The sequence below is a fragment of the Lolium rigidum genome, chromosome 1 (assembly GCF_022539505.1).
Source record: "Lolium rigidum isolate FL_2022 chromosome 1, APGP_CSIRO_Lrig_0.1, whole genome shotgun sequence".
NCBI classification, from domain to species: Eukaryota; Viridiplantae; Streptophyta; class Magnoliopsida; order Poales; family Poaceae; genus Lolium; species Lolium rigidum.
Genome location: NC_061508.1, coordinates 217,288,482 through 217,360,423, shown reverse-complemented (window position 1 = coordinate 217,360,423; position 71,942 = coordinate 217,288,482). Strand labels below are relative to the sequence as shown.

Genomic DNA, 71,942 nt, shown 5'->3' with positions numbered 1-71,942 from the left:
CAACAATGCTTATCGGAACAATTCTAGTAATAACTATAGGCCATATCCTTATAATAATGGTAACGGTTATGCTAATTCTTATGGGAATTCTTACAACAATAATAGGAATACACCCCTGGACTTGAAGCCATGCTTAAAGAATTTATTAGTACACAAACTGCCTTTAACAAATCTGTTGAGGAAAAGCTCAATAAAATTGATATTCTTGTTTCTAGAATTGATAGTCTTGCCTCTGATGTTGATCTTTTGAAATCGAAAGTTATGCCTAATAGGGATATTGAAAATAAAATTGTTACTACAGCAAATGCCATCCAAGTTAGAATTAATGAGAATATAAGATTAATGGTTGAACTGCGTGCTAGGTGGGATAGAGAAGAAAATGAAAAACTAGCTAAAAAGGAAAATGTAGCTAAAGTTTGGACTATTACCACCACAAGTAATGTTGATTCTTCATATGTTGCTGCACCTCCTACTATCAATGGTAAAATAATTGGTGTTGGCAATGCTTCTACTCCTAGTGCAAAGCGCGCAAAACTACCTGAAACTGCTAAAACTGCTGAAACTGCTTGTGATAAAACTGCTGAAATTTTTTCCAACCTTGGGGATGATAATCCCATTGCTTTAGATTGTAATGATTTAGATTTTGATGATTGCCACATCTCTGAAGTTATAAAGTTCTTGCAAAAACTTGCTAAGAGTCCCAACGCTAGCGCTATAAATTTGGCTTTCACAAAACATATTACAAATGCTCTCATAAAAGCTAGAGAAGAGAAACTAAAACTTGAAACTTCTATTCCTAGAAAGCTAGAGGATGGTTGGGAGCCCATAATTAAAATGAGAGTCAAAGATTTTGATTGTAATGCCTTATGTGATCTTGGTGCAAGTATTTCTGTTATGCCTAAAAAAGTCTATGATATGCTTGACTTGCCACCATTGAAGAATTGTTATTTGGATGTTAATCTCACTGATAATGCTAAAAAGAAACCTTTGGGAAGAGTTGATAATGTTCATATTATGGTTAACAATAACCTTGTCCCCGTTGATTTTGTTGTCTTGGATATTGAATGCAATGCATCTTGCCCCATTATATTGGGAAGACCTTTTCTCCGAACCGTTGGTGCTACTATTGACATGAAGGAAGGTAATATTAAATATCAATTTCCTCTCAAGAAAGGTATGGAACACTTCCCTAGAAAGAGAATGAAGGTACCTTATGATTCTATTATTAGAACAAATTATGATGTTGATGCTTCATCTCTCGATGTCACTTGAGATACACTTTCGCGCCTAGCTGAAAGGCGTTAAAGAAAAGCGCTTATGGGAGACAACCCATGTTTTTACTCCAGTATTTTTGTTTTATATTTGTGTCTTGGAAGTTGTTTACTACTGTAGCAACCTCTCCTTATCTTAGTTTTATGTTTTGTTGTGCCAAGTAAAGTCTTTGATAGAAAAGTAAGTACTAGATTTGGATTACTGCGCAGTTCCAGATTTCTTTGCTGTCACGAATCTGGGTCTATCTCCCTGTAGGTAGCTCAGAAAATTACGCCAATTTACGAGCATGATCCTCAGATATGTACGCAACTTTCATTCAATTTGAGCATTTTCGTTTGAGCAAGTCTGGTGGCCTAATAAAATCCATCTTTACGGACTGTTCTGTTTTGACAGATTCTGTCTTTTATTTCGCATTGCCTCTTTTGCTATGTTGGATGAATTTCTTTGATCCACTAATGTCCAGTAGCTTTATGCAATGTCCAGAAGTGTTAAGAATGATTGTGTCACCTCTGAACATGTGAATTTTTATTATGCACTAACCCTCTAATGAGTTGTTTCGAGTTTGGTGTGGAGGAAGTTTTCAAGGATCAAGAGAGGAGTATGATGCAATATGATCAAGGAGAGTGAAAGCTCTAAGCTTGGGGATGCCCCGGTGGTTCACCCCTGCATATATTAAGAAGACTCAAGCGTCTAAGCTTGGGGATGCCCAAGGCATCCCCTTCTTCATCGACAACATTATCGGGTTCCTCCCCTGAAACTATATTTTTATTCGGCCACATCTTATGTACTTTGCTTGGAGCGTCGGTTTGTTTTTGTTTTTGTTTTGTTTGAATAAAATGGATCCTAGCATTCACTTTATGGGAGAGAGACACGCTCCGCTGTTGCATATGGACAAATATGTCCTTAGGCTCTACTCATAGTATTCATGGCGAAGTTTAATCTTCGTTAAATTGTTATATGGTTGGAATTGGAAAATGATACATGTAGTAAATTGCTATAATGTCTTGGATAATTTGATACTTGGCAATTGTTGTGCTCATGTTTAAGCTCTTGCATCATATACTTTGCACCCATTAATGAAGAAATACTTAGAGCTTGCTAATTTGGTTTGCATATTTGGTTTCTCTAAAGTCTAGATAACATCTAGTATTGAGTTTTGAACAACAAGGAAGACGGTATGGAGTCTTATAATGTTTACCATATGTCTTTTATGTGAGTTTTGCTGTACCGTTCATCCTTGTGTTTGTTTCAAATAACCTTGCTAGCCTAAACCTTGTATCGAGAGGGAATACTTCTCATGCATCCAAAATCCTTGAGCCAACCACTATGCCATTTGTGTCCACCATACCTACCTACTACATGGTATTTCTCCGCCATTCCAAAGTAAATTGCTTGAGTGCTACCTTTAAAATTCCATCATCCACCTTTGCAATATATAGCTCATGGGACAAATAGCTTAAAAACTATTGTGGTATTGAATATGTACTTATGCACTTTATCTCTTATTAAGTTGCTTGTTGAGCGATAACCATGTTTCTGGGACGCCATCAACTATTCTTTGTTGGATATCATGTGAGTTGCTATGCATGTCCGTCTTGTCCGAAGCAAGAGAGATCTACCACCTTCATGGTTGGAGCATGCATATTGTTAGAGAAGAACTTTGGGCCGCTAACTAAAGCCATGATTCATGGTGGAAGTTTCAGTTTGGACATATATCCTCAATCTCATATGAGAATAATAATTGTTGCCACATGCTTATGCATTAAAGAGGAGTCCATTATCCGTTGTCCATGTTGTCCCGGTATGGATGTCTAAGTTGAGAATAATCAAAAGCGAGAAATCCAAAATGCGAGCTTTCTCCTTAGACCTTTGTACAGGCGGCATGGAGGTACCCCATTGTGACACTTGGTCAAAACATGTGCATTGCAAAGATCCGGTAGTCCAAGTTAATTAGGACAAGGTGCGGGCACTATTAGTATACTATGCATGAGACTTGCAACTTGTAAGATATAATGTACATAACTCATATGCTTTATTACTACCGTTGACAAAATTGTTTCATGTTTTCAAAATAAAAGCTCTAGCACAAATATAGCAATCGATGCTTTCCTCTTTGAAGGACCATTCTCTTTACTTTTATGTTGAGTCAGTTCACCTATCTCTCTCCACCTCAAGAAGCAAACACTTGTGTGAACCGTGCATTGATTCCTATATACTTGCATATTGTACTTGTTATATTACTCTATGTTGACTATTATCCATGAGATATACATGTTACAAGTTGAAAGCAACCGCTGAAACTTAATCTTCCTTTGTGTTGCTTCAATGCCTTTACTTTGATTTATTGCTTTATGAGTTAACTCTTATGCAAGACTTATTAATACTTGTCTTGAAGTACTATTCATGAAAAGTCTTTGCTTTATGATTCACTTGTTTACTCATGTCATTACCATTGTTTTGATCGCTGCATCCACTACATATGTTTACAAATAGTATGATCAAGGTTATGATGGCATATCACTTCAGAAATTATCTTTGTTATCGTTTTACCTGCTCGGGACGAGCAGAACTAAGCTTGGGGATGCTTGATACGTCTCCGACGTATCGATAATTTCTTATGTTCTATGCCATATTATTGATGATACCTACATGTTTTATGCACACTTTATGTCATATTCGTGCATTTTCCGGAACTAACCTATTAACAAGATGCCGAAGTGCCGGTTCTCGTTTTCGCTGTTTTTGGTTTCGAAATCCTAGTAACGAAATATTCTCGGAATTGGACGAAACGAAGACCCGAGGGCCTGTTTTTCCATGGAGCTTCCGGAAGACCGAAGAACACACGAAGTGGGGCCACGAGGTGGCCGGACCATAGGGCGGCGCGGCCCGGGTCTTGGCCGCGCCGACCTATGGTGTGGGCCCCTCGTCCGGCCCCCGACTCGCCCTTCCGCCTACTTAAAGCCTCCGTCGCGAAACCCCTGAGGCGAAAAACCACGATACGGAAAACCTTACCGAGACGCCGCCGCCGCCGATCCCATCTCGGGGGATTCTGGAGATCTCCTCCGGCACCCTGCCGGAGAGGGGATTCATCTCCCGGAGGACTCTACACCGCCATGGTCGCCTCCGGAGTGATGAGTGAGTAGTTCACCCCTGGACTATGGGTCCATAGCAGTAGCTAGATGGTTGTCTTCTCCTCATTGTGCTTCATTGTTGGATCTTGTGAGCTGCCTAACATGATCAAGATCATCTATCCGTAATTCTATATGTTGTGTTTGTCGGGATCCGATGGATAGAGAATACCATGTCATGTTAATTATCAAGTTATTATACATGTGTTGTTTATGATCTTGCATGCTCTCCGTTACTAGTAGAGGCTCCGGCCAAGTTTTTACTTTTAACTCCAAGAGGGAGTACTTATGCTCGATAGTGGGTTCATGCCCGCATTGACACCCGGGACGAGTGACGGAAAGTTCTAAGGTTGTGTTGTGTCTGTTGCCACTAGGGATAAAACATTGGCGCTATGTCCGAGGATGTAGTTGTTGATTACATTACGCACCATACTTAATGCAATTGTCTCGTTGCTTTGCAACTTAATACTGGAGGGGGTTCGGATGATAACCTGAAGGTGGACTTTTTAGGCATAGATGCAGTTGGATGGCGGTCTATGTACTTTGTCGTAATGCCCAATTAAATCTCACTATACTTATCATGTCATGTATGTGCATTGTTATGCCCTCTCTATTTGTCAATTGCCCGACTGTAATTTGTTCACCCAACATGCTTTTATCTTATGGGAGAGACACCTCTAGTGAACTGTGGACCCCGGTCCATTCTTTTAATACTGAAATACAAATCTGCTGCAATACTTGTTTTACTCGTTTTCTCTGCAAACAATCATCTTCCACACAATACGGTTAATCCTTTGTTACAGCAAGCCGGTGAGATTGACAACCTCACCTGTTTCGTTGGGGCAAAGTACTTTGGTTGTGTTGTGCGGGTTCCACGTTGGTGCCGGAATCTCCGGTGTTGCGCCGCACTACATCCCGCCGCCATCAACCTTCAACGTGCTTCTTGACTCCTACTGGTTCGATTAAACCTTGGTTTCTTACTGAGGGAAACTTGCCGCTGTGCGCATCACACCTTCCTCTTGGGGTTCCCAACGGACGTGTCAACTACACGCATCAACCACTGTGCGTACTCTTCTTGCTGTTGCTTCTATTCGACGCTGGTCTGTGTCCCAGCTTGATGTTCAGAATGCTTTTCTTAATGGCGAGTTGAGTGAGGAGGTTTACATGCAGCCTCCTCCTGGGTATTCTGTTCCCGATGGGATGGTTTGTCGTCTTCGACGTTCTCTCTATGGCCTGAAACAGGCCCCTCGTGCCTGGTTTGAGCGCTTTGCCTCTGTGGTGACTGCTGCTGGTTTTTCTCCTAGTTTTCATGATCCAGCACTTTTCGTTCACACTTCTCCTCGTGGACGCACTCTTCTTCTTCTCTATGTTGATGATATGATCATTACTGGTGATGATCCTGAGTATATTGCCTTTGTCAAGGCTCGTCTTCGTGATCAGTTTCTTATGACTGATCTTGGTCCTCTTCGCTATTTTCTTGGGATTGAGGTTTCTTCCACTTCTGATGGCTTTTCTATCTCTCAAGAAAAGTACATTCAGGATCTTCTTTCTCGTGCTGCTCTTGGGGATGAGCGTACGGTTGATACTCCTATGGAGCTTAATGTTAAGCTTCGTCCTACTGATGGTGATCCTCTTCCTGATCCTACCCGTTATCGCCATCTTGTTGGGAGTCTTGTTTATCTTGCTGTCACCCGTCCAGATATTTCTTATCCTGTTCATATTCTGAGTCAGTTTGTCTCAGCTCCCACCACTGTTCACTACAGTCATCTCCTCCGTGTTCTCCGTTATCTTCGTGGCACGATTACTCGTCGCCTCTTCTTTCCTAGTTCCAGCTCTCTCCAGCTCCAGTGCTACTCGGATGCTACGTGGGCGAGTGATCCTACGGATCGTCGTTCACTTTCTGCTTACTGTGTGTTTCTTGGTGGTTCGCTTGTTGCTTGGAAGACGAAGAAACAGGTAGCGGTTTCCCGTTCGAGTGTTGAGGTTGAGTTGCGGGCTATGGCTTTGTTGATTGCTGAGGTGACCTGGTTACGGTGGTTGCTTGCAGATTTTGGGGTCTCTGTTACGACACACACTCCCCTTTTGTCTGACAGTACAGGTGCTATCAGTATTGCACGTGATCCGGTCAAGCATGAGCTGACCAAGCATATTAGTGTTGATGCTTTTTATACACGTGCTCAGGTGCAGGATGAGGTTGTTGCAGTTCATTATGTGCCTTCAGATTTGCAGTTGGCGGATTTCTTTACAAAGGCACAAACTCGAGCGCAGCATGACTTCTTACTCTCCAAACTTAGTGTTGTGGACCCACCATGAGTTTGCGGGGGGGGGGGGGGGGTTAGAGTATATATTTGTATATTGTAGTTTCCCCATATGTTAGGGGGCTTCCTGCATATTTGCGCCTGTACATATACTATATATTGTGGTCTTTGGCCCCCTGGTAATACAAGTTGTCTATTCCTATCAGGTATGCCATGCCAGCTTCTTTGTGCAAACTTTCATCTGTTAGATGTATATATCTGTCTCTTGTAGTTTCCCCATATGTTAGGGGGCTTTCTGCATATGTGCACATGTACGTGTACTATATATTGTGGCCTTTGGCCCCCTGGTAATACAACAAGCATATTGGCCTAACATGGTATCAGAGCCCCAGGTCTCGAGTTCAAATCCTGGCTTTCACATGGTTTTCGCAATTAAGCCTAAAAATTGTTGTTGTTCATGGTTTTCGCAATTAAGCCTAAAAATTGTTGTTGTCCCCCTCTTTAGCCACCGCTGATGCCCTGCTTCGGTGTGCTCTTCTTCTTTCACGTGTTGACTTTCTCTTCTCCCATCACACGCGAGTGGGGGTGTTGTGAAATGTATATGTGGATTGCCTAGCCCTTTCCATCAGTTCGGACTTTTGGTTCAAGTGGCTAGTGCATGAAGCTTAACATGGTATCAGAGCAAAAATTGGTCCTCCTCCTCTTCTAGTCCGTACGGCCGTACTTGCAGCTTGTTCCCGGCCGTACCTCCGGTCATCGCCGGCTGCTCCCCGGCCGCCGGTCGCGTGGGCGTCCTCGTCCCTGGCCAAATCGGCCCGCTTCCCCCGCTCCCGCTCCCGATCGGCGCCGGCCCCTGCTCTCCCGCGCCTGGCCCCATCGCGCCGGCCGCTGCTCTCCCGCCTCGATCCGTTTCAGCGCGCCGCCGATCCGTTTTCTCCCGCTCCCGATCGGTGTGTTGTTCCTGCTCCCTGGCTGCTGGCTGCTGATCGGCTGCTGCTCCCTGGCTGCTCCCTGGCTGCTGGCTGCTGATCCGTTTTCTCCGGCCGCTTTTTCTGCTCCCGATCGGCTGGCTTGTTGCCGATCTCCCCTGCTCCCTGGCTGGCTGCTGGCTGCGTGCTGAGATTAGTTCATCTCCTTGCGGTTGACTTCCAGCTGAAAAAAAAGCAAAAAAAAATCAAATCAAAAAAAAAAACTGTCGTCGGATGTTGTTTCCCGATATCTTCTTCCGCTGATCCCGCCTTATCTTTGGGCCTCCCTTCGGTACTTGGTATTTGTTCGTTGGCTCCGTGTATGACGGCTAGCCATTCTTCGTCGTCGTTTGCGGCCTCTTCTCGCGGCTCTGCCCGCGCTTCACCGACTCTGTCTACGTCGGCTCGCCGCTCTATACCGACTTTCGCGGTCTCTTCCTGCGGCTTTGGCCGCGCTTCGCCGATTTTGTCTCCCTCGGCCTACCGCTCTACATCGACTTTTGCGGCCTCTTCACGCGGCTCTGGCCGCGCTTCGCCGATTTTGTCTCCCTCGGCCTGCCGCTCTACATCGACTTTTGCGGCCTCTTCACGCGGCTCTGCCCGCGCTTCGCCGACTTCGTCTACGTCGGCCCGCCGCTCTACATCGACTTTTGCGGCCTCTTCCCGCGGTTTTTCCCGCGCTTCACCGACTTCGTCTACGTCGGCCCGCCGCTCTACATCGACTTTTGCGGCCTCTTCCCGCGGTTATGGTCGCGCTTCGTCGACTCCGTCTACGTCGGCCTGCCGCTCTACATCGACTTTCGCGGCCTCTTCACGTGGTTATGACCGCGTTTTGCCGACTCTGTCTTCATCGGCGTGTTGCTCTCAGTCGCCCCCTTTGGTGGCCTCTGTGCGTGTGGGTGATAGCTCCTCGTCGGCACCTGATTGTACGTCGACCTCTCCAGTCGCGCCCCTCTCTACGCATGAGATAGCGCAGCTTCACTGCCTGCTTGATGCTTGGGATTCCAGTTTACGTCAGCAGCCTCGCGGTCCGAGTCTCCGCCCTCGTCCTCATTGCACCTACTGTGGCAAGGTTGGCCACACTTCCTCTACCTGCTGGACGCGGGATCCCAGTTTACGTCAGCTGTTCCAGGATCGTCAGCAGGCTGGCTCTTTAGGATCTTCTGCAGTTGCACTCTCTGATGAGGACATTCTCAGGGGTCTTCGTGGTCTGCTCGCTACTACAGACTCTTCCTCGCCGGGCGCTGCTGGTTCTGTGACTGGCTCTTCTGGCACTCGCGCGACCACCACTTTCTACACAGTCAGGTACGTCCCCGTGGTATCTGGATTCTGGAGCTTCCTTTCATATGACCTCTGAGTCTTCTATTCTGTCTGCTCTTCGGTCTCTTATTTCTCCTGTCCGTGTTGTCACGGCTGATGGTACCTCTATTCCTGTTTCTAGTAGAGGCACCCTTTCTACTCCCTCTTTCTCTCTTCCCCGATGTTTCTCATGTTCCTCGCCTTCAGATGAACCTTTTCTCTGCTAGCCAGCTCACCGATTCTGGTTGTCGCGTCATTCTTGACGCTGAGTCTTGTGCGGTTCAGGATCGTCGCACACAAGCCCTGGTTGGAGCTGGCCCTCATAGCCGTAAGTCTCCGGGGCTTTGGGAGTTAGACTGGCTTCGTGTTCCTTCCACTGCCACTCCATCTGCCAGTTCTCCTCCGGTTGTTGCCTCTGTCACCGGCTCTTTTCAGCAGTGGCATCATCGTCTTGGTCACCTTTGTGACTCTCGCCTGTCGTCTTTGGTTCATCGTGGTCTTCTGGGGTCTGTCTCTGGAGATGGGTCGTTATACTGTCAGGGTTGTAGGTTAGGCAAACAGATTCAGCTTCCCTATCCTACTAGTGCGTCTGTATCTCAGCGACCATTCGATTTAGTCCATTCAGATGTTTGGGGTCCGGCTCCCTTCGCTTCGAAAGGGGGCCATCGATACTATATTTTGTTTATTGATGATTTTTCATAGTACACCTGGGTGTTTTTCATGCACTCTCGCAGTGAGGTGCTTTCTATTTATCAGTGTTTTGCGGCCATGGTCCGCACTCAGTATTCCTCACCCATTCGCGTGTTCCGTGCTGATTCTGCTGGGGAGTATATCTCCCAGCACCTTCGTGGTGTCCTTGCTAAGGAGGGCACCCTCACTCAGTTTTCTTGTCCCGGCGTGCATGCTCAAAATGGCGTCGCCGAGCGTAAGCATCGTCATCTTCTTGAGACCACCCGTGCTATGATGATTGCTTCTTCTCTTCCGCCACATTTCTGGGCTGAGGCTGTCGCTACGTCGGCCCACCTCATTAACATTCAGCCTTCCGCTGCTCTACAGGGTGGCATTCCTCTCGAGCGTCTCTATGGTGTTTCTCCAGACTACTCGACTCTCCGTTCATTTGGTTGCGTTTTCTATGTTCTTCTCCCTCCTCGCGAACGCACCAAACTGACCGCTCAGTCTGTTGAGTGTGTTTTTCTCGGATACAGTGATGAGCATAAGGGCTATCGCTGTTGGGACCCTGTTGGTCGTCGGATGCGCATCTCTCGTGACGTCACGTTTGATGAGACACGTTCCTTCTATCCTCGCCCCACCTCGGGTACTTACCCGGTGGATGATATCTCTTTTCTTCTTTTTCCGGATGCACCCCCTGCTGTCTCTCCACCCCCCCTCCTACTTCTGATGCGCCCCCTTCGGCGCCATCCTCTCGTTCGTCTAGTCCACCTAGTACTCCTCGTTCTTCGGCTTCGGATCCTTCCGATGCTGTCCCTTCTTCCTCTTCTTTTGATGACTTGTCTTCTGCAGATGAGCTTCCCCCTTCACGGCCTGTTCGTCAGCGTCGTGCTCTAGCTCGTTACTCTCCTAGTCAGTATGGTCTCTCTGTCGTTTCCGAGCCGACTTCTTATCGGGATGCCGAGCGTCATCCTGAATGGCAGCTTGCCATGGCTGAGGAGATCGTTGCGCTTGAGCGCACTGGCACTTGGGATCTTGTTTCTCCCCCTTCCGGTGTTCGTCCTATCACGTGTAAGTGGGTCTATAAAATTAAGACTCGCTCTGATGGATCTCTTGAGCGCTATAAAGCGCGTCTTGTGGCTTTCAGCAGGAGCACGGCCGTGACTATGATGAGATTTTTGCCCCTGTGGCTCATATGACTACTATGTGTACCCTTCTTGCTGTTGCTTCTGTTCGCCGCTGGTCTGTCTCCCAGCTTGATGTTCAGAATGCTTTTCTTAATGGCGAGTTGAGTGAGGAGGTTTACATGCAGCCTCCTCCTGGGTATTCAGTTCCCGATGGGATGGTTTGTCGTCTTCGCCGTTCTCTCTATGGTCTCAAACAAGCCCCTCGTGCCTGGTTTGAGCGCTTCGCCTCTGTGGTGACCGCTGCTGGTTTCTCTCCTAGTCTTCATGATCCAAGCACTTTTCGTTCACACTTCTCCTCGTGGACGTACTCTTCTTCTTCTCTATGTTGATGATATGATCATTAATGGTGATGATCCTGAGTATATTGCCTTCGTCAAGGCTCGTCTTCGTGATCAGTTTCTTATGACTCGATCTTGGTCCTCTTCGCTATTTTCTTGGCATTGAGGTTTCCTCCACTTCGATGGCTTTTCTATCTCTCAGGAAAAGTACATTCAGGATCTTCTTGCTCGTGCTGCTCTTGGGGATGAGCGCACAGTCGATACTCCTATGGAGCTTAATGTTAAGCTTCGTCCTACTGATGGTGATCCTCTTCCTGATCCCACTCGTTAACGTCATCTTGTTGGGAGTCTTGTTTATCTTGCTGTCACTCGTCCTGATATTTCTTATCCTGTTCATATTCTGAGTCAGTTTGTTTCAGCTCCTACCACTATTCACTATAGTCATCTCCTCCGTGTTCTTCGTTATCTTCGTGGCACGATCACTCGTCGCCTTTTCTTTCCCCGTTCCAGCTCTCTCCAGCTCCAGTGCTATTCGGATGCTACGTGGGCGAGTGATCCTACGGATCGTCGTTCGCTTTCGCTTACTCGTGTGTTTGTTGGTGGTTCGCTTGTTGCTTGGAAGACGAAGAAACAGGTCGCAGCTTTCCCGTTCGAGTGTTGAGGCTGAGTTGCGGGCTATGGCTTTGTTGATTGCTGAGGTGACTTGGTTACGGTGGTTGCTTGCCGATTTTGGGGTCTCTGTTACGACACCCACTCCACTTTTGTCTGACAGTACAGGTGCTTGTTGACGTCAGAAACCCACCGGCGGGCAGCGACGGGCAACACAGTAGAGCCGGGAACAACTAGGGCTGCGGCTGGCCCCAGTCCCTCAGAGCGACGGCCCGCAAAGCCTCATGGTCACACGTCCGATGCTATCGCAAGGGCGTGCCACCTGACCTATACCTGGTCAGGAAGGTGTTGGATGATGCCTCGCTTAGTTTCCTGCATGGCATACACGTAAACATTAAATACGAGTCTCGATCGGCTCTCAGGTTATCCTGTGAATCGGCTCAAAGAGCCGATCCACCCATGATTCGAACAAGGTGTCCGAATATATGGTGGTCCTGCTTGATCAAGATAAAGCTAATGAGATCTACGACGATTTAGGGTTTTCACCGCATAATCGGATCATCCTACTCACGATTGGGCCTCGCGCTCGCGTACGGTGACCGTAAGCCGATCCTAGACAGGGCCTAAAAACCAACACGAGGTTGATCCCCGGAACATCCTGTCTAGGGCTAGCGAACTACACCCTACACGCCGCTGGATCCTCCAACCCTTTGTAGGGCCTAACTATTGCAGATATTAAACTAATCCTTGCAAAGCAAGGAGCAACCGTAACGGATCGGATCTACTAAACTATGATCAAGCGGGGTGCCGCCCCTACACCTAAGATAGGTGTAAGGGCGGCTAGATGTATAAGGGTTGCACTACGACAGCATATGATACGAAGAACAATGCTAACCCTAACACATCTAAGATAACTACGTTGCTCGCCATCAAAAAGGCTTCGAGCACGAGCAACGCATGAACAACGAGATAGGCTTGTGCTGCCTAGATCGCAAGATGCGATCTAGGCAGCATGGTGCTTACTCGGAGAAACCCTCGAGACGAAGGAGTTGGCGATGCGCCGAGATTTGTTTGTGTTGAACGTTGGTTGTTGTTTATTCCATAAACCCTAGATACATATTTATAGTCCAATGGACTTTCTAATTCAGGCGTGCACCTAACCGTGCACGGGTAAAACTCTGACTCCTAACCGACTCATAATCTAATATGTTACAGATACACGGGCAATTAGCCCAAACTTGGTACACAAGGCCGATTCACGTATTTCTTCTATATATATATCTTCAAGTCCATCTTGATCGCGGCCCACCTCTGACTTGGTCAAATTCTGGTGATAACACATGCCCCCCTGGTTTTGGAAATGACATTTCCAAAATCATTATGCTTTCTTTCGTCGGGTCATGTCATGGCAGAGCAGAACTGTTGCAGCATCCTTCATCATGACACTTTGTCTTCCCAACTCCACTGTAAAATTCGATAGCTTTAGCATCACTTCCTCGGAAACTGCGATGGCATTAAATCTCCACTAGGCTCCCCATTATTTAACCGTGCCGATTGATCAGTCCTCTTCATCCCCTTCCTCTGTTCTAGCGGTCGGCACCAAAAACCCTCTCCTCCTGTAGCAATGTCCTCCTCTTCCTCTTCCCCCTCAGGCCTCCCCCTCCAATCCTCGCCGAAGAGAAAGAATGAGGACGACCTTCACTCCGGGGCGAACCCCATCTCCTCCGACAAGGAGAAGAAAGAAGGAGAAGTAGCGAAGGCCAAGGTCTCCCCCTCCGCCAAGCTCCCGCCGAAGAAGCGCTCCCGCATGTGGGCGGACAGCGAGGACGAAGATGATGACGAGGAAGGAGAAGAGGAGGAGGAGGAAGATGATTCCTCCTCTTCCGCTGGGTATCCGCCGACGAAACGCTTCCGCTCTTGGGCGGACAGCGAGGATGATGATGATGACGAGGAAGATGAAGCTCCGACCAAAGGCAGGGGCAGCAGCGACGAGGAGCTTACTGGGAGCAGCGCCGACGACATCAACGACGGCGATGATGAGGACAGCGACGACTAGTAGAGTAGGACTAGTAGTAGCAGTGCACTAGGCACCAGATCCCTCTTTTGAGAGCCATCGGCTCTTCCTTGTAAAGCTGCTCCTTTGAACTAATGAAAATTGTTCTCCCGATTTACCTTTCAATTAGTTCAATTTCAATCCTCCAGCTCGTCTCACCAAGGCCGACAGCAACGTATCAGACCTCTCCTCTTTTAGACGCCTATGAAGCCGGGCTCAAATATCGATTAGACCGCCAGTCAAGCACTTCTCAAATTCAGACCGTGATTTGATACTCCGCAAATCTATAGCCGATGACTGTTCATCGGCCATTTTTGAGAATCCAGTCTTCCTTTTTTGTAGCAACAGGACGGTCCAAACCCTGTAAAAGACGACAGCCTCCCTTTCCAGCTCCCCTTCGTAGCCTTAGCAGTCTTCCTCTGCAAGCAGCTCAGCGTTTTCGGAGAAGGCCGCGATACAGGGTCAGCCGATGCAGCTCCAATCGGCTCCCAAAAAATAGAGCATCCACCAAATTAGCTGCCCCCCGAGCCTTAATCAAGGCGAGAACATCAGCGAGGATGCATAGATCTAACAGGAAAGGCTTTGACTTTAAGTAATCTGGTAATCCGAGACAGCCACCAGGAAGAGCCAGCCAAACTTGCCCCATCGATCAGCTTTTTTCCGTTGACCGCCGGTGTCGTGTATGTCAAATTGATGTCACCGCTGAACTATCGCAAAGGGTTGTCGGCTTATTGCAACCGAGGCTGCTCTCGTGGGTCTCGTGTAATTGTTCTAGAGTCGATGGCGGCGGCATCGGCCTTCTATCCTTAAATCGATGTCTGCTGCATCGGCTGTGTTTAAAAAAATTTGAATTTTTACGGCCGATTCATGTACCGGCCCCCATACTTCAATACCCATTATCAAAGGATATCTAGGCCGCTGGGCATTTGCGCTGTTGGGCATTTGCAGGACGCTTCTACTGAATATCCTCGTGTTTTATCCACCTGGGTGCCCCCCCGAGCCGATTCTTTCAAGGGACTTGATGGTATCGGCTCTGTTGGATTAAATGTTGAACCCAGGCAGAATGGATGGTGAGGATAATTTTGGCCGATTGCTGGAATCGGCCTCCATATTGAACTGCTCAATGAAGGCTTTGTAATGTTCCTTCATAGATCTTTGGGGCCGATCACAAGGATCAGCCTCGCCACGTTTGCTCATTGATTTGCTCCAGCTACATGGTTAGGCCAGTGGATAAAACCAACCCAATCTCTGACTTTATCATGTTGGTGCGCTTGCTGTCGTCCACCTCGAGTGCATCGTGTAATCGTGGAGCACTAAGCTTCGTCGGAAGGACGAGCACCATGTTTGTGCCAGCCGATGTATCATCATCGGCTTTCCTTTGCTTGGGGTGCCACTCCATTTTCCGTGGACGACCCTCTTCATCCAGGGTTCGCTGAACTTTCGCAGCCAGATCAGGTCGTGCCTTCCTTAGCGTATGCAGGTATAACCTTTCGGCTTCCTCCAGGCCGCGCAATCGCTGAACCCTGCGCTTTTGAGAACGGCTGAGTCCATCAGGGCACCACCTTGGCCGGTGGTACCTGTCTTCTTCTTCTCCCTCGTCTTCTGAATCTTCGAGATCTTCCAACCGAGGGGACTCAGCGCGTTTGCTTTGTGGCAGGAGAGGCCCTAGGCGCTTGAACACGGACACGTTGGCTGTCTCCTTCTTCTTCCGGTTGCATTCTGGGCAATTGCCGATTGTGGGCAATCGGCTCATTCCTGAATCCCAGCAGTGTCTGAAGAAGGGACAGTCCCAGTGCCTGTCCTCGTTGTCTCTCTCCCCTGACTTTTCCTTGGCACGGCGCTCGTGCTCCTCCTCATCGCGATCGTGCCAACGACGTCTCCTGTCGTCCCTAGCCAGACGATCTTCCTCATCATCGTCGTTGTATCGCCGGCGTTGGTCATACTGACTCACATACTTGTTGAGGAGGTGATCAGAGAGAGGTCGCTGATATCTTATGTTCTTCACTTCTCCCTCTGTGACGTAGCGCTTGCCGTCTTGGCGGAGCCGATCGCGTGGAGCGGCTTCCTCTGTGTCTTTGCTATGAGAGCAGCTGCCCTCATCTCCGTCCTTACCAGAGTGGTGCCCGAGCCCTACCATGTTGATATTGCACGAGAGATCTGGCTGGCACCCTCCATGGTAAGTATACTCCACCATGTTCACGGCGGGGAAGGGGTGTGTGTCGACCTTCATGGCGTACTGGTTGAAAATTAACCGTCCATTTTCTATCGCCATTTGGATCTGCTGCCGCCACACCCTGCGGTCGTTGGTGGTGTGGGTGAACGTGTCATGCCACTTGCGGTATGGCTTTCCGTTCAGCTCCTGCACCGTGGGGATCTTGTGGCCTTCGGGTACCTTTATATGCTTCTCCGTGAGTAAGAGATCGAAAATCTGCTCAGTTTTGGTCACGTCGAAGTCGAACCCTTTTGGAGGGCCTTGTGGCTTAACCCATTTGCAGGACACGGGGCCTGCCGCTCGAGTCCATTCAGCCACTGCTACCTCTCGATCTCCCGCAGCACCTTCATCCTTGTCTGCCTCAACCAGGGTCACCGCACGCTTGAATTTGTCCTGCTAAACATCTGGGTGGCGCTGTTCATATGCTGACAGCTTCTGCACCATGTGCGCCAATGAAGGGTAGTCTGCTTGGGAGGCCACGTCCTTGATCGATGATGAGAGACCCACCACCGCCAACTCGACTGCTTCTTTTTCAATTACGTGAACCGAATAGCATCGGTTCCTCACGGTCCTGAAGCGCTGGATGTATTCTGACACTGTTTCCCCGCGCTTCTGTCGTACTTGTGCTAGATCGGCAATGCCAGCCTTGGAAGCCTCTGAGTGATATTGCTCATGGAACTGCTCTTCCAATTGCTTCCAAGTCCGGATGGAGTTCGGTGGCAGCGATGTGTACCATCCGAAAGCCGATCCTGTGAGGGACTGTGCGAAGAACCTCACACGCAGCTCGTCTGACGCTGAGATCGTGCCCAGCTGTGCCAAATATCGGCTCACATGCTCGATGGAGCTGGAACCATCTGATCCACTAAACTTTGTGAAGTCCGGGAGCCGATATTTGGGTGGTAGCGGGATCAATTCGTACTCGTTGGGGTACGGCTTGGTATAGCCGAACGTCTTCCTTTTCGGCATCATGCCGAACTGATCTTTCAGAATTGTACAAATCTGATCCGCGGTGATGGCTGAAGGCGTCGAACCCTGAAGATTCGCCGGTGTGGCATACTTAGCCAGCCATGCTTGTTTTTCCGGTTCTGAGCCAACTGCAGGAGCTGGGCCCTGGAGGTTTGTCGGAGTGGCGTACTTAGCTAACCACGTTTGCTTCTCAAGATCGGCTCCCGACGTTCCTCCTGCTGTTCCAGAGGCCCCTGCTGTTGCAACCTGGTTCGAGAGTGCCCAGGTATTGCAGTCTGGTACGTATGCGCACGCGTATCCGTGCGGGATCTCCTTGGGTGCCTCAGGTAGGAATTGGTAGTCACTAGGATCACCACCAATTTTGTAGACGACGTATGCCGATGAGTTCGGCACTTCTGGTGCTGCCCATGCGAACGGCAGCGGAGGATGGGACAGGAGTGGTATCTCTCCTTTGTAAGTCCCCAGAGCTGGTCCCGACGGAGAATACCGATGGCTCATGATTTCCTGGACCACGCGCAGAGCGACACGCTCCAAAGTGTTTACCAGGCTCTCAGAGTGGCGGTGCAGCGAATGAGCCACCATGTAGTTGATCTCCTGACGCAGCGACCTGGTGCGTTCTTCTGATGGGGCGGACAGGTCCACTCCATCGAGTGCGCCTTCTGGTGAGAACCCCTTCCACCTGACGCCATGGGAGTGGGTTCTGTGGAAAGAGCCGATGAGTTCGGCCTCGAGGGCTGCCTTGATCTCGTCATGTTTCTTCTTGAGCTCGTCAGGCAGATCCTCGTACTTGACCGGAGTGCTTTCCGCCATCTCGGATGTAGATGGCGATGCGGTGGATGTCGAAGATGGTCCCAGCGGGCGTGCCAGAATGTGTTGACGTCAGAAACCCACCGGCGGGCAGCGACTGGCAACACAGTAGAGCCGGGAACAACTAGGGCTGCGGCTGGCCCCAGTCCCTCAGAGCGACGGCCCGCAAAGCCTCCCGGTCACACGTCCGATGCTATCGCAAGGGCGTGCCACCTGACCTATACCTGGTCGGGAAGGTGTTGGATGATGCCTCGCTTAGTTTCCTGCATGGCATACACGTAAACATTAAATACGAGCCTCGATCGGCTCTCGGGTTATCTCGTGAATCGGCTCAAAGAGCCGATCCACCCATGATTCGAACAAGGTGTCCGAATATATGGTGGTCCTGCTTGATCAAGATAAAGCTAATGAGATCTACGACGATTTAGGGTTTTCACCGCATAATCGGATCATCCTACTCACGATTGGGCCTCGCGCTCGCGTACGGTGACCGTAAGCCGATCCTAGACAGGGCCTAAAAACCAACACGAGGTTGATCCCCGGAACATCCTGTCTAGGGCTAGCGAACTACACCCTACACGCCGCTGGATCCTCCAACCCTTTGTAGGGCCTAACTATTGCAGATATTAAACTAATCCTTGCAAAGCAAGGAGCAACCGTAACGGATCGGATCTACTAAACTATGATCAAGCGGGGTGCCGCCCCTACACCTAAGATAGGTGTAAGGGCGGCTAGATGTATAAGGGTTGCACTACGACGAGCATATGATACGAAGAACAATGCTAACCCTAACACATCTAAGATAACTACGTTGCTCGCCAACAAAAAGGCTTCGAGCACGAGCAACGCATGAACAACGAGATAGGCTTGTGCTGCCTAGATCGCAAGATGCGATCTAGGCAGCATGGTGCTTACCGGAGAAACCCTCGAGACGAAGGAGTTGGCGATGCGCCGAGATTTGTTTGTGTTGAACGTTGGTTGTTGTTTATTCCATAAACTAGATACATATTTATAGTCCAATGGACTTTCTAATTCAGGCGTGCACCTAACCGTGCACGGGTAAAACTCTGACTCCTAACCGACTCGTAATCTAATATGTTACAGATACACGGGCAATTAGCCCAAACTTGGTACACAAGGCCGATTCACGTATTTCTTCTATATATATATCTTCAAGTCCATCTTGATCGCGGCCCACCTCTGACTCGGTCAAATTCTGGTGATAACAGTGCTATCAGTATTGCACGTGATCCGGTCAAACATGAGCTGACCAAGCATATCGGTGTTGATGCTTTTTACACACGTGCACAGGTACAGGATGATGTTGTTGCGGTTCATTATGTGCCTTCAGATTTGCAGTTGGCAGATTTCTTTACGAAGGCACAGACTCGAGCGCAGCATGATTTCTTACTCTCCAAACTCAGTGTTGTGGATCCACCATGAGTTTGAGGGGGGGTGTTAGATGTATATATCTGTCTCTTGTAGTTTCCCCATATGTTAGGGGGCTTTCTGCATATGTGCACCTGTACGTGTACTATATATTGTGGCCTTTGGCCCCCTGGTAATACAACAAGCATTTTGGCCTAAAATCATCTACTTGTATTGTTCAGTACGATTGTAGGATATCCTAGGACCGCCAACAACTGATACATACACTAGTGGAGAAGAGGCCTTTGGTCCCAAGCAAATGTCCCAGTGCTGAACCAAACCGGGTCCAATGGTGGCATTGGTCCCGGTTCGTTTCTGCCCAGGACGACCCCACCCGCTGGAGCTTGTCCGGTAGTGGCCTTTGGACCCGGTTTGTATTACAAACCGGGACTAAAGGGTCCACCGCAGGCGCGGCAGGCCGTGTCGGCCGTGGGGAACCCTTTAGTCCCGGCTTGTAATACAAACCGGGTCCAAAGGCCCCGCCTCCGGCTATATAACCTTGCCCCCGCCCAAGTGTGAGCCACACTTGGCCATTTTTTCACTTTCTTCACAAGAGGGGTGTATTGCTCTCCTCTCTTCTTCACATGCACAAGAGGTGTTCGATGAAATGCTTAAGAGGATTTGCCACTTGAGTTTACACAAATCAAGCCACACTTAACTTGCTTTTTCTTCTTCATCGAGGTTAACAACTTTATCCTTTTCATCCGCAATTGATAAAATGCATGTGTATATATACATCGTGATGTTCCGTAATGGTTTTGATCAGCTAAATTATATCATGCGGATGAATCGGCAATGGATGTACATTGACCGACGGTTTGACGAGTTCATCGCGGGCCTGGATAATTTTATGGCCGTGGCGGAGGCAAACAAACATGGTGGCTTCATGTATTGTCCATGTGTGGACTGCAAGAATACCGTAAATTACGCTCACTCGAGTCTCATTCACAGCCACCTTCTGCGATCCGGTTTCATGCCCGAGCTACTATTGTTGGACCAAGCACGGAGAAAGAGGGGTTATGATGGAAGACAATGACGAAGAGGAAGAGGATGATGACGGTTATCCCAATTTCCCCGAATACGATGATACCGCAGAAGGCAATGAAGACAATGAAGTAGAAGATCAAGAGGCACCGGATGAGCCTCGCCGATGATGATCTTGGTCGGGCCATTGCTAATGCAAGGAGAGAATGTGAAACCGAAAAGGAAAGGTTGGCCTTCGACAAGATGATAGAAGATCACAACAAATTGTTATACCCAACTTGCGAAGATGGCCATAAAAAGCTAGGCAACGACACTCGGAATTGTTGCAATGGAAGGCGGAGAACGGTGTCACCGACTCAGGATTTGGAAAGTTGCCGACAATAATTAAGAGGAAGCTTCCGAGGGGTAACGAATTGCCCGCCGATACGTACGAAGCGAAGAAGATTGTCTGCCCTCTAGGATTAGATGTGCAAAAGATACATGCATGCATTAATGACCGCATCCTCTACCACGATGAGTACGAGAATTTGGATGCATGTCCGGTGTGCACTCGCATTGCGGTATAAGATCGGACGAGATGACCCCTGGTGATGTTGAGGGCGAGCGCCCCAGAAGAGGGTTCCCGCCAAGGTTATGTGGTATGCTCCTATAATACCACGGCTGAAACGCTTGTTCGGAAATAAAGAGCATGCTAGGTTGTTGCGATGGCACAAAGAAGACCGTAAGAAAGACGTGATGTTGAGGCACCCGCCGATGGCTCCCAATAGAGAAAAATCGATAGAGAGTTCCCAAACTTTGCACAGGATGCAAGGAACTTACGGTTTGGTCTAAGTACGGATGGCATGAATCCTTTTGGAGAGCAGAGCTGCAGCCATAGCACCCGGCTCTGTGACTCTTTGTATATATAACCTTCCTCCTTGGTTGTGCATGAAGCGGAAGTTCATTATGATGCCAGTGCTCATACAAGGACCGAAGCAACCCGGGAACGACATTGATGTGTACCTGAAGCCATTAGTTGAAGAACTTCTACAGCTGTGGTCTCTAGCGGTTGTACGTGTGTGGGACGAGCACAAGAAGGAGGAATTTGACCTAAGAGCGCTGCTTTTCGTAACCATCAATGACTGGCCTGCTCTTGGTAACATTTCAGGACAGTCAAACAAGGGATACAATGCATGCACGCACTGTTTACATGAGCTCGAAGGTGATTATTTGGAAAAATGTAAGAAGGTCGTGTACCTGGGGCATCGTCGATTTCTTAGGCTTACCCATCCCGTAAGAAAGAAAGGCAAGCATTACAACGGTGAGGCTGATCACCGGAGGAAGCCTCTCCATCGTGATGGTGTTGATATATTTGGTATGGTCAAGGATCTAGATGTAATATTTGGAAAGGGTCATGGCGGACGGTCTGTTCCGAATGACGATGCCGGACACGCGCCCATGTGGAAGAAGAAATCTATATTTTGGGATCTACCCTATTGGGAAGTCTTAGAGGTCCGCTCTTCAATCGATGTGATGCACGTGACGAAGAATCTTTGCGTGAACCTGCTAGGCTTTCTGGGCGTGTACGGGAAGACAAAAGATACACCAGAAGCACAGGAGGACCAGCAACGTAGGAAAGACCTCAAAAAACTGCATGAGAGAGTTAAAGGACGTCATTACTCCAGCTACGCTCTTACAAAAGCAGAGAAGGGAATATTTTTTGAATGTCTGAGCAGTATCAAGGTCCCGTCTGGCTTCTCCTCCAATATAAAGGGAATAATAAATATGGAGAAAAAAACATTCCGTAACCCGAAGTCTCATGACTGTCACGTGATAATGACACAGCTTGCTTCCGATTGCATTGAGAGGGCTTCTACCGGAAAATGTTCGATCGCCCATTGTGAAGCTATGTGCATTCCTCAATGCAATTTCTCGAAGGTAATAAATCCAGAAATTCTACCGAGGTTGCGGAATGATGTGGTCCAATGTCTCGTTAGTTTTGAGCTGGTGTTCCCACCATCCTTCTTCAATATTATGACACATCTCCTCGTTCACCCGGTCGATGAGATTTGCATTCTCGGTCCCGTGTTTCTACACAATATGTTCCCCTTCGAGAGGTTCATGGGAGTCTTAAAGAAATATGTTTATAACCGTGCTAGGCCGAAGGAAGCATCTCCAAGGGCTATGGAACGAGAGGAGGTCATTGAATTCCGTGTTGACTTTATTCCCGACCTTAAGCCGATTGGTGTTCCCGAATCGCGGCATGAAGGGAGACTAAGTGGAAAAGGCACGCTAGGAAGGAAATCAATGATATGTAGGGACGGGATTTCTTTGACTCAAGCACACTACACAGCTTCTACAAAGTTCCACCTTGGTGGCTCCGTATATCGGTGACCACAAGAACTTTCTACGCTCCCGGAACCCGGGCGGTCGAACGATTGGATTAGACGTGAACACATGTCGACTTTCGGCGGTTGGTTGCAAAAACATCTCCTGAATAACAAAGATATTTAAGATCAGTTGTACTTGCTGGCCCAGACACCATCTTCGACTGTAGTGACTTTCCAAGGGTACGAGATAAATGGGAATACATTTTACACGATCGCCCAAGATAAAAAGAGCACCAACCAAAACAGTGGTGTCCGGTTTGATGCAATAACGAATGAAGGCCAAATGACACATATTATGGTTACATAGAGGATATATGGGAACTTGACTATGGACCTTCTTTTAAGGTCCCTTTGTTTAGGTGCAAATGGGTCAACAAAACAGGAGGCGGGGTTCAGGTAGACAAGTTGTATGGAATGACAACAGTGGATCTCAACAATCTTGGGTATAGAGACGAACCATTCGTCCTAGCCAAGGATGTGGCCCAGGTTTTCTATGTGAAGGATATGTCTACCAAACCAAGAAAAAGGAAACATAAGGAAACAAATACATCAAACAATGAGCCAAAGCGCCACATAGTTCTTTACGGAAAAAGAAACATCGTGGGAGTGGAGGACAAGACAGACATGTCGGAAGATTATAATCGGTTTGATGAAATTCCACCCTTCGTAGTGAACATTGATCCAAGCATCAAGTTAAATGATGAAGATGCTCCATGGTTACGGCCGAAGAAGATTAATTAAATGATGAAGATGCTCCATCATCAAGTTAATTGAAGAATGTTCATGGCACAAATGAGTATCTCAACATGGCAATCAATTTCCCATTTATTTTTGTGTAATCATGTAACTGTATGTAAGATATTAAAAGTGGAGATGCGCCACGGGAGATTTCCCAACCCTTTCCCCAACATTGTTAGATGAGATGTAGTCGTTCAGGGGCTTGCAGGAAAAAATTCCAAGGCGCAGTTTCTGAAGATGCCGTAGGGCGTGTGCACCAACGACATCTTCGAGAAACTGCGCCACGGGAGATTTCCCAACCCTTTCCCCAACACTGTTAGATGAGATGTAGTCGTTCAGGGGCTTGCAGGAAAAAATTCCAAGGCGCGGTTTCTGAAGATGCCGTAGGGCGTGTGCACCAACGACATCTTCGAGAAACTGCGCTACGGGAGATTTCCCAACCCTTTCCCCAACACTGTTACATGAGATGTAGTCGTTTAGGGGCTTGCAGGGAAAAATTCCGAGGAGCAGCTTCCGAAGATGTCGTAGGGCGTGTGCACCAACGACATCTTCGAGAAGCTGCGCCACGGTAGATTTCCCAACCCTTCCCTTCATCCATGGGAATGAAACTCTGCTTGGCTTGTTGATCTGCTTGGCAAGGCGTATCGATGCTCCTTTTATAGGCACGGCAACTCTTCTACTTTGTCTTGTTCCTTCGACAGGGCGTCGTGCGCTACATGCTTTATCTCATCGAGCAGTGCGTCCACCCATGCGTTCTTATCCTGCCGACATCTTTAGTCCCGGTTGTACCCACCAGCCGGGACTAAAGGTTACCCACACGTCCTTATCCCACCGACAGTTTTGGGCGCCACTGCGTTCTTATCCTGCTGACATCTTTAGTCCCGGTTGTACCCACCAGCCGGGACTAAAGGTTACCCACACGTCCTTATCCCACCGACAGTTTTGTTAGATGACACAAAAAAGGATCTTTAGTCCTGGTTGTACCCACCAGCCGGGACTAAAGGTTACCCACACGTCCTTATCCCACCGACAGTTTTGGGCGCCACTGCGTTCCCGCCTATTTTTATTCCCGCGCTTTCCACTGCTTCCCGCCTCCGTCCTCCCGCCATTTTTTCACTATATATATGTTGGCTTGGCCTCCATTTACATATCACATCTAGACTCATATCTGCAAACCTCATCACCAGGTCACATGGCTTCCATCGTATCTCTAACCCTCCGGGAGGCGGAGGCGCTTTGCGCGTCGAACTACCCCTGCCCGCCGGGCTACCGTGTCCCTACCGGCTGGTTGCTGAGCGTCGGAGGCGTACCGGTCCCTCCTGTCCCTCTAGGTGTGGCGCGCGAGATGGCCATCACGAACCACTACTACTTCGAGCTCACGCCGGAGCAGCGGAGGAATCCCCAGTGGCATCCCGACTACAGCCCGACTTGGGAAAGCTTCTTCATCAATCGGCGTGAGAGGGCGCTCGCCAGGCACGAGGAGGGCGGCCCGCCTCCTTCGAACTTCAACGAGGCCGGCCGTCGGCTATGGTGGCGCGACCGGACTCTCCAGGGCGTCATGGCCCACCGTGGCCCCCGCCTGCGCTACCCTCAGTCCCAGCCCACGCGTGCTCTCACGCCGAGGTTTGACTACCGCGACCCCGATGCCAGCGACGATGATGACGGCGACTACGACGACTACAGTGGCGAGTACTATAGGGCTAGGCACGAGTATGACCGAATGACTCGAACGATCGAATCTGGCCATGTATCTTAATTAATTTTCGGTTGAGCTAGGCACGAGTACTATAGGGCTAGGCACGAGTACTATCCGGCCATGTATCTTAATTAATTTTCAGTTGAGCTCTGTACTTTAATTCCACATGTAATCTGGCGGGAAACTTTTCTCATCATCAGCGTCTGCCACAACGACTTTATTGAAAATACAATTAAAATAGATAAACAACTAGTCTAGTCGATCTACTCTTCGTCGGAGGCTGTCTCGGTCCAAATGTCGTCCCACCGAGGGTCGTTGTCGGCCCAAATTGTATTCGGGTTGTCGAGCTCGAACACGGTGACGGCCCGACGGTGGCGCCTGTTGGACCTGCGTTGTGCCCGGAGGTCAGCGAAGAACGCGGCGGTGTTGTCGACGTCGTTGGGGAACTGCGCCCTCCACTGGCGCATCAACTCCTCGTCGTGCTCGGCGATTGCGATCCGGCGCTGCACCTGGCGGTGGCGGCGACGGTCCTCGTCGTCGACGAGGCATGGCGTCGGCGCGAGGAACTCCGCCTCCTCTAGCGATTCGACGTCTGGGAAGTTCATGTCGCACCGTGGCCGCCGAAATCGCCATGCGACCGCGTCGTAAGCGCGCGCCGCCAGCTCCGGGGTGTTGTACGTGCCGAGGGTGAGCCGGAAGCCACCGGCGCGCATCTCGGCGTAGAACCTACCATTCGGACGCGCTCGGACGCCACGGAAGCCGGACGAGCCGCGACGGCGCGGCGGCATCCCGACGACGAATGAACGGAGGCGACGGCGAAGTGTGGTTCCGCGCGCACGCGGCGCTTTATAGCACAGCGACGCGGCAAGTTTGGCGACAGGTGGCGCGGGGAAGCGGCGGCGACAGGTGGCGCGGGGATGCGGCGGGGCGTGGCACGTGGAAGCGAGATCTACACGTCGCACGGCGGTGGCGGCGGGGCGAGGCACGTGGAAGCGGGATCTACACGTCGCACGGCGGTGGCGGCAGGGCGAGGCACGTGGAAGCGGCGGCGACACGTGGCACGGGGAAGGGACACGTGTGGCGGTGGTGGTGGTGGCCAGTACATGGCGGTGGCGGTGGTGGGCAGTACACGGCGGTGGCCGGTACATGGCGGTGACGGTGGTGGCCAGGCGGTGGCGGTGGCGACGGTGGCCTGGGCCAGGCGGTGGTGGTGGTGGGCAGTACACGGCGGTGGCCCGTACATGGCGGTGACGGTGGTGGCCAGGCGGTGGCGGTGGCGACGGTGGCCAGTACACGGCGGTGGCGACGGTGGCCTGTACATGGCGGTGGCGGTGGTGGGCAGTACACGGCGGTGGCCCGTACATGGCGGTGACGGTGGTGGCCAGTACACGGCGGTGGCGACGGTGGCCTGTACATGCATGGCGCGGGCGGCGGTGGACACGTGTCGCAGTGCGGTGGCTTTTTTTTCATTTGAAATAAGGCGGGAATGAAACTTTTTTAAAAAAGTGGCCTTTGGACCCGGTTTGTATTACAAACCGGGACTAAAGTCCTTTTTTGCGCGCGCAGCGAAAACGCGGCAAAAAAAGACCTTTAGTCCCGGTTTGTAATACAAACCGGGACCAAAGGGGGGCCTTTCGTCCCGGTTTGTAATACAAACCGGGACCAAAGGGGGGGGCTATAAATGTTTCGCTTCGTCTCCGCGGAGATCAATCCCGCGGAGACGAGCGCACAGAGACGCCGCCAGGCTGCCGCTCGCCGTCGCCGTCGCCGTTGCCGTCCGCTGCGCCGCCGCCCGCGCCGCCGCCGCGTGCGCCACCACCTCCACCACCACGCGCCCGCGCCCCGTCGCCCGGCCGTCTCCGTCCGCGCGCCTCCTCTCCCTCCGCCCGCGCCCGCCATCGCCCGGCCGTCTCCGCGCGCTCGCCGCCGCCTCCTCCCTCCCTCCGTCCGCGTGCCGCCGCCCACCGCCGCGCGCCTCCTCCTCTCCGCCGGCAAGGTGTGAGCCCCCCGGCCTTTACTTTTTTTTACTTTTTTTTGTTAACTAATTCTATATATCAAATTTGTTGATACAACTCTATGTTAGTTAGTAAAATAGATCGACTCTATGTTAGAAATAGTTAGTAATAGTTAGTTAATTAGTAATAGTTAGTAATAGTTAGTTAGTAATAGTTAATAGAACCGCCAGCAAGATAGAACTCTATTTTTTTTAGAAATAGTTAGTAAACTATTTTTTAGAAATAGTTAGTAAAATTTACAATAATATATGTTAGAAATAACAATGCTAATTACAACTCTATGTTAGTGATACGTCTCCGACGTATCGATAATTTCTTATGTTCTATGCCATATTATTGATGATACCTACATGTTTTATGCACACTTTATGTCATATTCGTGCATTTTCTGGAACTAACCTATTAACAAGATGCCGAAGTGCCGGTTCCTGTTTTCTGCTGTTTTTGGTTTCAGAAATCCTAGTAACGAAATATTCTCGGAATTGGACGAAACGAAGACCCGGGGGCCTATTTTTCCACGGAGCTTCCGGAAGACCGAAGAACATACGAAGTGGGGCCACGAGGTGGCGACACCACAAGGCGGCGCGGCCCGGGGGGCCCGCGCCGCCCTATGGTGTGGCCCCCTCGTCGGGCCCCCGACTCTGCCCTTCCGCCTACTTAAAGCCTCCGTCGCGAAACCCACGATGCGAAGAACCACGATACGGAAAACCTTCCGGAGCCGCCGCCATCGCGAAGCCAAGATGCGGGGGACAGGAGTCTCTGTTCCGGCACCCTGCCGGAGCGGGGAAGTGCCCCGGAAGGCTTCTCCATCGACACCGCTGCCATCTCCACCGCCATCTTCATCACCGCTGCTGCTCCCATGAGGAGGGAGTAGTTCTCCATCGAGGCTCGGGGCTGTACCGGTAGCTATGTGGTTCATCTCTCTCCTATGTACTTCAATACAATAATCTCATGAGCTGCCTTACATGATTGAGATTCATATGATGATGCTTGTAATCTAGATGTCACTATGCTAGTCAAGAGAGTTTTACTTATGTGATCTCCGGAGACTCCTTGTCCCACGTGTGTAAAGGTGACGAGTGTGTGCACCGTGTGGGTCTCTTAGGCTATATTTCACGGAATACTTATTCACCTGTTGAATGGCATAGTGAGGTGCTTATTTATATCTCTTTATGATTGCAATGTGTTTGTATCACAATTTATCTATGTGCTACTCTAGCAAAGTTATTAAAGTAGTTCTATTCCTCCTGCACGTGTGTAAAGGTGACAGTGTGTGCACCGTGTTAGTACTTGGTTTATGCTATGATCATGATCTCTTGTAGATTGCGAAGTTAACTATTGCTATGATAATATTGATGTGGTCTATTCCTCCTACATATGGATGAAGGTGACAGTGTGCATGCTATGTTAGTACTTGGTTTAGTCTTTTGATCTATCTTACACTAAAGGTTACTAAAATATGAGCATTATTGTGGAGCTTGTTAACTCCGGCATTGAGGGTTCGTGTAATCCTACGCAATGTGTTCATCATCCAACAAGAGTGTAGAGTATGCATTTATCTATTCTGTTATGTGATCAATGTTGAGAGTGTCCACTAGTGAAAGTCTAATCCCTAGGCCTTGTTCCTAAATATCGCTATCGCTGTTTGTTTACTCGTTTTCTTGCGTTACTACTGCTGCGTTACTACTGCTTGTTTACTTGTCCTGGGCAAAGCACTTTTCCGGTGCCGTTTCTACTACTTATTCATACCACCTGTATTTCACTATCTCTTCGCCGAACTAGTGCACCTATTAGGTGTGTTGGGGACACAAGAGACTTCTTGCTTTGTGGTTGCGGGGTTGCATGAGAGGGATATCTTTGACCTCTTCCTCCCTGAGATCGATAAACCTTGGGTGATCCACTTAAGGGAAACTTGCTGCTGTTCTACAAACCTCTGCTCTTGGAGGCCCAACACTGTCTACAAGAATAGAAGCTCCCGTAGACATCAGTTAGTTAGAACTCTATTTTTTTAGAAATAGTTGTTAATATGTCGGCGCCGTTGAGATGTTCTAGCTAGTAGTGATCGATGTATAGTTGGTAGTGCGGGCGCCCCTGCCGGTGCCGAGTCCGTGGCGGTGCCCCTACCGGCGCCCGTGGCTGTGCCGAGTCCGTGGCGGTGCCGGTACTGCCGGCGCCCCTGCCGACGCCCCCAAAACAGGGTCATTCAGTTCCCGCTACCGCTCCCGCTGTCGTTCCCGACCCCCGATCCGGATCGATCGATCAGGGGTCGTGGAACGCGGCGTTAGTACAAAAGTAGTGAAGTTTTTTATTTAGCACAATATCATGTTTTCAGCACTATATTATCGATCCTTAGTTAAGAACTACATATGTAACTCCATTTTCAGTTTTCGCATTATCCTTAATTTGATCATATGATGGTTCCTATGTATAGCTTGCAGGTCGTTGTAGAAAGCATGGACGAGAGATGAAATTCAAGAAAATTTCATGGAGGAACTCATAGCAAACGGTACTCGGATGATCGCGACGACGACGTTATTCCGGATGATGGCGGTGACGATGTCACCGCAACTTATTTGAATGACTCCGGTGAGGGAGCGGAGAATATTGAGGAAGAAGATCCTAGTGGCGCCGGTGAGGAACAAGATCATCATAATGGCTCCCGAACTGTAGTTATCACCGAGGTATATAAATTAATTAAGCCGCTGTTGATCGACTAGATGCATTAACTAATTAAATTGTACTGACTATGAATTATTTCTTTTTTAGCCCTCCGGATCGAGCACTTCTTCTGTAAAGTCGAGGAAGCGAGGCCCGGCCAAAAAGTTGGATGACGGTGTTAGGCACGACATCACCCACATCGAAAAGGATGGTAAACCGATTGCTCCGAGAGAAAGGTGCAAAGGCATTTATAGCTCAATGCGGAGTGCTTGTTAGGGACCACGTCCCGATCACCGTTCGAGAATGGCACAAGCCGAAGGGACTAGTGCTGTCTGCAGAGGAAGAAGCTCAAGGTCTTTATATCGATGATGTAGCCAAAAACAACATTATGAACAAGCTCATGTCACATTTCAACATAGTACCCGAAGAGGGGGTGACGCTGAAAAGGCCAAGATGGAGCGAGGCCCTCCGCGAGTTTGGCAAGAAGAAGATGGCCGAACTATTCAAGAACCACAAGAAAAGATTGCGCCGCCTTATCAAGATAAAGAAGACTCCGGACGGTGAGAAGGTAAAAAAATCATCGGGAAGAATTCGTGAAGTACGAGCACGGAGTCGGAAGAATTTAAGAGAAGGTCGGAAATAAATAAGGCAAATGCTGCGTTGAAGCTATATCACCAAATTCCGGGTCCGGTGGATACGGGGCTAACCGTCCTAAGTGGCGAGGCAGCTGAGGCGGAACCGACCGATAAAGGGATCGGATTAGGGACACACGGTTGGATCGAACGGTGCAAGGAGTGGTTCTACGGGATTGGGGGAACGTTGGATCCGAAACGGGGAAGTGCATCTATAAGAAAGCTCATCCGAAGGTTCCCATTGATGCCCTGGAAAGAGCACATAGGGACGTGGAGGCGGGGTTGTTCCAGCCCGAAAGAGAGAACGATGAGCCGACACGCGCCCTTGGGAACAAAGAACACGCCGGACGAACACGAGGCACGAAGGCTCCGTTCCGTGGAAGTATGGCTTTCCGCGGAAAGGAAGAGATTTCCCGATAAAAGCCATGAGAGGAGGAAGGCAAGGGAAACAGACCGCCTGGCTAACTTAGAGGAGGGTATGAGCACCATGAAAGCCCAATTAACCATGGTAACCCAAGTACTTACATCTCGGATGGCTCGGGGGCAGGCTGTAGATCCCGCATTGCTCAATGCCCTCGCCCGCTGCAATCTCAACCACACCGGAAAAGCAGCGTGGCTTCCTCTCGGCAGGTGGATAATGATGATGATGATGACCAGGTGGTTGAGCCTCCTCGCTACCCCCCGTGGATGATCTCACCGAGAGCCGTCCTTGTGAGCTGCATGTTAAAGTTTTCAACCTATCCTTCAAGGCGGCGGTCGGCATCCTCTTACCTACAAGGTCTTACCATTGTCGTCCGGTCCAAGACGACTTTGTCGTTGTGATGGTGGATGAAGTGTTGAGAGATTATGAGGGGTTGGTGCTTGAGCACCCTGCAGGTGAAGATGGGGAAATCAAAGAACTGGGAGAAGCCCGTAGAACCACCGTGCAATGGCGGAAGGAGAACATTGTGTTTCCAGGTGAGAAGCCAACAAGCAGGCCACCTCCGCCTCCTCCGCCACCTTTGCATTCTCCTCCGCGTGATGATTCTCCTCTGCGCGATGATGATTCCCCTATCCATGACCAGTCTGCTCCGCGTGAAAATACTCCGCCGCCTCCTCCTCCTCGTCAGGAGACTCCGCCGCCTCCACTTAAGCAAAAGAGGAAGCGGTCCGCGGCACCTCCTACAGCTCCGAAGAGATCATCAACTCCAATGAGGGCACGGACTCCGAGTTGTTACCACATGAGCGGATCGAAGAGCAAAGGCGTTTCTTGCGCCGAAGAAGATGTTTATTCGACCGCAGACAGTGAAGCACTTTGCCGAGACGAGAATGAAGAGACCTGAGCTGAGAGCTGATTATGACCGCTCTCTTGGACAGTCCTCTAGAGCGAGCAAAGAAGCAAAAAAAGTCGCCCAACTTGGACAGCAGGACATTCAGGCCGCACCCCACTTCATCGTGGAGCCATATCATGATCCAGAGACGGCATCGATGATCGAACGGGCGGCTAGAGCTCAGGGAGCATCAGTTGAGTACGAAGATTACTATCCAACGGCTCAAGTGGTAAACAAGTATAGATACGGATCTGATCTCGTCAAACCTGGCGAGCTCGCGCGTCTAGGGACTCAGATGCGAAGGTTGCATGAATGGTACAAGAAAGCCACGCGAAGAGGTGAAGCCTACCTCACGGTGTATCTTAGAGATGAGCATTACTTCCGGGGGAAAGACGAGATAAACCTTGAGTTAGAAGAACTGTTTCAGTTATTCAATCAAGACGCCCTCGACAAAGCTGTCATCAGTTGCTACTGCTCGTAAGTGATTTATTTGTGTAATTAAGTTTGTAGCTCATTCATTTGCACTAACAATTATCCTCATTATATTCTTTGTGTACGCTATACATTTAATTATGCAGAATGAAGAAGTCTGGAATACAAAAGAGGCAAGCTCCTACCGTCGGGGTTCATAGACCCAAACACAGTTCATGAAGTTACGGTTCGAAACTTCGCCAAGGACACGAGAGGACAACATCGTAATGTTTTTAGAGAAGCAAGCGAGACAAAGAGGATATATTCTTTCCCTACAACTTCAAGTGAGTGTTATATATAACATACATTATGCTTGTGCACCTTCCACTTTATTCTCGTAATCATTGAGCTATGCTTGTGCAGATTCCACTTTATTCTCCTAATCATTGATCTTCCCCTTGGAGTCGTAAAAGTCATGGACTCGAAACGTAAAAAATATGCGGAATGGGCGGACATGGCTACCATCCTCCAGAGGTAGTTTCAATCAATTTCGTATTGGCATCTTCATCTGTTCTAATTCGAAGATATCATCAACTAATCAATTACTCATTTACTCATTATTTTTTGCCGGGCGGGGCTTGGAAACGGTTCATCAATACTGTTCGGGTAAATGGAAACCGGAGCTTACATTTGAAGATTACCCTGTAAGTAGTACTATATATATAGCTATGTCCGTGAAACTTTATATATGATATTTACTTTCAATACGATGCTTGATTATTAGTTTGATCGAACTATTTTTTCGTAAAGTGTATGAGGCGGGAACAAGGGAATAACTTATGTGGATACTACGTCCGCACCTTCATGCGTGACATGGCCTGTCCCAAGGGTGGGGATGCCCGTATACACCACACTCGTGTACGATAACAAAATTTCACAATTAATTTTAATTAGTACCATCTATTGTATTGAGTTCCATTCATATATTGATCTCCCTTTTTAAATATAGATGATACGCCTGCGGGACACTCTCATAACGGAGGATCAAATAAAAGCAATTCAAGAGGAAATCGCGGGATTCTTTATTACCGAGGCCCTTACCCCAGGTGGAGAGCACTATCGGCGGATCGTGACGGCGGAGGAAATTCGTCGAGGAGATGTTGTATTGTAAATATGCATGCATTACGTGTACTGTTGACGATGTCGTGTACTGTTGACGATGTCGTGTACTGTTGATGATGTCTATATATATTCATGACGATTTTTTGTGGTTTCTTGAATGATATATATGCATTGCTGAAACTCTGCCGCGGCAGAGAAACGCCCTGTTTCTCTGCCGCGGCAGAGACGCCTGGTACAGCCTAAACCTGTGCCGCGGCAGAGAAATAGCAATTCTCTGCCGCGGCAGAGAAACCTAGGCCCGGTTCGTACCACGAACCGGGACCAAAGGCCTTCCACCGCGAGCTCCCTGGCCGCACCACGTGTCGAGGCCTTTAGGCCCGGTTCAACTTTGACTGTTTATAGGGTAAAAATTGCAAAAAAAAAAAAGAAAGACGAGAGTTGATAGCTACCATCACGATAAGTTGAGTTGTAAAAAAATGCACTTGTATTTTTCAATAATAAGTACTCAACTGAGATTAATACATGATTTTGTTAGAAAATGGCGTTAGGAAAGGGAAATATTAAGGAATATCAAAATGCAGCTTTTCTATGGTAGTTAAATTGTGCATTGTTAGGTGAGGCTAAAATGTTGATTTCATTAGTTGATTTGATGATTTAACAAAATATGTTTTTGTTTCAAGTAGGCAATCCAACTTTATTGATATACTAACCATATTAATTGAGATCAAAGAAAATAAAACACACACAGAACTAAACTTCACATAAAAAAAACTTCAAATTTGTGTTTATAGCGATTGAGCATCTTGACATTTTTTCAAAAATCCTATCAATATTTTTTCATATTATACTGCGAGGAGTAGGTTATTTTTAAAAAAACCAAGACGTTGGTTCCATCAAGCATAAATGGTGCAAAACTTTTTTGACAACAAGGCGTATGTGTACTTAGTTCATTTTACCTCAGGTCATCAGCCCACAAAATGAAGAGAAATAAGGCTGATGAACAAATGGTCCGGGTAGCAGCCATCCCGGTCCCGGCCCATCAATACAGCCTAAAACCCTCGTCATGAAATATCTTTTCTTATGTAGCTCTCTCTCCCACCTTATCCCCAACTCGCAAAACCTCACTCCCCCGCAGACGCACGCTCGCTCGCTCCAATGGCTTCCCTCCCGACCGCCGCCGCCGCTGGGCGCCTCGCGGCCAGGGCCTTCGCCTTCCCCGCCAAGACCTCCGCATCCTCCTTCTCAGCCGCGCATCTCCCCCGCGCCGCAGCCGCCGCCGCGACCTTCTCGGCCATCGCCCTCGCGCCGGCGGGGGGCCTCCGGACACGGCCGAGGCCAACGGCTGCCAGAGCGGCGCCCGGTAGTGACCAGAGGGAGACGATACTGCTCCCCGGGTGCGACTACAACCACTGGCTGATCGTCATGGAGTTCCCCAAGGACCCCGCGCCCACGCGCGAGCAGATGATCGACACCTACCTCAACACCCTCGCCACCGTCCTCGGCAGGTAAAACCGCGGTTCCTCTTCGACCGGTGATTCTTTGGCTGTATGTCTGGCGAGAGTAATTTCAATAGTCGAGGTGCAAATGTTAATTTCGTGGTCTCTGCAAGTGGAAATTGTCGCCTGAATTGGTAGGTATTGGAATGCTGCATTTCTTTTACAGCGCAAACACTGCATCGGGTTGGGCTTGTAGACATACACGGTAGTCCACATTGTAAATATTTGGATTGTAGACATATGAAATAGTCAGATGGATATTGATTAGGTACTTGAAACCTTGTTCGGTCGTTACTCCACATATGTGGAAAACAGAAGTTGCCTGCATCTGAGATGTAGGATTGAATTTTCCTTCTTTAGTTTCATAAGTTGCATTGGTATTCAAAAGGATGTATGCAAAAAAAAGGCCTAAACTGTGTAATTGGTTACAATTGCAGCATGGAGGAAGCCAAGAAGAACATGTATGCCTTCAGCACAACCACTTACACTGGGTTTCAGTGCACTGTCGACGAAGAAACATCAGAGAAGTTCAAGGGTAATCCTTGATTTACGCGTTGTTTTAGTGCATAGCCATTTATGCATCTTCGTGTGGATTTTCCTTGTTAAATTCTTTCTTACGCTGCATGTAGGTTTACCTGGTGTCCTGTGGGTGCTCCCTGATTCCTACATTGATGTCAAAAACAAAGACTATGGAGGTCGGTGTGACACAGTTATCTGCAGCTGCACATTTATATGCTTCTCGCGTCATTATCACTAACATGTTTACTCTCTGTTCATCCTCCAGGCGATAAATACATAAATGGTGAGATCATTCCATGCACATACCCAACTTACCAACCAAAGGAGCGGAGGACTTCAAAGTATGAAAGCAGACGGTATGAGAGGCGAAGAGATGGCCCCCCTGCCAGCAGGAAACCAAAACAGCAGGCCACTCAGCCCAAGTCAGCGTCTTCATCTTCATGAGGTATATAAATCCATGCTTATCTGTGCTTATCAGCAGATTGGTGTTTAAATTAACCCAAATCATTATTATGCCAGTTTTGCAGGCATTTACCCACTTTACTGAAACAAAAGAGTGCTCAGGTCTATCGCTTGGTGCCACCACACCATGTATTGTTGACGCTCCTTGCTGCGCAAATTCATCTGAAGCCCAAAACATGATATAGTGCTTGAGCAAGCGACCTGCGCAGCTCGATTTTGGAGTTCTGGATCATGTTGATATTGTAGTGGACTTGACATCTGAATGTAACTGTAGACTGAAATCATTGTCCATCCAAAGTGTTGCACTTCAGGCATCTGTGATATTTTCTGTAATATTTAGTCGTATTCCTGATCGTCTGAATTTCTTCACTTTGATTGGACTGAAGGTAGTTTTTTAGCCAGGTTGTGGTGCTCAGACTTTCATTTTGGATCCTGATTAGTGTGATTGGAAGTTTTTGTTATGCGTGAATGTGATGGATGGCTTGTACAGTTGTTATTAAGAGTCGCATATGCTCTTTCTCAAACTTGATATAGCTAAAGCTTATGACTCGCTCAATTGGGGCTACCATCTGCAAGCCTTGAAGCATATGGGGTTTGGGCAGAAATGGTGAGACATAATTGCATTCCTTGCCTTTTCTTCTAGAGTTTTGTTGAATGGATGCCCGGGCAGACCTTTCTTCCACCGCTGTGGGCTGAGTCAGGGGGACCCCCTCCCCCCAATGTTATTCATCCTAGCAATGGAACCCCTGCAGAGACTGTTAGAGAAGGCGACAATACAACATGTGATCACTCCTTTGCGTCTAAGAGCTGCTAGAATGAGGGCTAGTTTCTATGCGATGATGCAGCATTGTTTCTCAATCCAAGCAAGGCTGACATTACTGCTGTTCACCAAATCTTGCTGTTGTTTGGAGATGCATCTGGCCTGAGAACAAGTTTTCAAAAATGTGTGGCCTATCCCATTGCTTGTGCCGACATGGAATTGGATGATATTCTTCAGGATTTTGGGGGAACCAAAATCCTGTTACCTTGTAGATATTTTGGGCTGACCCTTGGGCTGAGAAAACCTGGCGAATTGATGTCTAGCCCCTCTTCGATAGAACTGTTGGAAGGTTAAAAGGATGGAAAGGCAGAATGTTGAACAGAAGAGGGAGATTTGCCCTTATCAATAGCGTGGTTACGGCCACAACCACTTCCTTACGATTTTCCCTGATGAGAAGTGGATGACGAAGAAGTTTGACAGGCTGCGAAGAAACTTTCCCTGGAACCTGATGAAGATCTTCAGGCATTCAGCAAGTCCTTGAGACTGAGATGGGAATGGTTCAGCTGGGACATTCAAGACCGGCCATGGAAGGGAACGCCAACGCCATGTGTCCAAATTGACAAGGCTTTATTCGCAGCTTGCACCTCAATCACTCTTGGTAATGGAGAAATCGCGAAGTTCTGGGCTGATAAGTTGCTCCTTTTTTTTTTGAACTGGAAAAACTTTTCCATTACTCAACATGCACAGCAATATCGCTGGCAACAACAACCTGGGCAAAGTCTGGAGGCTCCAGCGGATATGGCACCGCTTCTCTTCAAGTTGGCTACAAGGAAGCATTTGCCGGTAAAGGATGCCTTATCTAATGTCTGCTGGATGAGGGATTTGCAGAGGATTAACACTGAGGAGCAGATGGATCGGTTTATTGAGCTGTGGTCCAAAATTCAGCTTGTCAACCTATCAGACGCCAGAGATTCTATCTCCTGGAACCTCACAACTGACGGATCATACTCGGCCAGCTCTGTTTATGCCATCCAATTCTGTGCTAGAGTGAAAGTGCTGGAGCTCAATCATGTATTGTCGATCAGAGCCGAAGGAAAAGTGAAGTTCTTCTTCTGGCTTTTCTTGCAAAACAGAATTTGGACTGCTGATCGTTTAAGCGAGAGAGGCTGGCCTCATAATGACAAATGCAGTCTGTGTGATCAACATTTGGAAACTGCTGCTCATCTAGTTTTGCATTGCCCATTTGCCCGTGAAGTTTGGTCTTAGTTTCAAGGTGCGTTCCCTCTTATGGTTCAGCGGGTGAATGATGCCACTAATGTCTACTCTTGGTGGGAACGTTCAAGACAAAGTTGCAGAAAATCTCAGAGAATGCAAGAGATTTCCCTTGCAGTTTATTTTATCTAGCATATTTGGAAAGAGAGGGGATGGAGGACTTTCCAGAGCTAGGAGGCAACGGCCACTGGAGTGGCGGCCTTGGTTCGTGCTGACATTGAACTGCTGAGTCTGGCAAAACCAGTCATGTAGATTAACACCTTTGGTGCAGTGTAGTCACTGAATTCTTTTTATTCTTGGCACACTAGTGTCACCATTCTGTAATGGATTTCCTTCTAATATAATGCAAAAGCAGAGCGCCTGCTGTTCACGATCAAAAAAATAAACCATGAAATCAGCATCAATCCAAGGATGGCATCTGACCAGATTGCCGAATCAAAGTGAGGATCTGGCACGTGCGCAATGAAGTGGTGCATTCCAAACCTGCACCACCAGTTGAAGCTTCATGATGATTCTTATGCAGCTATGCGGAATCGATAGCTACGATCAAGTATTACCCGCAAGCAGACTGCATCAAGGGGAAAGCTCCAGATGATCCTATGCAGCAACAGTCTAAGAAGAAAGAAGCCCATCTAGAGCATGTGAAGCGATGGACGCTGCCGCGCGCCTGAAGGTTGGGTGAAGCTGAATGTGGACGGACCATTTCATGCTGATTCAAGGGCGGGAAGCGCAGGCATGGACGATGGCAGTGCTATTATTTTCTCCGCTTGCTGATACCTAATGACTCTGCCATGTATTATCGAGATGAACTGTTTAGAAGGTGTCTCCCGAATCAAGTCTGAAACTGGAGATCGTTCGTTACATTCTTGCTGAAGGAGATAAAGCACCTCATGCATGACGGTGTAGAGTTTAAGGTAGAGCATATTAGGCGGGGGCCGAACTTTATTAGCCATGCTCTCGCCGCTATAGGTCACTCGGAAGCTAGAACTGCTGTTTGGCTAAATTCGGGGCCTCAAGATATACCTAAACTCTGTATTGAGGATTGTAATCCAGGTGTTTAATTAATACAATACCCATTCGCAAAAAAAAGGGATACAAAAAGGACAGAAGCTTGGCTCTGTATGATTATAAAACTGCAAGAACCCAGGAACAAAGAGGGATGTCCAGGCTGACATTGGCACGAAGAGAGGAGGTCTTACTCCTGACTAAAAGAACGGTATAATATTGTCAAACTCCATCGGTGTCGGGCAGTCGCGTAGGGACCAATGAGTTGAATAAGCTTGAACTGTCGGAGGCATAGGCGGATCCAACTGTTCCTAAGTCTGGGTATGCGCCCAGGCTTCCGGCTAGCAGCGCAGTCTATTTTAAAGAAAAAATGATGAATATTTGGTCGTACTTACAGTACATCCAGGCTTGATGGAAATTTTGAATCCGCTACTGGTTCGAGGTGTAACCCTGAGGCAGTTCGTGAGCTTCACGCCTTTTCTGAAGCAACTAGATCCTTCCTTGCTCTTTGTGACGCCGACAAAGATCAGGGGAAAACCAAAGTTGGCTAGCACCTTTGGCTTAGCATGAGTATTTGCTGTAGATAGCGATGGTATGAGCGGAGGCATTGGCATTTTCTGATCCTCAGCTGTTACAGTTGACCTGAAGAGCGTCGGTTCACCACATTGATATTGTGGCGCAGAATAAAGATGAGTTCACTAGTAGGAAAAAAAACTATATGGCACGACTAATGGCAGCAGGCAACGAACAGGACATGCAGCAGCTATTTTTAGCAGCGTGTGAAAAAAAGGCACGTGACTAGCAAGCCAGTAATGGCAGTTTACGCGCTCCGGCACGTGACTAGTACGTGGGGATGACATGTGCAAATGACAAGAAAATTCCAGCAGCGACATGTACGCAGTTAGTGGCAGTGTGCGCAAATCTAGCACGCCACTGATATACGTTGCCTACCTAACAAAAGTATTATCGTCTTTTTTTTGTGAGTGCGCACGATGTGCCAATGACTGCACTGTATAAGACGATAAGCAGAGTGTAAACGCACCAACTTTAATGCTATATATGTATGTACCTGTCACACTCTCAAAACATAAATTTTTGCGAAGATTTTCGTTTATTGATCGTGGGAAGCTTCTGTGGCAAGCTTCTCGAATATGTCTTATGCTTATAGCTCGTTAGCTAGCACTTATAAGAGATCTTCGAGGAGCTCGTTTTCGTGCTCTAGGTGCGGCACGTGGCCAATAATACCCGTAGCGCACCCTGCGCTTGCACACGGCTACTAACTTACCCGCAGCGTGCCCCATCTTTTGGCACGCGACTACTAACTCTGCACCGTGTATTAATAGCCTCCTCCTCTTTTTTTCCTCATTCTATCCGAATAACCCCCCGAGCCGCCGCCTTCCCCGCCCGCATCGCCACCGACCGCCCACGCCCAGGCCGCCGCCGACCTCCCGCACCGCCGCCTTCCCCGACCGGTCGGTAAGTTGTTTGATACTTCATTGCATTTATTTATATTTGAGCTATGTAGATTTTTTGCAATATATATAGAATTGTTTGCTATTTATATAGATTTATAGATTTGTTTGCAACCTATTTAGATTTGTTTGCAATCTATATAGATTTATTTGAGTCATTTGTATGCTAGCTATATGTATACTTTGTATGCTATATTTGTAATGGCCGATGATTAAAAAATTTCGGCAGTAATCACGGGGTGTTGTGAGTGAACCTTGTCATATACACAAATACAATACAAATCTTGTGCATATCGTACTTGGTTCGCTCACTCCATTTTGCGGTTTTTGATAAATATGAGGCCTTATTTGAATTTTATTTTAAATTCGTAGTATTTGTCATATGGCCGATGATTAGTTTTTTTGGAAGTGGGCTGCGGTCAGCGAGCCTTGTCATATGCATAAAATGCACCGTACTTGGCTCGCTAACCCCATCCCTGTGGTTTCTGGGTCCAATATAAATACGAGGCCTTATTTGAAGTTTATTTTAAATCTCTAATATTTTGTCATATGGTCGATGATTAGGTTTTTTTGCAGTTATCATGGGGTGGTGTCAGCGAGCATTATCATATGCACAAATACAAATCTTGTGCATTGTACTTGGCTCGCTAAACCCGTCCTTGTGGTTTCTGCATCCAATATAAATATGAGGCCTTATGTGAAGTTTATTTTATGTCCAATAGATTTGTATGCTATAATTGTTAACATAACCCAACGGTTATATATGCATCAAATGGCTTATTGGCAGCGGTGCGCGAACTATGGACAATATAGGTGCAAGATAAAAAGTTTTATATATTTTCCAAAGAGGATTATAAAACTATGTCGGTATGTTTTAGTCTAATTTTAGTTAGTTTGTTCATATATAGTTGCATTGACTTATATATTTGATCTAATTATTGTTTCTTCCGTAATTGTGTTTAGGGTATCCTATGTAGCGCACGACGTGACTTCATGAAGCATATATATATATATATATATATATATATATATATATATATATATATATATATATATATATAAACATTAACCATTTAGGAACGTCTGAAATCATCATCCAACAGAACACACTGCCGACATCGGACATGATCTTTGTTGTTGAAGTCACCAGAGGCGAATCGAACCTATTTTCACGGACGTAGTTGGAAGGAGATGATAGAACCCTACGGGATGGAGTCAGGGCTAAGTTATATTTCTACATGGATGGCTTATAGAGGGAGATCTTCTTCCACTACAAACAACGGGACGATGCCTTCTGATCTGATGGTGAGTTCCACGACCCAAGAGATTCTGACGGGATCATTGTTCATACCCATCCGTGGAGCCGGAGCCGGAGAAGTGATTTGGTCACTTGGCTATTATGCTCAATATATATAATGAAGTCACTAGCTTGCTAGGCTTTAGTGCAATGAATTGATCTATACTAGATGGACCCAGCGCGTCTTGCCGCGCCGTCCTCCGCTACCAACGTCTAATTCTTCTGGCGTGACTATCTAATTCTTGTGGTGTGACCATTCCTTTGTGGGTATGTACAAACATAGGTTTGTTGTTGGCTCGCTGATTTTTATAGCTACGTGCAGCACAAGAGGCCCGACGCGTCTTATACTTCCTCCATCTCATAATATAAGATATTACAACCAATCGGAAATACAATTCGGCTCCCGGGTGCATATGCTCCCTCTATCAAAAAGTTATATTTCGAAATGTCGAAAAATTTTGACAAAAAATTCTACATGTACGTCTCCACAGTATACGTAAGTTCGTCAAGTTTCGTCAGGAACCAATATGTTTTGTGGTCTGTGTAAAAAAGAGAAAATTTATCTCCTGAAAAGGCTTATTTTCAGCATTGAATTTTGTCTTTTTTACACACGTCACACGACAAGTCGGATTTTTATGAAACAACTTTGTGAGCGTGTAGCACGTGAAGATGTACGTTCAAATTTTTCGTTTCAATTTTTTGAAATTTCAAAATATATGTAACATGCATTTCAAAATAAAGAGAGCATATGCTCCCATGTGCCAAAACACCATTCCCACAACCAATAGGCTAATAATATCTTATATCATGAGACAGAGGGGATGTAGTTAGTAGAAACAACTAACAAAAGGAGCATAGTTTTCCCTTAAATATCACATTGTAAAATCTACTACTGAAGTATAAATAAGAAAATATAAGACATTTATTTCTTCACAATTAATATATGTCCCAATCACAATTCTAAAATAACCAAAATTTCACAGTAATCTACGGTTCTAGCATTTGAAAGATAATGTGCATTGGTGTCTAATGCAAATATATACAATGTGATTCTATTCTATGCGGAAGTGGGTGCAGGCTTGCCATGAAACATGATCATCAATTGAATTGACGGCTTATATGTCTTAGGGTTGTCTGCAACAAATTCTAGGTATGGAGTCAGAAATAGATTTCACTTTTCCCAGGCTCACAATAAGAAAATCTTGGTGATATATATGTTCAGTTGATCATGCCACACCTTCAACATACTAAAACCCTACCCAATAAATCAGCAATTAGTATAATTATATGTGTCACATCAAAGGTAATATAGATAATCAGTACGACCAAATTCACTAACTAATGGTGTGCAGAAAAATTAGCTCAATGCAAGTAGATCTACCCTCTGCCTGCTGACATTTGCCAGTATTCATGAACCAATCAACCAATTCTAAACCAAAAAATCCATGGCTAAAAATATGTGCGCCAATAAAGAAGAAAGAGATGGAAATGTGAACAAAAAACAGATACGTGTTATGCATAAGATTGTGTTTAGCATATCACCATCTAGGCATACTTCCTAGGTGTGTTTTATGCACAAGAATGTGCATAACATAACACCATCCTAGCCATATTTCCCTGGTAGTGCATACTATATCGGTTCTAAAGTATGGTGAATCAAATTGGACTGCATAATGCACTCCTGAATAAATATTTAAAAAATAAATTACAAAATAATTAGAGCTTAGGCATCATACCTTCATTTAATGTTGAAGAGAAGAAGGGTTAGATGTACCATGAAGACAAATTAGTGCATATATTAAGAACAATACACAACATCTAGATCCTCTCCATATAAAGAGTCAAGTAGTTTCACCTAAATGTAAGGTAAGATATATCTGAGGTGCCACCGTCGAGCTCCCGTGGTGTCAAAAGCCCGTATCAGACTTCCTCAAAAAGCAAATAGCCGTATTAGCAATCAAACTTTGCTGTTTAAGACGATGTTAAACATTGAAGGGAATGCGATACTTTTGTCAGTTGTACTGAGTGTCATCTCTTAGTCACCTTTGTAGGTAAATGTCAGTCTAGCCGTGCAAGTACTAACTATCAGATACTATATATCTATAGGATCTTGCAGAATTTCGAACATTGGAATAGTAGGCATGTTGTGTACATCAAATTAAGAACCAAGCTAATTATGTGAGGAGAGCATGGTGCTTTATTTTTTGTTCCTGATGTGATGCCGAAGTTGGAAGAAGTCAGTTGTGTGCTTAAACTAACACACAGTAGATGGGTGTCCCTTCTCTGGTGCCTACCTTGTTGAATGATAGAAACAAGATTAACGCAGGCGAGGGCGGGATGGCTAATAAAATGATTAATTACCAGGTGACCAAGAACCCGTTCAAGACCACGTTAGCTAGTTTTCCAATTAAGTCCTTTTTCAATATCAACTGATCAAACCATATGAACCACTCATCGGCCGCCTTAAATAGCAAGCTTGTACCTTATACAGATGAGCCACAGATGAAAAGGACAAATCATAAACAACAAACAGCAAACCATTTAGCATGTAAACATAATACCTAGGGCTAGCATTCCGGTTGGTACAATTCTCATTCGTGCAACCGTACAATCATCATCTTCAATAGGTTAGGTTCTAGATGCACTAGTCACATGAGCGAAACCAACAATTCTCATTGGGCGCTATATCATCTACTTTGATTTTGTACCTGAATACCTTTTATTCAGAAAATATCCCACATGTTGTCAAAAAATATGTTTTAGTGTATCGCCATTGCTATGCTAAGAAACATAAAGTTCCAATTACCATAGCTTCATGGGGAATGAGAGTACATGCCAAGATAGACAGTGACATTTTCTACACCTCTATGATTTATGTGCATATGTCCTGTGCCATATGAACACACGAAGCACATCTCAATCTTAGATAAAATGATTCCACCCCAACCATTAACAACAGTAGCACGTTCATGTGCGAGGTGAGTAGTGCAGGAAAGAAGGTAAGTGAACTACTGAACTGCTTTGTGAGCTGAAATGTTACAGACCAACATTCCCATGTCTGATAGAGAGAATTGTGTGTTAATTTACGTTATTTGCAAATGAAAACAAGCGACCGAAATATATCTAATCTATTAATGGACGAACTTGTCATGCCACACAAAATACAAAATCTTAAAGTAAAGACCCTAGAAGAAGAAGGTCAACCAAATAAGCATGTCTAACCTGGTCCAGCAAGGTGCACGTACAACACGGACAAGTCGCTGCCCGCCTCCTCTTGGTGTAGGCCCTTCATGGCGCGTGCAGCAGTAGGCTCCAGCAGACCTGTAACATGATCAATCACCCAATTCAGTTGCCACTTAGCAATGCATATGCCAACATCTTAGGATAAACCGAATGAAGTTCTTTTACCTATGAGATCTGACAACCGAGCATGTGTCCCTCCGTGGTCCATGACCGCACCACTGGTGGCGTCGACGCGAGGACCATGCTGAACACCATCTTAGGAGGAACACCTGCCCCAATGGAATATCCAGCACACCACCTGAACAGTGAGAACCATACTTTGGGAAAATAAAAAAAGATGCTATGCTAGTTCATGCTAATGAAACAGGGCACCGATCGTTTCTTCTCACAGCAGCTACACAATTCATCTAGCAGGAGTTATACATCCTGCAACACTAAAAAGGGATGCTAATGAAACAGGGCGCCGATCATTTCTTCTCACAGCAGCTACACAATTCATCTAGCAGTTGTGCATCCTGCAACACTAAAAAGGGCAATAAATTTGCAGACACATCAAAACATGCTCCTATATGTATCTGAACTCACAACGATATCCATAGGCCCCAAACCGTAAGCCCATATGGGACCCTGCGGTTGTTTCAATCAAATCTACTAAAAGTAGAGGACACGATCAGGAAGTATGAGAAAATATCAACATCAAAGCAGATCTTCTGGGGAAAAGAAATGAAGTTGGCATACGTGCTAAAGATGGGGATGGAAAGTGGATTACCATCACAATTTCACCGGGACGAATCTGCTCCCGTACACCAGATGCAATCCACCTGGAGCATTCAGTCCAATACTCTACAGTACATAAAACTCAAAATCAGAGCACAACACAGGGAACTGCAGTTTTGTTCATGGCATTCTGAAGAGCAATGAATAACAGAGACAGAGCAAGCATGCTCGTTAGAGACGGCGTCTCGCATGCCCGCACGCACGCACCTCAATGAAGAGGGCTTCAGCCTCGGCGGCGTTCCCCTCGGCGAGGGCGGCCACCGCCTTCTCCCGCACCGCGAGCGCGGCAAGCCCAGCGGCCACGTCGAACTCGGCCGCGCCGAGGAGATGCACCAGGAGCCACGCGGCGTGCGCGGCCGTGCCGCGTCCGGGGACGGAGGAGGCGACGTTGTTACCCGCGCCGGAGCGGCCAAGGCACCCACAGGAGGCAACCTCGATGGGCGGCGGGGGCAGCGCGAGGCCCCCAGTGCTGCGAGCACCTCCCGCCCGCCCTGCCTCGCACACATGCGGTTCGTGCACACGTATCTCTATCGCCGCCTCCGCCGAAGCTTGCGGCGCAGTGGGACCTCGACGGCGCGTTGCACACGGCGGCAGCGGCACGGTCAGTTAAGGCGAGCGAGCAAAAGCGGGAGGCGGCTACTTCTGCTTCTAGCTGCGATGAAGCCCCATGATTGTGGATGCCAAAGATGATGGTCACGGTCGCCTCTCCTGCTCATCGCTAGGTTTCGACTGTGGGGAGCGCTAGTAGAGTCGTAGGGGCGGCGCCGCGGCGGTGGAGGCGAGAGCTGGTAGCCTGGAGCTAAGGAGGGGGACGGAAAGAAGATGAAAGTCAACACGAAACAAAAGCCGACCAAACATACCGACCTAGCTTCGGCAAAACAGATGAACCGGCTAAGGCTGCTCATAGTGGAGAGTAACTTAGACTAGTAACATATGTCATGTTACTAGTCCAAGTTACTACCTCCATAGGGGGTAGTAACTTAGATATGGTGTCATGCAATGTGTCATTAATTATGTTGTAGACTCATATTGCTTTGAAATGTGTGATGTTATGGTAACATAGCTAGTTACCACCTCACTCTCTTTCTTCATTTATTGGTATGCCATGTCACCAAAATGCTTTGAGATGTGTGATGTTACCACCTATGTTACCCCCACTATGAGCAGTCTAACCACGTTTTACCCAGCGGTAACCAACATTTAGGTGGGCCCAACAAGAGCGACGTGCAGCTCAATCATAGAAGCTCGAAACACTGGGAGCTTAAAGCTCTTTAGAGATTGGATCTAGCAATAGCTGGCAGAATATACTCATTGCAACCTAATATATCAGGAAAAATTGCAACTTATGCAATGATCCACAACGTGAATTAGAGCAGTAAGGTAGATGCATTCTTTATAAGTTATTCGATGTATCAATAGCAGAAAAAACTTATATAGCACCCCTACTACTGCTTGGTGAACAGGAGCAATATACCTTATCATGATAATACCCTAAACCGATGGATAAACATTGTCTTGGTGAACTGGAGCATTATTTCAAGGAAGATAGACGCCTTCCTAAAATAAGTATTAGAGGAATGTATTACAAAAGTGACATTGTGGCAGGACCAATACCTACATGTATCATATAAAATACCATTGTAAATCACATTAAACCAAAATGTATTGCTTGTCTCTTCAAGCAACAGTGTTAAATTCGTGTGCATGACCACCTTAGACAGTAAAAAAATCCTCTTGAATTAGTTATGTAAATGTAGGTTGAAATGCAAAGACAAAAGACTAAATTAAATGTTGAGCAAAAAAATATAGTGATGACCAAATTGAAAAGGTATGAAACCTGAGTTGTGGGTAAAATCATAACAACCACTTTCTCTCTCGAAGTGGTTCAGTACATTTGAGATAAAACATACATATGATATGCATATTACTCCCTCCGTTCTGAAATGTAAGACGTTTGGGAATCCACGCACAAAATCTTTCACGTTAACGAAATTCCCGGGTTTCCGAAAATACCCCTCGCGTCACGAGCGGTCGTCCCGTCGCGACTCGCGACCTCACTCCCCCCACACTCTCCTGCTGTCCTGCGCCACCCCTCTCTCCCCGGCCTCCTCTCCCCCTGACCCAGATCTAGCGCTGCCGGCATGGCTACCGTGCTTCTGGCCGGCGGCAGCGCTTCCCTCTCCCGTCTTCAACTCCCAGACCAGGAGATCTCCCCGGACCAGCGACGCCCCAGTGCCCCTCCTCCTGGCTACCTAAACTCCCGGAGCAGCCTGCAACGAGGGAGGCGCCCAGTGACATGGAGATCAAAGTTTGCTTTTTTATGCGCCGGTGTTCGATCTGGTGCGTCGGCGTTCGACCTTCTTCTCTCCTACGGCAAGGACGCTGCGCCTCGTCCGCTCGCACGTGTTCACGCCGAGCAGCAGCAGATGAGCGACAGAGCGATGAGATGAGAGCCGTCAAATAGGAGGAGCTCGACCTCCACCGGTGCGGCCGTATCTCGTCGGCCTCGCTGGCCTCTACCAGTGCAATTTCTGTGGATCCCGCCCGCGCAGGTAAACTGCTCCATCTGTACTACTCCCCTTTCTGAACCTAGATGCAGATGTACCCATCTAGATGTGGCTTTAATTGCCGTGAGAAGGAGATCGAGTTCTGGATTTGTTTGTTTCGTTGATTTGTGCAATTGCTTTTCGGGAACTGACTATTTAAGTTTTAGTTGCTAAACGCTTTGCATTGCAAATGTTTCAAAGCAAAAGATTGGTGTATACCCGGAAAAAAAAAACTAACACCATGAGCTGACAGGGACGATGAAATAATCTTCAACTAGGGTACCTTCATGCGCCAACTAATTCAGTCTATTTTCGATGCATTTCTTCTTTTATGTTCCTACTAATTTTGAGATGCAATGCCTCCTTTTATGTAGGCACTGAATCAGTTTGTTTACAATTTATAGTGTGTCAGTGGATGCACACACCATAGAGCATAAATAAGTTCCTTGAATATAAGGCCCTTAAACTGTTGAGGCATAAATAATTTTGTCACATTTCTTGAGCTGTTATCCTTGTCAGTGGAGTAGGCAAGTTCCAACACTTGTACAGTTAGTAACCATGGCAACAACAAACTCATCATGATTTCTGTATAATATCAGCCACTCTTTTGCATACAAAGACATGTCAACGTTGTACAATGCTTTGACTACAACGAAATATCAGACGCAATATTCCACTTGCCTATTTTGCATCCCTTCCTAACTTTTGAACACTTAAGTTCCTGAAATGCATGCCACCTTGTACTAACTATCCTGGTGTAAGCTGAATTCGTCCAACCTTTACTTTAGGTGGTGAATTGTTTTGTTGGATTCACATGATATTTTTGATTATCATTGATTCATTAAATTCAATGTGGCCTGATGTTTGGAAACAAATCTAGAATAATTATGTGGATCGGTGGTAAGATGGCGTCGTTGTCTTCCATCGTGCCATCACAAAGCTCAACCTCACGGTATGTCTCCTAACCTGATACTCCGTTTACTCATGCTTGTTTATGTCAACTGAATTTTTCTTGTGTACTCCATATTTTTCCTTGTGATGGAGTACTAAACTGCTGTAGATAAATTGTGTTAACTGAATTTTGTGAAACTTAACTGAAAATAAACTTGATTCCGTCTTGCATGCAGTGCTTGCCAAGCTTGTTTGCCGCAGTAACAACTGAATTACAGACTAATTCAACACATAAAAGCAACAGTGTGCATCTTTACCAGTGACAACCATCTTGGATATCCCCAGTTCAGTTGGCGGTCTCAAAAATCTCTACTATATGTAAGATTTCATTCCCTGGTTCTTGATCCCCTCAACCTTCTAGATGTATACATCAGGTCATTTTTGTTTCCTTTTCTCTTGTTGCTACCAGGAAATTGAACAACAACGGCTTACCTGATTCACTAGCCATCATTGGTGGCCTTTATCTTGTATAGTTGTGTAAGTCCTATGAATCCCTTGGTTTTTCGTGCTTTCTACTTTGACTACCAACTTTCATGTTTTAGGATTCTTTTCCTTCCACGTGGAGTATATATTTGCAGCATGAGAAGTACAGTAAGAAATAAGATGCGACAAAGCATCTCCTTGACTCAAAAGTTTGGAATCTTTTACAATTGAAACTAGTTTGTGCATGATTTCCTAGAACCATCATACGGTGCATTCTGCAAGCATTAATAATTGCTATGCTATTGCCACAGAACTGACTTATGCATCTACTCAGTTCTGCAAGCAATGCAATCGCTTAAATTTTCTTGATTGTTTGGTTGAATTGCTATGATATGCTTTCTGCTGAGCACATAATTAACCTTGTACTGCTTGATTCCTCAGCGGATTGCCACAGCAAGGACACCGTCAACTTCCGCTGCCTCGACAAGAATCTCAGACATGTACTCCCCTTTTCTTCATGTACTCCAGCATCTTGATCATCTAGGGCATCCATTTGTTCATACTGCTCATCTACTGATGGACTGAAATTGAGATCCTGGAGGACCATATTGATGTGTTGAATCAATAATTATTGTTACAGGGCTCGGGAGAATTGCTGAATCACGGCGAGGCTGCTGCAACTGCCGCCACCCGTTCCCAGCTGCCTTCGACGGTCTCTGCGCACACCCCCTCCTCCGTCGCTCCCCCACGCCGTCCCTCCCCGATCCGGCCTGGGAAACCTGGGGATCCAGACAATCAGGTGTTTGCGAGCTGCGGATCAGGGACCCATGGCTCAAGCGACATGGGGATCCGTGACCTGGGGCTCAGGCGGATACCTGGGCATCAGACTGCTCGTAGTGGGAGTAACATAGGTAGTAACATCACACATCTCAAGGCATTTTGGTGACATGGCATACTAATAAATGAAGAAAGAGAGTGAGATGGTACTCCCTCTCTCACAGTTTATAAGGCACGCGGCCCTAGGTCGCAAATTTGATCAAGTTAGCATTAGTTATATGTTATAAAAATTATATCATTAGAAAATAGCTATGTTACCATAACATCACACATCTCAAGGCAATATGAGTCTACAACATAATTAATGAGACATTGCATGATACCACATCTAAGTTACTACCCACTATGAAGTTAGTAACTTAGACTAGTAACATGATATATGTTACTAGTCTAAGTTACTCTCCACTATGAGCAGCCTCAGGGAAACTGGGTCGGAGGTCGAGGAGCAGATGGATCTGGATTGAAGCTGGCTGGGGCAGAGGCGGAGGAGTAGCTGGGGCGGGGAGGATCTGAAAAATAGCTGGGTCGTGGACGGAGGTGGAAGACGCTCGGGCGATTCAGATTAGATAGGGGTAGCAATGTAATTTTACACCATTTTCACCTGGTCGGAATAATCCCCCAACGTCTTACATTTCAGAATGGAGAGAGTAATACTTAAGGTAGGAAAACCTAGAAAGGAGTGGAGATGGACAACAAAAGAGAAGGCTTGCCTTACTTTCTAATTAGGCGACATACATATTTGTTTTGCTACAGTTTTAAGTGTGTTTTTAGAAAAATAAACACCAAATTTTTTCAGATTTAATATAGTAAGTGTCATGAACTTGTGATAGGTACTATCTTTACCATGGGGAACAAAGTATCAGTATGTAATGATCAAATTCGGTATGCAGAGCAACATGAGAAATAGTGTGCCTCCTTTCCAAACATTATAGTTGATACAGAAGCTTGACTTTGTTTTTCAGGGATATTGAAGCTCAATTGTAAGCAATAAAATTAACATCCATAGTCATTTTGCGCAATTTGTAGGGAGGTAATACTACAGAATAAACTACGAAAGCAAACATAAAACTCTTAGATAAATTAATTTTCAGTCATTTATCCTTGCATGAGGGTGATAAACAATAAGAATAAGTTTTAAAAATTTATGTATATTATAATGAGGTGGCAACCAATTGTTGTGCTGAACTAAGAATGAGTCTGGGATATCTGAAAAACATATAAAAAACTAAAATTGGACGAAGAAAAAAATAACTCTTAATCCTGTTGACTCACATGCTATTTCTCAAGGAGGTTTACAAAGATTAATTCTAATTATACCACTTTCTTTTGCTAACATTCGAAAATAGTATTTCTAAACTATGCTAATTTTTGTTGTTGGTGTCTTTTACAGTAGCCGGCAATAGTGAGCAGAGCGGAAGTTTGGTCAAGCACGACAAACAGCAAGTCTAAGGGAGTAGAGTGGGGCGAGTAGGACATGCTTGAGGGTGAATCCTCATGTACACAACGGTGTGTGTGGGAGGAAAAATGAAGAACAATAGGCGGTAGATAGCAGACACAAACGTTCTTCTCATTTGACACGCGGAGCCCCTTACGACTCCATAAGTGTATATTGATGTCCTTGATATTCCAATGTAGCTCTGCCACTTTGTTGTACAATATAGTTTCTATATAAAGCATGAAGTAGTGTTTCCTACTCGTGCATATACTTAAGAGCAAATGACATGATAAGAAAAGCTAGAACTTGTGCAGAATTTTTTTCCGGGCTAAATTCAAGAACTGAATTATCAAGAACACATAAGAAGGGGTAATTTACAGCGCACCCAAATGGGTGGATTCCCTTTACATGCATAGCACTTCTCGTAGTACAGCAAGCGTGTAAGCATTTTTCCCCTTCTTGATTAGGAATCACAAAACCTAATTCTTAACTGTGTATGAAGTGCATATTCAGTATGCTGGTCTGCCCTATGTAAAATAACTTAGCAGTTGGGATGAACTTCTTGTAAGTTTCTAACATAGACAGAAAGGGCGCTATGTGGCTCCAAATTTTCATCTCAAGAACAATGCATATGCCAGCCAAAAATTCATAAATAAAATCCTTTAAACTGTTATCGCAAACCAAAGCAGGGACGATTATTTTGCTTACTTGAAAAGCTGAAGATGTAAACCAATCTTTTCCTTATGCAACCAATTCCCGGATAATGCCCAAAAGACGGAAACTTAATCACTGTTACAGCCTAATTTACCATCAATTTTTAGTCCTCAAATAGTTATCCTATAAATACACTGGGATTCAGTAGCAAGTAGTAACTAATAGCAGCCACATTAGTAAGGGCATTTCCTTTTTTACCCAACCACAAAATGTGCACTTAAGTCATGTGGAACACACATCACTAGATATATAAAAATTTGGTGAGAGAATTAGATAAAATTAATTATTCTCGTTACACTTCATTGGCACAAATGAACTTAAACCCTAGGCAAAGCAAATCATGCCAGTTTCCACGCAAAACCCATCCAAAATAATTGTTCAGATCCATCTATACAACCATTGGCACCGTCTTCCTGCTTGCCCATGGTAATTACCAAAAAAAATAGCAAAGATGGGGAAGGAGAGAAGGCATATGCGACCATACCTACGGCCAGTGCAACCGAGAGTCAGAGCAGAACAGATGGGGGAGGCGACCAGCTGCAGCTCGGGGTGGTCGTCCAGTAGATTAGGTCGAGGACGGCCCGGGGCTTCAATAGGATAGGATGTGGCGCCCGCGACCTCCACCTCTATGCACACGCTGCTGATCTCGCCGACTGGGGCAGTGGGGGTTGAGGGAGGAGCTGCCGACCTCTCTCTAGCGTGGGGGTAGCCGGTCTTGGGGGGATGCGTGGGGGAGGGGAGTGAGGACGGGCAAGGTGGAGGAGCTACGACGGCGGCGAGATCGGTGCGGTGGCGACCGAGCCAACCTCCTGCAGCCGTGTAGGTTTTCTTCGGCCAACCAATGGCCCACCGGTCAACACCCGTCTCAGGATTACACCGACATCCAATTGCTATCTCCCCTGCAAGTAGGGCCAACGACGAAAGCGACCTGCGGATCGCTCCCAGGCGTCCCCAACCCTGGGAGCTTAGAGCTCTTAGGAGATCAATGTAATGACTTGATCGCTGCTTGGACTTTGTGGTGTTATTAATGATTTGATCACTTGGCTATTATATATTTGTGTTTCTGCTGCTAACTGGTAATTGATATTATATATATCTGTAATATTATATATCTATGTAAACAAGGGGTGATAGGCCAGAAGAAATATGCAGCCACGCAAATGCGAGATACTAGTCGCGTGCCACTATGTGCGTAAACTTAGTGGTAGCGTGCCGTATGCACAAGCGACGGTACTGGTAGTACTAGCCGCGTGCCGAGTGAGCACGCGACTAGTAGCTGATACCACTAGCGAGGTAACAGTCGTGGGCCGCCACCCGCGACTGGTAGGCCAAATTGGCACGTGAGGGGTAGGCTTTTTCCTACTAGTGGTTGGTCCCTCCTTGCGTTTCACAGTGTACATTGTAAAAACCCCTGATGAGAGAATAGACGTCAAACTTGGATGCTGATGAAAAGTCTGCACGAGCTTCGAGATTTTCAATTGTTATGCAGTTTGGTCTTTAACAAAACCTCGTATTGCAAGAAGCATTTTAGTGAGCATGAGAAGGTGACTGGCAAATGAGAGCATCGAGCCCTGGGCAGTGTGGCATTGTTGCAACTGTTCCAAGTGGTGAAGCTTAAGTGTGGTTCAGTCAGATCATTGTTCAGTGGTAACTGGGCTGAAGATACATATTCAACAATCATCCTCCTGGAGGTTGTACCTTCCGTTAACCGTTATGAGCGTGTTTGGCAAACACACGGGAATTACGATCGGATGGTACCCTGTCTTCAGCAGAGTGCAGGTCAAGTTTGCAGGCTGGCCTAGATTTGTAGGCGTTCCGTGTACCGAGACTGATGGAGATTTGGAGAATTGGAGATGATGAATGAAGTTCTCCTCCATGAAGAAAGATTGATCAAGCAATGCTCACGAGTAAACCAGTTGAAGTCTGGGAATAGAAATTCTGCTTATTTCTAGGCCGATCCAGCTCAGCGGAAGAGAATGACGTTCGCACCTCTCTTCAGCGTGATGATGGATCATTGTGTAGTGTGTGATGATGGCCATGCTGTCAGATATGAAATCTAGGCTATATATACAGGTCTGTCCGACCAGAAGGGGCACCAGAGATGAATGAGCTGACTGCTGTGGTGCTGGGTTTTCTTAATGGCGAGGATATGCCGGAGGTGGTTAATGACACAACAATCACTCTTATTTCTAACACAAATCAGGGTTCCTTCCACAGAAACTGCACTATACATCACCCATTCAACCCTGTTCTTGTATGCGTGCAAGCTGCATCTTCCTACACATCATATTAGCAAATGTTGTCAAATCCCATGTACTCATGCCGCGCCATCTTGTGAATTGTGTTGGAGATGCCGACTCCACCTACAAAAAACAGATGTAAGAGCTTGTGTTAGGTTTGAAACCACTGACTGCCTGCATGGTTGCAGTGAGAGTACTCAAGGGAGGCAAACTGGTACCTAGAGTAACCGCGCTGATGAAAATGAAGAAGGACAATATGAAGATAATAAATGATGCCCGCCCTAACAAATTGATCAGCTTCCTCGAAGCCCGCTGGCCAACAATTGCAGCAAAAAATGCCAGACCGGTGAAGACGAGGGCTGCAAAAAATTCAGACAGTAAATTAGTACTGAGTGGTTTCCATAGGAGGAACAGAGGAAAATAGACAATACCATATGGTACAGGGAACCGGCGCAGGAGGTAGTATTCTACGACGGCTATGGAAGAAGAAAACATCATTGCAAAGGTGGCTGTAGCACTTGAGACCTGCAGCAGTTTATGGGAAATACAAACAAGTTGAATATGGGAGCAGCATATGAAAAGTATAATAGAATACTATCAAATCATTGCCCACTTAAGAGTGAGAAACCTTGGTTGAAATTTCGCATTATTGACATGAACAAACAAAGGTTTTACCTGCGGAGGGATACCGAGCTCCAGGAAGAGGGGTCCCATGACGGTTCCCCCACCGACGCCAAGCAGACCGGCGAGGACACCAGCAGTGACGCCAAAGGAGCAGTATACCAATAGCTGATGGGCTTTCAGGCTCGTCTGCTTATTTGCCCCTGATGATATCACCCTCTTCCCCTGCATCAGACCTACTGCTTGGTACATGGACACTCCAACTGACACAGGGAGCTGCTTACATTTCGAACAGGTAAAGAAACAGAGTTAGTATCAGGATGATGAAAATATGAAGAAGTGATCCTGATATGTCAGCTCAGTTCAGATGACTCAAGATAACAACAGTATGTATGTTTTGTTGCAGCCAAAAGAGAAATTGAAAGAAGCTGAAGACAAAATGGATAACTGTAACAGCCTGGGAGAATTTCAGTAAGCTATATTCGATAATGATATATTCTCTTTGCAATAAAAAGATGTACTCCCTCCGTTCCAAATTAAGTGCTCAACTTTTTCAATACGGATGTATCTACACACTAAAAAAATTCTAGATACAACCGTATCTAGACAAACTTGAGCAGCTTTTTGAAAATTTGCTTCAATCCCGAAAGCCGAAACCATACCAAATTCGTAACTTCGGATTAATTTTGTATGCAACGTGGTAGAATAATGAGGTGGCGAAAGGCAGTAGGTACCTGGAGGAAGCTCAAAACCCAGTACCAAGGGGAGCAAATTGCTATATAGTTCTGCAAACATGAATATCAACATAAGTCAGATGTTGCTATCAGTGTTACTGCTTCTCGGGATGTCAGGATGCAGTTGTACAATCATCTTAAGTGGGGTTCTAAATAAATGTTATTGACAGATTTTCCTTAAATTAATTTATTACTATTACCTTACTGTTCCCACTATATGTTCTTTAGAAAATGCCACGTTAAAAGGAGAAAAAAAATAGTATAAGCCATCTGGTGAAGCCAAATCTTTAAAGGGTAAGTTCTAATTTAGGATATAAAGGTTAAAAATATATGAATGACCCTTTGGCGCTGATCCTCTTCAACGCAATTTTTGCATCTCTCTATTTTGTAGCTCATGTTTAGAACCAGAACTGCCATGTCCATAAGGCGAGGGGCCAACAGTTTGGAATGAACCGGCATGGACATGGACTTCGTCCAGTTGTGCACTTGTGCAGCAAAGGCTTCGTTGGCGGCTGTCTACATTGAGGTCTGAGTTGTTAGCTTGTGAAGGAGCGATTAGATGACACCTGAGGGCAACCTCAATGGAGTTATTCTCAGAAACGTGTATGGGGTGTATGTTGGTAGCGAGGTGGCCGAGTTGCCCTATGTTGTTATGTTCCACGAAAAACAATTGTGTGGCCATTTTAACCTTTTTTTTCCTAACTTTCTTTAACTTAATCCAGCAATCATCTTCTAATTATTAATAGATCGATCGGGACTGATGGTCTCCGTTAAAAAATAAAATGTGGTGGACTACTCTCACTGTTACATTGTTCTTTGCCAACAAAACAAAGAGCCGTAGCTTTTTCCACCTTATCTTCTCTTTTTTCCCAAGATCTCCCCCAGAGCACTTCATCGCATAGCGACATTAACAAGATCCGAGTATCTGAGACAAGCAGCAAAGGCGCAGATGGCGTGCTAGTTCTTCCAGGTACTTTTCATGTTCATCATTTTGGTGATTTCGCTCTTACATTTGTGCCCGAAACTCACTCCAAATGAGTTTTCATCAAAATCCACTTCAGTGATTTCAGCAGACCCCGAAATAATTTTCTTTCGGTCAAAATATTTTGGAACTTTCAGTACTATACACGAATTAAAAAATATTTAAAATATTTTTCCTTTGATTACTTGGATGAAGAGAATTTTGGTCATTCAGCCCAAAAGAAAACCGAAACCACTGATATTCAGTGATTTCAGTAACGGCTGAAATATTTACGCAACTGAAATTAAAAACCACTGTTTGATTCGGTTTACATTCTAGGCTTAGCATGTAATGTTGTTAAGAGCTTTGCTTCTGCCCCCTTCAATAGTAAAACATTTCTTTCTCTTAAGTAAAAATCCCACGCTTACTAATAAAAAGGACTTGCACTTGACCTAATTGTAAAACCTACATTTTATATGAAAATTATCGGGTAGTGCTCAACGCGTTATTGAATCTCCATTCAGAAATAAAGGTCATCCAAGAATTCAAGGAGTCAAACTTCGATATTTTTGACTAATATGATATAAAATGTTAGTTGGATCGATCTAGTGAAAACACTATCATTAAATTTGTCATGAAAATTATTTTCGTCATATTTGTTTCAGAATTTCATACTATCACATCCATATGGTCTAAGTTTACCATTAAAATTAAGATCATATCAATAATTGCGACAACATACTCCCTCCAGTTGTACGAAAGATACTTGTTTTAGATAAAGATAAGGGTAGAACTTTTGGAAATTTGACTACTAATATCTTTGCAAGTAAATATATATCGGATACTTGAAAATAATAAGTGTAATTTTTTTGAGCACTAGTATGATTATTTTTAGAGATATTTTAACACATTTTTTTTATTTTTATAAATGTATAGTAACATAAAATGGTTAAAGTTTTTTGGCAACGAATTAATAGTTAAAGTTGTAGTCAATGCCTGCAGAGAACTTTTGTTATAAAAAGGAATTAGTGCATGGAAGTTGACATATCTGTAATTATAAATACATCAACTGATCATTGGAAACTTAAAGGCTAACAGGAAGCTGTAAAATTGTAACTGCTTTCTCACCTTAGTGACCTGAACCGCAAGGAATGCTGCCCAAACAAAGGCAAGAAGGCCAAACTGCTTCCAGTAAATGTTCTTCCAAATGGATACCTACAACAACCCAAATCTAGTCTTACACGCTGTACTTGAGAGATTTCTATTCTACTACGTCTAGAGAATGTAGAAATTTTCATGATTGTTAGTTTACTGCTTCATCTGACGGGTTTTTTTGTTCAGCTGCGGCATCAGGGTCCGTAGGTGTTGGCGTATACTCAATTTCTTCACCTGATAAATCAAGAAAGTATAAACAACAACTTTCTGTATTTTCTAATGATGAATAATAGGTTTATTGACGTTACTGGATTGTTCTGCTTGTTTTGCTGCTGCCTCCTGAAATGTGTAACAAAATTAAGGAGCCTATCAGCATTCTTATAGGGGATATGTACTGTAAAAAAACTAATCGAAAGTAGCAAGAAAAGTATTACCCTTTTTATTAGTGTCTCTATCTTCCATGTTTCAACACCCTTCAGACAAGCTTTAGTTGAGGTAACTGAAATTTAAGGTGGAAATGCATTCTGAAGTTAGCAGCAACTAGAAAAGGCTATGTGGTTGTCAGAGTTTCTGGACAAGTCTGAGAACCTAGAAAGAGGATGATCAAGAGAACCGTGACAAGCCAGTCTGGGAACATCACATTGCAAATAACCCCAATGCTGACCCCCAGCATGAGCATGGGCTGTATGAGTAGGGCTAGATCATAGTCTATCACTGGCATGTCCAAAGTTGGGTGTTTCAGCTTGAGGTTGCAGTACACGGTTGAAACAGCAGCTCCTGTGATCATACCTGTGGAAGAGATTCTCATTAACAATCACAATCTTCGATGGGAACGTTCTTCTGTGATGGATTTTCTATTTTACCTTTTTCGTTTTATGGTAGATGTTAAGAGGAAATCTATGTTAACCAATCGATGGAACACATTTGAGATGTCTCTTTGCAGCTCGAAAATTATGGAAGAAAACTATATGATGATTCTATTTTTTCTGACTGCCTATTTACTTTGATCCAACTGCTAGGATTAACCACTAGTAACTAGCACAGGGTAAGAGGTAACTTTGGCCTTCTCAAAACTAATGATGTCTTTCTACATCATCAAGCCATCAATACATGCTACAGTACAACTATTAAGCAATAGACAGTGCTACTGTCAGGATTTCTCGAAAACAATAATGCTACTACATTTGTAAATGCCGGATCTATTCGAAAGCCCGCAATCAAAACTGTCTAACTTTGACCACTAATATATAAGAAAAGTAAAAAAAAAATGTATCGCAAGATTTGTCATGGAAAACATTTTCATACTAAAAACAATTCATACACATATGTATTGACATGTACACCCTCTGTTTTAAAATAAGTGTCTCAACTTTTCCTAGATTCGAATGTATCTACAATTAAAATAAATCTAGATACATATGTATCTATACAAAACGAAAACACTTATTTTAATATGGAAGGAGTATAAATCAAAGATACATATTGAAGATCATGTGAGTGTCTAACACATTATCTAGTTACCAATGGCTTATTCTTAGTAAACAGTATCACAATGTGCAGAAGAACATGATAAATGGATGTGTATTGGATACATTGCGAATATTACAAGCTCGCTATAAGGATCAAGAAGAAGATACTTAGAAATACGATGAGCCCTCACATTTTGACATGGCCGTGGATGACTTGGGATCGAAGCCAATGATCAAGGTGAGCATCGGCACGAAGATCCCACCACCGCCTACTCCGCCAACGCTGCCAAACGCTGCCCCGAAGAATCCAACGAATGACCCCAACAATATTCGCCATCCGAATTTCATTGGCTACGTAGGAAATAAACCAGCAAAGTATAACACGGCATCTTCTCAATTAGTAGCGATTCATGTGTCAGATCAGAACTGGGCAAGTACATAATTTCAAACATTAAATTAGTAAAATTACCGGCCACACGTGGTGATAAGTTGTTCCGCCTGAGCTTGCCACCTTGCCTAGGGAGCTCTCATCCTCCGGCGCTGTAGCGGTGCCGGCGATCGCAAGGCCCTTGTCGTCGACGGCGACAGCAGCGGCGACAACACAGGCTATGCCCAGCACCGCGGCGGCGTGCCATTTCCTTCTCATGTCTCTGGCCTCCGCGAAATCAAAGGGAATCCAGTCCAGAAGATTAGTTTACTTGCTGAACGGCACACCATAAAACCGGAGTTGATGCACAAATTACGCACAAGCAGTTGAAGTGTCCAGGACTAGATGCAGAGCTGCTGGTGCCACAAGGTGGACTGGAGGGGGCGGCTCCTGGCCCGTTAGGTGCGGCCCAATGACGCGCAAATCCCAGCCCAACTCCTAGTGGGTTCTCTCTTTTCTTTTTTGTACACAGTCTGCCACCGTTCAGGCCTAAATTCATCTCGATGGATTGCTTCCACATCCCAACTTTCAGGTATAAATGAAAAAAATAAACTGCATTGTAATAATACATGTCTGCATTAATTCTTAGTGGAAAAAGGTTACCGCTCAACAAATTGATCGCTAACATGCATTACTTTGTAGTCACCTGAAGTACGGCAAGACGGCTAGTTGGAACAAGCCAACAATATATATAGCAAAGATGTATAACCATTTTGATAGATAGCTCGCCAACGTTAAAATGGTTAGCCCTAAAGCTCTGCATTTTGATCATGCGATTAGGATCCCTAAAAAAAATAGATTAGGAAAGGGAGGATGGTCAGCAAAAGTTGCAGACCCAAGTATTATGCATGTCCTTCTTTGAGCTTGTCGATCAAACTCCGTGAAAGTAGCCAAATGACCACACGGAGATAATAAGCAATAGGATGGTGTTCAATTTTTGTGGTATACTAGAGAAATTACCCTCAGGCAGCATCTGCATACTTAAAGAATAACTAACAATCATGAATGTTGCAGTGTACATCAAATTGGAACTAAATAGCCAAAAACACAGATTATGCTTCAGACTTCTATGAATCATAAGCCTAATTAGCTTATGATGATCAGAAAACAAAGTGGAAAACAGTGTCGATTAGACAACTGGTAAATTTTTTTCTATTTGATATTTTACAAGCTGGATAGGATATTTTTTCTATTATTGCAAGAAACCGAAGGAACTAAGAAAACTTGAAGGTGTACTGCTAGCTATAGCATCTCACCCTCCAGAAGACTGTCATAGTACGAAGGAAAGTGGTTGTTCGTAACTTCTTAAATTGAACCTGAAGGCTTTATTAATTTAAAGTCGGGCAGTCCATGCCTTTTATCTAAAAAAAACTTCTTAAAATGTCTAAAACCATGAAAAGCATGGTCTCCATGTTAAGAAATAGAGAAGCAAAGATCAAACTTGTACACCTGTGAGAATAAAGTAGATCAGAGAAAATGAAGCATTTTAATCTTCTGTCCATCTGCTGAAGCCGATGGGTGTATTAGTCATACTCAAGGTTCAGGAAAGCGGAAAGCGTAATCGGTGCGGTGGCATTCCGCTTAGAGCTTATGCATTTAGTGCGTGCTTAAGCGGTGCTAAAGCATTCTTAACTTAGTCAACGGCAGGACCAAAAACTAGCGAAAATCAGGAATTTTATGCCAAAAAATAAGTATTATTTGAACTGAACAGTAGAATAAAGATAACTTACCGAATTAGATCAGTACACAACAACACAAGTACACAGTAGATCGTATCATACAATCATAGATCAATTGTTCATACTTTCAGTTTTATACTTTTAGTCCAGCATAACGATTCAGAATTCAGGAATCATATCATATTAGGTATATCACAGAATTCAGAATTCGGAAATCAGATCAATACACAACAAGTTCACAACATAAATTCAGAAATCATAGTTGGTGTATTACCCATCAGAATTCAGAAATCATACTAGGAAAAAGGAATATCACAAGATTGGGCACGCTAAACCCCTCGCTCGCGCCAAAAGTTACCGTGTCCCGACAATTTCACGTGAACCCAAAAGTTACCACACATAATGCTTTGGGATTGCTTTTTCAATGCTCTTGCGTGCCTAATCATGATTTTTCAAAAAGCGTAATGGCTAATCGCGCCTAGCGCTTAATTAGCTGCTTTGGCCCTAATCGATGCGGTACCCCTCCGCTTCACGCTTCATCGCGCTTAACTAACCGCTTTTTTCCACTTTCCCGAACCTTGGTCATACTTATATGATTTCCATCTCTAACCTGCTTCTTATCTTAAGCATCTTCTGACTAAAACATAATAAAGATTTATAAAATCACGGTAATTATCAAATGATCATATACCATCTACTCTCTTATATCAGACCGAAAAAATTACAAACCAGATTAACAAATAAGGCTGTGGCACATCCAGGGCATTTTCATTGTGGTTGTCTAAGATTAAACTTTTGTAGAGAATAGTTAAATTTTAGGCATTTCCTTTTCACAGTGTCATACAAATAATCATGCTATGGTATCGCGACAAAGCATACATTCAAGAGCTGTATAATGAACATTATTTTAGAATAATTGACCTACCAGAAGCTCAGTCGTGATCCAACCATCTGCTGATAATGAACTTGTTAATCTGCATTAAAAGTACACAATTTCATCAATTCTATACTGAATAAAAAGATCTATCGATGAGATCTTATACGTTGGTTGTTGCTAATTTGTTAAGTAGATGAAGTGAATAATGTGTAAAGTAAGAAAATAAATTTTCCTTCATTAGAACCTTGAATTTGCACACATACATATGGGCCAGATTCCTGAGATAAGTATAGCCCTTCCATAAGAACTCAATTTTTTATTTTTTATATCACAAGGGAGAAAGAAGTGGCAGGCCATGATCATGGGAAGAATAACCTAAATCCTCGCTACATAACCAGATACTTTCAAAAGGCCATCATAGATTAAATATTTTTTTTATCACTTGAGTATTTTTTTTCTCTACTCTACATTATGTAGAGATTGCAGATCTTTACCAATAAGTAATGCAGATATTAGGAATTTTGACCTCAGCGAGCAGGGCAAAAGGAGGAGGTTCTCGAGACACATTCATCACCACGAACTCCACAATGCCCCGGTTAAGCCTCTTTCATTACTGCATAGCACGAAACAAAAGACTAAATCTTGAAAAACAGAGACACAATTGATAACCAAAAAATCTTGATGATAAAATGAGAACAATGGAAATATCTATAACCTGTGAAGGCCTGATTTTTCTTGTTGTCAAAGCAGGTAGAGTTCATACCTAAACTGTCACATGTCCGATAGATGCTCTTGCATCTTGATCATGACCGTCTTTCCAGGAAACTCCATGTGCTCCTCAACTTCTCTGAGAGAGAGAGGTGAAGCAACATCTTATCATAGTTGCATGAATCAAGGAATTTATCCTAGATGACATATATAAACAACCAACAGGAAAGTAAGGATCCGTGTAGACTTTGCTATCAAATCGGCATAAACCTTTCTAACAAAAAACACTATACATAAGAGAGATCAAAACACCTCAGTGAGTATTAACACAGAAATAGCAATAGAGAAAATTCATAGGAAAGCACAAGGGTGTAACTGAATGTGAAAATATATGGCTCCAGGTGAAAGAGAAGAGGCATTACCAAACATCGTGTGCCGGCCTGAGCTCTGTACGGATGTTGTGTCGAACACCTTGTTCGTGTTGTTCATGAGGTAGACCAGCGAGCGCAGAGAAAGGAGCACACGGCATCTCAACGGCAAGCACGAGGGCCGGCTTTTTGCGGTCGGGGCCGGTCCAACGGGGGGAGCCACCGGCAGAGGTGGGTGCAAAGCTTCCCTGCTCGGTCCGCTGCTTCTGGACCCACGATGTCATGCAGGCATCCGACGGCTGTATCTCCTAACCGCCCGCCACATTGATTCCCCACTACTCTCATGTGCCTGCTAGCACCATGATCTTCAAGAATAGGAAAGGGAAGAAGCAAGCGTTAGAAGAAAAACAGAGCAGAACCTGCATACATGGGTGATTATTATTTTTTAAATTGAAGGCTCGACGAGCCCAGCTTTGAATTAACAAAGCCATCAACCGGCCAGGAGTACAAGGTAGCACGTAACAAAGAAAAAGATAAGAAAAGAAAAAACTGGGATACCAACTCGAGATACAAGCCTAGGTGGTGAAGAGCTAAAGCCTACTACAAAGGAACAAGCAGACCAGACCAGGGCAAGGCCCTAAACTACAATATCTCCGAGAGCGCCCAAGACTTCAGCAAAACACCGGCGACTCAGCTTGAGACCCCAAGCCCCGAGACGCCACTCCGCGGATCTGAGCCAAGCAGGACTAGCACACTGAGCAGCCTGTCAAACAGAGGACCACCAACACCCCGAGAACTGGCTAACTACGCTGCTGAAGTCGGCGAAACTCCAGAGCTCGAAGTGGGAAGCTTCATAACGGCGCCTCCAGGAAGGACAATGGCGCTCGCGAGCGTCATCGTTGTCGGCACAGACCAGCTATGCAGTGCTTTCGCGGAGGCTTCGCACCCACCCCAAGAGAGCGCCTAAGTCTCAGCGCATGCCAGTCACGACAAACCACCAGCTGTTGAAAAACACCGGGGTGCCTCCTGCCACGATGCACCCACAGACAGTCACCCTAGGCTCGGGAATGGTCGCGCAAAGGGGAGACACACCGTCTATATGGAGTCGGGTACTGCCTGACGCATGGCCTCAACGGAAGGGGTTTCGAGGAGGAGCTCGGATGGATCACTAGTAACTAGGGTAGCAGACAGAGCCCAGGGGCAGGCAACCGGCGACAAGATGTGTGGCGTGGCCACGGCTCCAAGAAGGTGAACGGCAACCAAGGACGTCGTCGTCGCCGGCAATGGCAAACGCCTTGCTTTGCTTTTGCAAACACCCCATCGAGCCCGCCAGCGTCCCTGTAGGTCAGGGAGTCCAGTGGTGCCACACCAGACATGCTGGAACAAGAACCGAGACCCACCGTCCCCCGGTGGTCTAGGGTGGCCGGAGGGCAACAGGAAGGCGATGTCGACGACCGCCACCGCACCATTGGAGCACCCCCTTCCAACCACCAAACCCCACCATCCTCCAGCCGGAGCAAACCAGAGATGGCATCTTGGTCCCTACCAAGATCGAAAGCAGAGGAGGCACGAGCACTGCCAGCCCGGCCATACTCAAGCGACGGCCTCGACCCGCACCAGACTCCACCGTCGGGGGCACTGGGCAACATCCCGCTGCCAGGGACGAGACCCCTCGGCCAACCCAGCCCGAGCCACTCCACGCCCGGCCCAGATCTAAGCCCATCGGCCCAGATCTAGGCCCGCCACCGCCACCCAATGCCACGGACGCGCCGGCGTTGGGACGCGCTAGCAAGGAGCCAGTCGCGCCGCCACTCCGCCGGAACCACGCAGGCCTCGCACCGTGCGGGCGCTGTCGCCTCCTGCGCAGAGGCGCCGCCCCTGCTGACTGCGCCGGCCCGCGCCGCCAGCACCAGACGAGGGCGAGAGGGGGCCCCGCCGCCGTCGGTGACAAGGGATTAACTTGTCAATGCCTATGGATTGTAGGCTAGGGTTTAGTTAGAAGTAGAGGGCAAGTAGATCTCGAAGGTTTCAGCCGAAAAGTACTCGACGAATATAAAAACTAGGGTTTGCAGACAATGATTCGATGATCTTCTCGTCCCTCGACCCCCCTTTATATAGGTGGAGCCGAGGGATTCGTGCTATACAAGGATTACGAGTCCGGGATGGTTTCTAACTCATCCCGCCGGATTACAAATAACACTTCCTATTACAACTCTATCTTTTCCTTAAATACATCTTGGGCTCTCGAGTCTTCTTATTCTTCGGGTAATGGGCCTTCAATAAACCCCGGGTACTATATTAGGCAGGCCCATTTGGGATGCCTATGTCGGTAGCCCCGAGATTTTGCTTGAATCATAGAGTCGGGGAAAATCTCTCTCGTTTATTTTTACTCGAAAGCTCTAACTTTCATACTTTTTCTCATAAAATTCTATATTGTACGGGGATATTGGTAGTTGGGGCTAGTTCATCCGACGGATCGGGTACTAGTTAAGCTGCTCTAGTGGCAATCCGCAAAAACCTACTTCAAAATCACGTCCCTGGACATGATTTCGGGATACTTGGTGTAAACTTCGACGGGCGCCGCTTAAGGTCTTACCATTCTGTCGAGTCCCGGTTAAATTTATCGAGTACCTAACGCGTCCGTTAGGATTTTTCTTCGTATCCGTTGATACGGATAAAAGTAGCGGAGCGCGAGTCTTCGGCGATGCCACGCCCGGCGAGAATAGGTCCGGGGTCTTACCTTCGCAATTTTGCGGCATTCGGAAATTGATCGCAACTTCGGCGTTCCGAGAATATATTGTCGAGTGCTTTTCCGGCTGTTGGAATGGCACATTTTATCGAGTCAAATATGACTTATATTGCTTTCCCGATGGGAGTATATGGAGAGTTAATGATAACTCGAAATATACTCTCTTGCTTGTTCTATTTTTCCTTTGTTAATTTCATCGGGCACGCGAACGGCGTTCCCGATGGGAGTAGCCCCGAGGCTACAGCCAAGAACTTGTGCTTGGTTGTAGGCTCAACATTTTAGTCCACTTTGTAACTATATTGTCATTACCTTTCAATATGAACTCTTTTCTCTTCTTCTTCTCTCTCTCTCTTTTTTTTTTTTTTTTTTATATCTTTCGGGTGCGCGAACAGCGCTCTCAATGGGAGTAGCCCCCGAGGCTACAGCCAAGAACTTGTGCTTGACTGTAGGCTCAACATTTTCTATATTGTCATACTCGAAATTTTACTTTTTTCGAAGTAGCCCCCGAGCATTTGGACAAAAACTTGTTTCTGACCAAAGGCTCCCGATGCATTCAAATAACTTATCCTGTCGCCATTCTCCTTTCTCTTGTCGACATATTTTCCCTTGTCAAATTTTCTTCAACTCTATCAATGGTCGATACTTTTACGCTTTGTGGGTCCATCGTTCCCACCATGTTGACACGTCGTGCAAGTGGGGGACACACGTCCTCCGCTTTTCACGGCGCACGTACGGTAACGCCTATTTCAGTAAAAATACTTTTTTGCCCTTGAATCTAGAAAATCCATTCTCACCACACGATCTCCTCATCCAACGGCACACTGTTTCACCCAATTCTTATATAAACCTGTCTTCAACCTCCGTTCATCCCCTCGCTTGCGCCGCTCACCTGTTCCTCTTCGCAAATCTTCCTCTGCACCCAATCTTCGCCGATTTCCCGCTCTCGCATACATTGCTCAATCCGCTGCCGTGGATGCCACCGCGTGCGCGTTTGACCCGCCACAGCACTCCGAGAATCCGCGATGGCCGGCGAAGATCTTGAGTGGGAGAGATCCAAAATCTCCAACCAAGACGCCAACTCTGATGAAAAGGCTTGGCCTGATGAAGAAGGAAGACGCCATCCGCTTTCCCAGTGAAGAAAGCTATCCCAAGCCTCCAATGGAGTATCGGGTTAGTTTTGTTGATCATCTTATCCGCGGCCTCTCTACCCCAATCCATGATTTCCTCCGCGGTCTTCTCTTTGTCTATGGGATTCAAGCTGCACCGGCTGACCCCCAATTCCATTCTTCACATTTCTATTTTTATCACACTTTGTGAATGCTTTCTTGGAGTTGCTCCCAATTGGGCTCTGCGGAAACGCATTTTCCGCCTTCGCCGTAATGGCGCTCACCACGCCACCTACAACATAGGTGGCGTAGTTATCTGTGTCCGAACTGATGTCGATTATTTCGACGTCAAATTTCCCGACTCTGTCCAAGGATGGCGCAAGAGGTGGCTCTATATACACGAAGAAAGCGCCAACTCCGTGGAGCACAACATAGTTCCCTTCGACGGAAACGCGAAGATTCAACGCCGCCACTCCTGGGACGCCGAAGCTTCCGAAGAAGAGAGAAAGGCGACGGATGCTCTTATGACTCGTGTTCATCGGCTCCAAAATACTCGAGGAAAAGAGTTGTACGGTGTCCAAATCATAGCCTATTTTCTTAGGATTAGAGTGCAGCCTCTTCGGGCTCGCAAAAATCCCCTTTGGACGTATTCGGTGCCAATGACGCCAATAGGCTCTCCAATGATCTTTCCGTGAAGGACTTGGAGAAGCTTGTTCGAAGAATTACCTCGCTGAGTAAGAAGGATCCTATTCCTTCCTCTTGTCGCGTGGAACCCTACAGCTCCACTAATCCTCTCCCCGAGGTATTTTGCCTTCTCGAATTTTTTATCTTGTTCTGAATTTTTCCTGCATCTCATTGTATTAATATCTCGCTATCTTTCTCTCTGCCGCTATTTTGTTGTAGAATCACCCTACTATGGCTTCCCTTCCTCCTCTTCACGAGGATGGAGAAGTCGAAGAAATGGGTATTGTTGCCGAAGATACTCAAGGCTCTTACGTTCCTGGAAGTGAAGTCGCGGGTTCCCACAAATCTGCGGCTTCTCATGAGAGAGAGGTTGAGTACGAAGCCGGTGAATCGGCTGAATCCCTTCCTCCTGCTTGTTTCTCCGAAGAACAAAAGGAAAAGGACTGAAGTCGAGGATTACGGCATTTCTAAGGCTGAAGAAGTTGTTCCTTCGATCCGAAGGCAGCTTATGATCCTTATTTTGAGTCCCTCATCAGCTCGTAAGTCAATGTTATCTCTCCTCCTCTTTTTTATGTACTCGAAAGATTTAACTTTGTCTTGCTTTTTGTACTGTCGATTTTTGTTCACTAGTGATGAGGAAGAAGTACCAGTTACTGACGTAGCTCCTCGGACCAGCACGTCACGTGCTGTGCTTGTTTCAGACACGTTAGTTGAAGGAGATGAAACATCGCCTCCCCAACAAAACGTCGTCACTACTACTCCACCATCGAGCCCCCTTGTCCCTTCGCCAAAAAGGGCAAGGGTTGAAATGATCGTTGAGCCTCCTCCTCAACCGAGCAGCTATTCGTCGCAGCTCTTGGATGATGTAAGTTTATCGAGATCCATCTTTACTCTTTTTTGCTTTTATGGAGCCTTACTTTTTGTAATGCCGAAGTTTTTCCCCTTCTTTTCTTCTTCTTTGACAGCCTATGATCAAGGATCTTATCCGCATCGGGTCCCAATTTATTGGGTACCGCGAGTATGCCAGCAGAGCCGAAGGTAACAACTTTGATACTCGCCCCTTTTTTTCCTCGTTTTTTACTCATGCTACCTGTCGCTGTTTTTGATCTTTCTTTTCCACATCTCAACAGAAAAACTTGCGGAGGCTAATCAACGTGCCGAGACACTTGCTCGAAAACTCGAGCAAAGTGAAACGGCTCGCAAGAAAGCTGAGCTTGCTGCTAGCGAAGCTAGAGCTGAAGCTGATGATGCCAAAGCAAAGGCTGCTAGTGTCGAAGAATTGCAGCAAAGGCTCAAGGATGCTGAATCTGCCTTGCACGAGCAAAAATCTGCACAGGTTGCACGAGAACAAGGGATCATCAAGCGTTTGAATTCGCAAAGTCGACGTACACTGAGTAATATCACTTGTCCCTTCTATTTTGTTTGTACTTCTTGTTTCTTGGTTTTTGACTAATGTTCTTTCTTATGTGGCAGCCCAAACCAACCAAGATTTTGACCTGGAGAAGCCTGTCAATGACCCTCTTCTTGACGCACTTTCTCTTCTAGAGTCCCGTGGACGCGAAATTCGTGAAGGCGTGGCCAATGCCAGTGGGGCTTTGTCGGCGTTGTTCCCCTACTTCTTCCCGAAGAAAGAGGAACCTTCGACTTTCCTTGACCTTGCCAAGCTTTTCAATACATCAGAGAATCTTGGGCTGAAGATGCGCCATGAGAATATGAAGGTGGCTGTTGAAAATACTTGTTGCTGCGGTTGTCGACGGTCGGCGGACTCTCGGCTCGGACGAAGGTTGGCGACACCGATCGAGATAGAGCGGTCGAGGTGGAAGTCAGCGATGAAGGCGGCCAAGCCCAATACGAAGAAAATCTTGGCGTATCTCGGGATCAAGCCAACGTCGACTCCTAGTTCGTCAAGGCCGGAGGTCTAGTTGCATGCCTCTGTTTTTCTTTTGCTTCTTTTGCTCTTGTCGCCAAAGTAGTCTTTTGGCGACACGTATTTCCTTAGCTCCACTGTAGTGCCCTTGTAATTATTCCCAAGAGATTAATGAAGAACTCTATCTTTGCCTGTTTTTTGATGTTCTTCTGTTTTAAATTTCAGTTGATATTTGATAACTATACACCAATTCCTACTCCTTCCAATGCTTCGCCTTCTTCCCGCGCGGAGAGAACTGTTACTGATACTGCACCTGTCGATGATACCTTGTCGCAAGAATTGAATGATCTTCGACAACAACTTCGATATGCGAAAAAGCAAACACTTGTGATGATGGAGCAGATCTCGTAAATCATCCGAAGCCGAAAAAGTTGCCCTTCGACAAGCCCGCGAGGCTGTGGCTGCTAAGGATATTCGTTGTTTACGAAGCTGAAAAAGCGGTCACTCGAGAAAATTTCATGCTCGAGTTAATGAATGAGGCCGGTGCGGATATGTCGGGTATGTTTGTCTCGTCTTGTGATATCTTTCATCTTCATGCTATTGTCTCCTAAAGGTTGTCCCTTCGTTGTGTTGATAGGTGCCTTTATTGATGCTGCTGCCGAGGAAGAGAGGGTAAACACTAGGACAAACCTCCTTGTCAATCTTTCCTTGGACCATGGTTCTTTGTTTTGGGCCACTCCGGAGAGGACCCGCCAAATTACCAGATTTCAGGATCGTACCTCTCAAACCCGTGATTTCCTTCACTATGTACCAAAACCTTATCCATGGTTTACAACTCCATGTTTCCTCGGAATGTCCAACCAAGAACTCTTCCTGAATTGATGGAAAGGTTCAAGGATGCTCGCAGTATCCACGATTTTGTCAAAGCACAACTAGTAGCTGGTGCCAGATTTGCTCTTATCATGCTCCAGATACGCCACTCGAAGCTTGACCTTGCCCAAGTTGTCGAGAGGGTTCATCAAAAGGTAAAACGTCGGAGAGTTGGTGTTGATAGGATTAACACGAAGGTTACACCTATAGCCGAAGAAATGATTGAGGACCTTCTTCGGATGGATGCCGACTTTTTTGCCGATGGCCATTATGCCGACTTTCTTGGTGCTGCTCTTGAAGAGAACAGAGTTACTCTTGATGACATACTGAATCAAGACTAGTTATTTGCTTCTTGTAGAAATATCTTCTTTGTAGTCCATGACTATATTGTAAAGCAACCATTATATTTCTATGTTTGCCTAGCCCCGAGTGTTTCGGTGACTTTTTACTATATTTGTATATTTGCGAGGTTGTGGACCAAGGCATTTATATATTGAAGGCAAATATGAGCCCCCGAGCTTTTCTCGAGTACTATTTTGTATTTTTATTGACTCACGAGGTATTTGAATACCAAGGCAAGGTTTTTCCCTTCTTTTATCGATGAACTATATTGAAATTCGTCGGAACGATGACTTTGGTCACGTTGATAAAGAAAAAGGTGATATAGCCACTATCTTTATTATATTGCAGCACCGCGAGCCCGCCTCATTAAAAACCTTCTCCGGCCCCACTCGGTGCCCCGAAAAAGGAAAAGAGTGCGTCCGAAAACTCGCGGGCGTTTCGAGTACATTGAAGTTTTACAAGGACTATATTTCGACTCTAGGCGTAGAACCGCACTGAGTTGTGCCACGTTCAGGGGTTTGGCTCCTCCACCCCTGTCTTCTTGTCCTTTATCCTGTATGCTCCTCCTCCGATTACTTCCGTGACGATATAAGGGCCGAGCCATGGTGACTCGAGTTTTTCATGACTTTTTTGCGTGAGCCGAAGAACTAGGTCGCCCACCTGAAAAGATCTTGGCCGCAATCGTCGACTATGGTAATTCTTCAAGTCCTGTTGATATTTGGTTACTCGAGACAATACTTCATCTCGAGCTTCATCAAGTGCGTCCACATCATCTTCTAGCGCTTTTCTCGACGTTTCTTCGTCATA

General features: G+C 46.2%; 2 protein-coding genes and 1 long non-coding RNA gene across 4 annotated transcripts; 2 read left to right on the top strand and 1 right to left on the bottom strand.

The window, feature by feature from the left end:
• The first annotated feature begins 34,209 nt into the window (after window positions 1–34,209).
• On the top strand, window positions 34,210–35,891 carry LOC124690079 (multiple organellar RNA editing factor 9, chloroplastic-like). 2 transcript variants are annotated; one of them, XM_047223525.1, is made up of 5 exons: window positions 34,210–34,574; window positions 35,003–35,100; window positions 35,195–35,260; window positions 35,350–35,529; window positions 35,612–35,891. In XM_047223525.1, exons 1-4 carry the CDS (start codon window positions 34,225–34,227, stop codon window positions 35,526–35,528), a joined length of 693 nt encoding a protein of 230 aa, XP_047079481.1. In that variant the 5' UTR covers window positions 34,210–34,224; the 3' UTR covers window position 35,529; window positions 35,612–35,891. The 2 variants fall into 2 exon arrangements, with proteins under 2 accessions (XP_047079481.1, XP_047079473.1); XM_047223517.1 differs by having other exon boundaries at window positions 35,604–35,891.
• A 13,172-nt stretch (window positions 35,892–49,063) lies between these two features.
• Window positions 49,064–49,974, top strand: LOC124683158. The gene is made up of 3 exons (XR_006996570.1): window positions 49,064–49,187; window positions 49,279–49,346; window positions 49,734–49,974. It is a non-coding gene; the product is annotated as an uncharacterized LOC124683158 (long non-coding RNA).
• Window positions 49,975–54,567: 4,593 nt separating this feature from the next.
• On the bottom strand, window positions 54,568–60,104 carry LOC124683157 (sulfite exporter TauE/SafE family protein 3-like). Its single transcript, XM_047217727.1, has 12 exons — window positions 59,928–60,104; window positions 59,650–59,809; window positions 58,578–58,778; window positions 58,424–58,488; window positions 58,298–58,325; window positions 58,147–58,223; window positions 57,963–58,049; window positions 55,874–55,924; window positions 55,194–55,415; window positions 54,950–55,043; window positions 54,737–54,877; window positions 54,568–54,641 (listed from the first exon to the last, which is right to left on the bottom strand). The coding sequence occupies exons 1-12, from the start codon at window positions 60,102–60,104 to the stop codon at window positions 54,568–54,570; spliced, it is 1,377 nt and encodes a 458-aa protein (XP_047073683.1).
• Window positions 60,105–71,942: the final 11,838 nt, after the last annotated feature.

Bases quoted from the DNA above. Each gene is read 5' to 3' on its own strand.
- LOC124683157 (XM_047217727.1), bottom strand. From the start codon at position 60,104: ATGAGAAGGAAATGGCACGCCGCCGCGGTGCTGGGCATAGCCTGTGTT. The intron at 55,925-57,962 runs GTGAGAAAGCAG...TCATGTTTGCAG, and splicing joins TTGCGGTTCAGGTCACTAAG to AACTATATAGCAATTTGCTC. The intron at 54,878-54,949 runs GTATTGTCTATT...AATTTTTTGCAG, and splicing joins CCGGTTCCCTGTACCATATG to CCCTCGTCTTCACCGGTCTG.
- LOC124690079 (XM_047223525.1), top strand. From the start codon at position 34,225: ATGGCTTCCCTCCCGACCGCCGCCGCCGCTGGGCGCCTCGCGGCCAGG. The intron at 35,101-35,194 runs GTAATCCTTGAT...CGCTGCATGTAG, and splicing joins AACATCAGAGAAGTTCAAGG to GTTTACCTGGTGTCCTGTGG. The intron at 35,261-35,349 runs GTCGGTGTGACA...TTCATCCTCCAG, and splicing joins CAAAAACAAAGACTATGGAG to GCGATAAATACATAAATGGT.